The following is a 72,089-nucleotide window of genomic DNA, read 5'->3' as shown; positions in this document are numbered from 1 at the left end:
AGATCTCCGGAACTCTCTCTCGATTTTTCTCCACTGCCGACCATCAGCGGTGTGCCTCAACTTATCGTCTTTCATATGATCTTCCATGTGCCATCGCAACAACTTCGCATGATCTTTATTTCTGAACAGACGTTTCAACCATGGTATTATAGGAGCATAACACATCACCTTGGCAGGAACCCTCTTCCTGGGTGGCTCGCCCTCAATATCACCAGGGTCATCTTTTCTGATCTTATACCGCAATGCAGTGCATACCGGGCATTTATCCATATTCTCGTACTTCTCACCGTGGTAGAGGATGCAGTCATTAGGGCATGCATGTATCTTCTGCATGTCTAATCCTAGAGGGCAGACAAGCTTCTTTGCTTCGTACGTGCTGGCGGGCAATTCGTTCTTTCTTGGAAGCATCTTCTTAATTAGTACCAGGAACTTTTCGAATGACGAGTCAGTCACACCGGTCTCTGCCTTCCACTTCAGCAATTCCAGTGTGCTACCCAGCTTCTTCTGGCCATCTTCACAAGTTGGGTACAGCAATTTGTTGTGGTCCTGTAACATCTGCTCGAACTGCAACCTCTCCTTTTCTGTGTCGCAACCTCGCCGTGCATCAGAAATGACCCAGCCAAGATCATCAGCGGGGTCATCTGGTTCCCGTTCTTCATCCTGATCTTCTTCTTCATTGTCTTCCATTGCGATATCAGCATACTCAGGGAACATAGATCGGTAGTTGTCATCATCGTTCTCTTCTTCTTCATCGTCGTCTTCCATCATAACCCCTCTTTCTCCGTGCTTGGTCCAAACATTATAGCCCGACATAAAACCAGACCGAAGCAGGTGGCTCTGAATGACTCTTGAGGAAGTGTAATCCTTCTCATTCCGACATTCAACACATGGACAAAACATATAGCCACCGCCATGCTTGTTCGCATCGGCTGCATCTCGAAAAGAATGCACGCCTTCTCTGTAAGCGGATGTGCGTCGATCACCGTACATCCATGGATGGCTCATCTGTGTTATACGACAATATATCAAATACAATCACGATCCTAAAAATTAGTACCGCACGGTCTAAACGAGGAAATATAGTTGCTAACCTTTTAGAATAAGTAGAAATAAAGAGGAAGAGGTTTAAGCGTGGCTCGGGCATCTCGTATCGTAGTTGTGTTCGGTGAACTGAAGCGGCATCGCTCTAACACACATTTCAACAAACACCTCTAGTGCATAAAAAAAATGAAGAGCTAGCACACACCCACACTCTTCCATCCAAGAAAAATGCAAGGAAGAGGGGAGAGGGGGGTTGTGCTATATATAGGCAGAGGACTTTAGTCCCGGTTTGAGACACAAACCGGGACTAAAGATGGCGCACATGCGGGCTGCCCACCGCGTAGCCCTTTAGTCCCGGTTTGGGACACGAACCGGGACTAAAGGCTCCTTACGGGCCGGGACCAAAGCCTCGAGGGAGCCATTGAGAATTGGGGCGACGTGGCCGGGCCTTTAGTCCCGGCCGAGAGGCAGGCCGGGACTAAAGGGTCCCGGCCAAAGGCCAGTTTTCCACTAGTGTTTCCGACGTTCAATGAACTTGAGCTAGAAGTTATTTCTTCATCCCATTGAGGAGATGTTGATTTTCCTTTTTGAAAACCTTAGGGCAAGGGCAATCGCCGACCTACACATTTTCATCCAATCGTGGTTGACACACGACAAGGATTAGTGTGCCTACAGGGCATTCACCGTTAGCGGCTGCCAACGGGTGCAATTACAAGCCTACGCTAGGGTAGGAGGAAACTGTTTCCTGGTATTGCTTTTTGAAATACAGAATAAAGGCATTTCCCACCAAAAGCGTGACGTTTTGTTTTCTTTTTCAATATTCTTCAGCGTAGATATTTCCCTTCGGCTGCTCGAACCGGGAAACATTTTCTCATTGCACGGTGTGATGCAATCGTACTACCGAAACCCGCATCACCTGGGCTTCACCTAGTCTTGACATATATGATATTGTTGATACGGCTGACATTGGGCAGCACAAGCAAAACATACTGGATAATTTGGCTCTCAAAAACATACTGGATACTAGTGTGACCAAAAAGTATCTGAAAACATTTTATCGCCCTTTTTAGCATGACAGGCAAAATAATGTATACAAATGGTGAATCTCTAGTCTCACAGGGCACAAATGGATTGAGGACTGATCAGACTAGTTTCTTCTTTCTCCTTTTTCGAAAGAAAAAGGAAAAAAATAGAGAAAAGGAAAAAGAAAAAAATAGAGAAAAGGAAAAAAAGAAAAAAAATAGAGAAAAGAAAAAAATAGAGAACAGGAAAAAGAAAAAAAATAGAGAAAAGGAAAAATTAAAAAAATAGAGAAAAGAAAAAAAAGAAAAATTAGATTGAGGACTGATCAGACTAGTTTCTTCTCCTTTTTCGAAAGAAAAAGGAAAAAAATAGAGAAAAGGAAAAAGAAAAAAAATAGAGAAAAGGAAAAAAAGAAAAAAATAGAGAAAAGGAAAAAAATAGAGAAGAGGAAAAATAAAAAAAAATAGAGAAAAGGAAAAATTAAAAAAATAGAGAAAAGAAAAAAGAAAAATTAATCTGTCAGAAGTGGGGACTAAAGAAAAAGAAATAGAGAAAAGGAGAAAGAAAAAAATAGAGAAAAGGAAAAGGAAAAATTAATCTGTCAGAAGTGGGGTTTGAACCCACGCCCTCGTTAGAGGACCAGAACTTGAGTCTGGCGCCTTAGACCACTCGGCCATCCTGACTTATTTGTCCACTTTAAAGTATTTACTTATAATTTCACGTCAGTTTTCGTTTGGAAGCTTTCCATGGATTGTCCCTAACTAGAGCATGTTCTGTCACTAGATGGACATCATCACTTGAATTTGAATATGCTATTGTTTTTCTCATGTTAACAGATAAGATATTTGTAAAGTTAACATAAGCATTTGGCCGAGGTGTTGAAAGCCTTCACTGAGACCTTACATCATACAAGGGACAATCGGTTTTTGCAGTACAAATTGGTTGGAAGAGCATGCTCAACTGGTGCCATGGAATGGTTAGAAATCATATTTATATTTTATACCGACACATTGTTCTGTTTTTTGAATTAATTGTTCTCACCCTGGTTCTTGTCGTTAATGAGCAAATGGATGGTGGATAACCTGCCGTCAGTGCCAAATCTCCTAGTAGCACTAGGGTTAATGGATAAAAGCCGCCGCCATCGGTTTTCCAACACATTTTTTTTATAAAGGATGATTTTTTATAAATTCTATCAGTTCGGCCAACATTTTCGCTCAACATAGCCTTAGTTCTATCTTTTATGGTGAACCATGTAGCTTTGAAGGTGAACTGGTTGGTGCGTACCGTTGGTCACCTTCAAAGCTACGTAGTTCGCCCTTATATATACCGCTCTGACTTCACGAGAGTAGACATTATCTTACATTTGCTTTAATTTGTCTGTCGGGTAGCGCCTTCACCTAAAACAAAAGTTGGTTGGGTAGCACCTAGGTTAGTATATCATTGCAAAGGAAGAGCGGAACAAATCTGGTGCATAGAAGCTCCCACATGAGGTGGGTTCTGGGGAAAGATTATAATGCAATGCAGAGAGGTTGATTCGAACCCAGAGCCTTTTGACACAAGTGGGGAGGACTTCACCATTGCGCTAGTGCAAAGGGGGAGCAGGAGAGTTGGAAAAACATGTGGGAACAGGAGGCTTCAGGAACATGGGTAGAGCAATTGGTCTCTGCACTGCTGAATGATGTTAAGTTAGAAGTTGAGCTACTATCTCAGATGGACGGGTCTAGAAGTGATCGATGGGCTTAGTATTTCTAAAGGAATGCCAGTAGGCTCACTCTTGTTTTACAGGTCGATCCTCAAGGTCGAGGCAAAAAGCAACAAATCTGAAATTCCTGAACTTTGCGACACTATAATATAACAAAAGAAAAAGGATTAGTTATTTGTGTGCTTCAGTTGACAATACTATTGTATATCTTATCTCTTTTTAAATAGTTTGCACTTGTATCCAAAATCCCCAATACCGAGAAGATCCTAATAACATAGCTGTTTGTGATATCACTCCTGAGGGTGATAAATAAGCATATATATATATATATATATGTGTGTGTGTGTGTGTGTGTGTGTGTGTGTCCGTGTGTCTATTCTTCGGCATGTAGATTTTCAAGGACGACATGCTGAACCGGGTAGCTGATAGAAATGCAGATATTTCAATTTTGTATTCTTCGGCATGTAGATTTTCAAGGACGACATGCTGAACCGGGTAGCTGATAGAAATGCAGATATTTCAATTTTGTAAGGTTGTTGGTAGAAGGTAGTCTCATTTCAAATAGGTTTTCTACTCCCTTGACCCGAGATAGAAGGTAGTCTTGTGAGCCTACCCAATAGTGTTAGGTTAGTTTTTTTGTTTTATTTACTTTTGTTTGCATTTTGAATATTCTAAAACTATTATATATTTTGACAAACAATTTACTTAAACATTCTTTAAGAATTGAAAAAATAACACTATTTAAAAATGTGATCATGATTTCGGAAAAGATGTTTGTACTATTCAAAAAATAAATGTCCGTACTAAAAACGTTCACATATTTTTTTTAAAGTGAAGACAATGTAAAAGAATGTTCTTGTAGTCTTAGAAACATAATTGCACCATTCAAAAAGCAATTGTGATATTTAAAATATGATCACGCGTTTCAAGAACGTTTAGACAATGTAAAAAAAATGTTTGCTTTGTTTTATAAAAATCTTCCATATCATTTAAAAAAAATGTGTATTCAATTTTTTTTAACATGTACTAAAAAAAAGTCTAAAAAAAGATGCATTTTAAAAAATGTACATCATGTTTAAAAAATATTAAACCTGTATGAGAAAACTGTTCCATGCGTATAAAAAATGAACAACGTGTATGGAAAGAAGTAGACATGGGTTAGAAAAAAACAAATAAAAAATCCCAAAGGAAACCGACAAAGAAAAGCAGAAGGTAAACGTTTATACACGGCGCGCACCGGCCGAACCATTTCGGCCGGACGCACCGCGTTCGTCTGATCTGGGCGGATCGCGCGCGCCCCCTCCCCCGCGCAGGCGCCGCCGTCATGTGCTTCCCCCCGCGCAGGTCGCCGTCGTCCCCTCCCCCCGCACAGGCGCCGTCGTCGTGTGCTTCCCCTCTGCGCAAGTCGCCGTCGCCCCCTCCCGCGCGCGGGTGCCGCCGCCGCAAGCTTCTCCTCTGTGCATGCCGCCGTCGCCCCCTCCCCCGCAGGCACCGCCGCACGCCCTCGCACCCTTCGCTGGCGCTGCTGCAAAACCACCATCGCCGGTGCTCAGGTCGAACCACAGGGGAGATGACATGGCTGCCTCCTGCCATGGATTGATCTGTGTGTGCATGTATTAAAAAAAGCTACAAGCGATGTGCAAAAAGCTTCAAACGGCATAAAAAAAGCTTCAACCGTTGATAAAAGAAGTTACAACCACGTCCATGAGAGTTGCAACCAAACTTCGTCGGAGTTTTGTAGGCGGAGTTGCAACCATGATGAAAAAATGCTGCAACCATTATACAAATTTGATACATCAGTCATTCTTTTTTGTTGCTATCGTATTGTTTTTTTGCTACAACTGTTGACATTGACGAGTTGCAACCATGATGAAAAAATGCCGCAACCATTATACAAATTTGATACATCAGTCATTTTTTGTTGCTGCAACCGTATTGTATTTTGCTACAACCGTTGACATGGGCGAGTTGCAACCATGATGGAAAATGCTGCAACCATTATACAATTTTGCTACATGTGTCGTTTTTTTTTGTTGCAACCGTATTGTTTTTTACAAGGAGTTGCAACCATGAGCGCACGCTGCTACATCCATGGAGGTTAGAAACGCACAAGAAAGCGACATAGGCGAAGGCGGCGACCGGCGGCGAGGGCGGCGACCGACGGTGAAGGACGGCCAGCGGTGAGGAGGTGAGGCGAGGCGGGCGGAGCGTGCTGGGGCATCGGCGCGGGCTAGACGCGTGCGGGGGACGGCGGCGCGTGCGAGGATGACGGGCGGGTGGGGGCTGACGCGACCAGATCTAACGGTCAGAGGGCCCTGATCTGACGGAGGCTGCGCGACCGGCGCGAGCCCTCGGGCCGTAGCACTGCCCAAAGCAGAAAACCCAAAAAAGCGAAGAAAGAAGAGGAAACGAATAGAAAAAACAGATGATTAGCGTCTGTCACTAGGCCGACGCATTCAGATTGTTCACTGAGCGGATGGATATTGTTGATTGATCAGTCTGACCATGGCCGTACTCTTCTCTACACGTGAGATGAGATTCCGTGCTAATTAATTAACCAGGAGCGTTCGTCTTTTGGCCGCGTAATTATTTTTTGTGTTTTATACACTGGCACGCCTGCAATGCATATCCCACGTGCATGAGAGATGCATATATACTTATTATGTACTTGATGATATATATATATATGCCCCTCTTTGTTTTGATCAGTATAAGTATTTTCTCGTGTCAAACAACTTTGTTGCTATTCCATGTTGTTTGTATTTTTTTGAAGCAAAGGAAATACAGTGTAGCTGATCAAGTATCGTTGGCAATAATGGCCACCTCTTTGATTTGCAGAGGAGGAAGAGGAGGGAGGAGTGGGAGGAATCCAGTGGCGGAGCTAGACAAAAATGCGTAAAATACAAGGATTTGGGGGTTCAAAAGCTAAAAAAATCTCATCTAAGCCCTTCCATATTTTTTTCTTCATAAATTGGTTCAATGTTGGGGGGGGGGGGGAGGGCACAGCCCCTCCAGGACACTACATAGCTCCGCCGTTGGACGAAACAGAGAGGATAGTCAAGCTTTATGCCTGCGTCAGTATCTACTTTGAAGGTGGACCAGTAAAAGACGATGGCGGCGGCTTCTCAGAGGGCGCATGAATCGGTGTGTGATACAGTCCCAGTATATGGTTAGGCTGGGGCACCCGACTTTAGATGTTAGTCGTTGGTGTGATGTTTATTTGATATTCGGTTCGGATATTCAGCACCCTTTCATCAAGGACATAGGAGTAGCGACATGTATTATCAAGATGATGGCTTCAGGCTTACTGATATATTATTTTGTAAGGATTTAAAAGTTATTAATAAAATGGCTGCATGTGTTATCATGATGCAAGGCCGGGATACCTTTTCCAAAAAAAAAAAAAAAGCTTTACGGGATTGCAGCTACGGAGCTGCAGAGCAACATGGAGCCTTTATTTGTAGAGCACAGCTGGTTTTCTTTACTGTTACTTTGGTTTTTCTTACAAGATGCAGATCCTCGTTGTTGCGCACATGCCATCATTATGTGTTCCTACTTTGACAGAGAGAGATTGAGCTTAGCACAGGCAATCAGAGTACAAAATCGTCTCTCGTCATCATGCATGTTGTTTTTCTTTTTAATCATCTTTCCCAAGCTTATAAGTAACACAGTCGATTTGTCCACTGAAGGAATGCTGCGGATGTTGTTTCAGTGATTCTACTTCCTATCCTACTTGAGTACGGAGGCATGCCATGTAATTGTCCAAAGGCCTGGATTTTTTTGGTTTTGTTTGGGTGATATAAAATTTGTTGGCTTAATTGCTGACAAGTGTTAACATGGTTAGAGACTTAGAATCAATGTTTGCCGTCAGCTTAATTTTTGGTGACTTAGATTAAGATTTGTCATGTACTTCAGCGTATGATATTTTTAGTTTTGGCTTTGCGGACATTGTTATCAGCTTATAAGCATTTTCCAACATGTATTTGTTTTAAAATAAATTGGATTTTTTTTTGGAAAAAGGAGGTTTAAATAATTGGATTTTTTTTGGAAAAAGAGGTTTAAACCCCCGGCTTATGCATCAATTGATGCATACAACCATATTTATTAATTATTCAACAAAGGTCTGACAAAAACATACATCAAGCCACCCAAAACCATCACTTACACCCTCTCGAAACAGGCTTTCACCCCGCTTTATATATAAAGCAAATAGTCCAACATCCATACAGCCACAACCCAACATAGAGGAAGAAACAGAAAATGGCTGGGGCCACAACACAGTCACGACCAAGTGAAAGAAAAGGAAACAAAAAAGGCCACCATCGGGGCAAGCTAAGAGGAAGACGAACGGACCATCACTTACACCTGCAAACCTGATAATATGAAGTGCTCTCACTTGCCATATCTAAACAGGTGACGTCGTTGATCCATCCATATAACATTTCGGAACCTACAACTGGTGCAGCAAACCTAAAAGGTACATCACATGCACATGTTTTAGAAGTTGTCATCATCATCGAACCGCTGACGCATCTTAAGAAAAGAGATCTACATCATCCCTGCCATTTTCATCCATCCATCGACGCTACCACGACGCCCAACAGCACCACCTCCCTGCATGCAAACTGCTGAGCACATCGCGGTCACCGCTGGTACACTACGACACCATGCCGCCAAGTACCACCAGCCGACACAACTTGAAGTCTCTGGAAGATCTGCCTGCATAACACCTCTCAAAAACGCATGACACAGCGTAGCACCTGTCGGCCAGACATGACTTGACATCTCCATCAAAGCTCTGTGCAAGATAAAGCCGCTCGACCTTCTGCCTCTGTCTCTCAGCACTGCTCCACAAACGATGCTCCCATGAGAGAAACGACACCGTAGTGAAGCTAACGTCTGATCTGGAAGATCAGATCCTAGGGGATACACCCGGAGCAACACGAATGGGTCGACAGTAGTTACACGGTAATGCCTTCATCAAGTTAACGACGCAAAAAGTCGCCATCGTCCGCCGTTGGCTTGGTTTTCACCGACAACTATGTCTCACCACTCGCAGCCGAAACTAGATGACGGATCTCGAGATCCGACCATCCAGCCTCAGGACGATCAGCTCTAACATCGAGAGCAAGATTGGTAAGTCTCCCCATCCTTTTTCTACGGAGCTAGTTACGTACCTTTTCAGTTTTCCTTTTTGCTGTTTCAGAATGCTTGCCAGGAAAGAGTTGTCTAAGAGAAGCTGAGGTTAATAGCCAAAACAAAGAGAGGGAAGAAATGATCAATCAGTTGACTTCAAAGACTGTGCTGAAATTGATATATTATCTGATTCCGGAGGAAGAGCACATCCAAATGTTCCACGCGGACACGCGCTGGAGGCTAGAAAACGTGAAGGTAAGTGGATTATCGTACTTTCTCGCAAAAAAAAGGTGGATGCTCATACTAGCTTTAGGCCCCATTTGAATTGTCGGTTTGCTCTCAATACCACCGTAATAACAATACAGACCTACAGACATCGTTTCTAATCCAGGCGAAAATAACACAGCGACCGGTAATATACACCTCTAGAATAAATCCGTGTTTATAAATTTACACTGAATCCGAGCGGGGCCTTACTCTTTGTTCTCGCTGATCGAGCACAGTACTACAGCTTTATTGTTATTGTTGGTAATTTCGGAAAGTTAGGTTAACAACTTAACTGTTGTTCCCACAATCTTATATTATGTCAGACCAAATCTACAACATACAGGCTGCTTACTTTTAGTCTATTCCGACTCTACTCGACTGTTGAATTTCTCCCTTACTTGGCCAGTGGATTGCTGAAATTAAATCCTACTAGCTCTGGCTTTGTGCCATTTGGAGGCAAGGAAAACACTTTCTTGCTGATCAAGAAGTATTGTTGGCAATAGCATGTCACCTCTTTGATTTGCAGGGGAAGAAATGCGGAAAAGGGAAGAAGCGGAGATGAGACTAAAGCTCGACACACTAAAAGCTAAGCAGCTGCGGAAGATAATGAAGATTGAAAAGAAGAGGGAGAGACTTGCTCTCCTAAATATTTGAAGCATGTATTTCTTCTAGACACCCCCCCCCCCCCCCCCCCCCCCAAAGCTTTGCGCCATTTCAAAGTCATGTTTGATCTATGAGCCACAGTACTCCCATACATACACAACATGATGCTACTTGGTATTTTGCAGTATGCTAGCTGTTAGTATTTCTTGAGTATAACAAATATTTGGTTTTGTTTTATGTACTCCCTCCATATCTAAATATAACGCACCTCTATGATCTACTTCTACATCATTTACTGAACTACAGGACATAATGCAGTTAATTTGTAGTTTTATTCTTGAAACAACCACCAAAATTAGACCTCTCTGATCTACTTCTACATCATTTATCTGGTTGCATTATTGCAAGCTTGCTTCTCTGATAACAAGACAAAGCATAATGCAATCACTTAAACGTATTATTCACATCACCAAACAAGGAGCAAAATTGAAAATCTAGATTTGCTTCTCTGGTAATTACATCAGAGATGGAGGATCTGGGTCCGATAAATAAACAGATGTGAAGTCACACTAATAATGTACTCCCTCCGTAAACTAATATAAGAACATTTAGAACACTATTTTAGTAATCTAAACACTACTTATATTAGTTTACATAGGGAGTACAAAAAATAAATTGTGTGTGTTCATCAGCTGCTTCTTTTTGTTGAATCAGGGGTTTGCATTCACTGAAGTATTATTGCAGGATTACAATCATGCTCTTGTGAAAACGGTAGGACACAACTCCAACGCCTATTATAACAAGAAATGCCCATGCCCATTACAATTACGTGGAAGCAGAACTCTTTCATCTCGAAAAAAAAAATGCTGAGCTTCTGACTGAAGCTCCTCTCTATTTTGTACTCTGTTGCTTTCAATATATAACAGAGCCTTACAGAAGGCCGTTTTCTCTAAAAGACAATCTGCAAATCTCTCATGGTGTAGCAATCCATTCATAAGAGTAATATAATCAGAGATAAATCCTAACAGGTAGTGAGGGGTGATAAATCAGAGGTAATTCCTACAGTAAGCTAGTACAAAACTGAAGTGTCATGCAATTCATAATTGGTAAATCGATGAGAAGCTGGTTTCTTTTTTCTGAATCGACAAATTGGATTCATTGGATGAGTGATGCTGTGACAAGGCACAAACAAGCACAATCACAGAGTTACAGACTGCCAACAGCATCGGACAGATGAGTTTGGTTTTCAGCCAGCCAGAGTTCAGAAACCGTCCATCATTTTCCTCCTGAGCTGCCGGAACGTGGCGCCGTCGACGACGACCTCTGAAGAAAGATGGGCAACGATGGCCCTGAAAGCCTCGCCCCGCGCTTGGTTGACCCGCCTCTGCGCCTGGGCCTCTAAGCCGACGCAGTCGTAGTCGACCTCGACGAACCCTTTGGAGGCGTACTCGCGGCGGACCCGGGCCTGGAACCCGGCGAACTTCTCCGCGTGCTCGTAGTACTCGCGGGCGCGCCGGTAGAGGGCCACCGTCTGCTCGTCCTCCTCCTCCTCCGGCGACGGCACCAGCGACGGGTTGTCGCGCTTCAGGTCTCGGTACGCGACGGGAGGCCCGTATGGCGACCGGTCGACGATCCGGACGGCTTGCTCCGGCGGCAGCCGCCACATCTTCTTAGGCGCCGGAGTCTCCTCCTCTCCTCGGGGATGGGGCTTCTTGTCTCCCACGGAACAGCCGGCCGTCCTCCTGGCCTTCGGGGGAGGCTCCTCGCCGGAGAAAGACGCCGCCTTTCGCTTGCTAGGGCGGACACAATCGACGCCGGCCATCGGCTGATCTGGTTTCTGCTGACCTCGCCGGGAGATCTGGATTTGGTTGCTGCCCGCGTTGGATTTTTGGATTCTGGGGAGGGGGTCGCTGCTCCTTATATAGGTTTGAGCACCCCACCCAGTCCACGCGTCGGGCTATCTGAATATGACTCACGCTTGGAGCCAAACTAAAATGGCGATCTCAGCAAAGTTGTGATTTATATTAGTTGTCTTATCAATAGGGCTCGTATGATACACACCTCAGCTATATGTCTTAACGGTAGCGCGTTTTACACACGCTGCTGGTAAGTAATAGTTGTAGCGTCTTAGAGCAAATATAATAAAGTACAGTCAGCAGGCTGTAAGGATTAAAATAATATATTTTTGCTGAGTTGGATGAGAGAGAAGAGGAGAGAGAAGGGAAGCGGACTCTTCGTCAAGAGCCAGCACGTGCTCCTAGGTGCTTTGTGAGAATGAAATGTGGGCCATATATGACAAAAGTAGTACTCTTTTATAGCTAACTATGGTACAAGCTAGCTATAAGATGGGCTATAAGACTGCTTATATCCAGCAGTTGGCTATACTATTAACCATGCTCTTACTAGTAGCATGGTAACCCGCGCTATTGGTAGACACTGAATCCGGGCTACTAATAGGCTTTTCCCTTGTAGTGGACACTTCTCTTTATTAGGTAGCTAACATAATATAAAACCACCAAATTAAATCTTTAAAAAACCCCAACCCCTCATTCAAAAAAAAAAAACTCAGCTCCGGCCAGCTGCTGACGCATGGATGCCATTTGGTCCCGGTTGATGTGACCAACCGAGACTAAAGGCCCTCCTCCCTGGGTTCCCCGCAGCGGCCACGTGGAGACCCTTTGTGTCTGGTTCGTAAGCCAATGGACATAAATAAAAAATACGCGTCCAAACAGTAGATAATACTAGCTAACAGAGATAGAAGTGTTCGCCGATGCGAACACCACTCATCCAAATCAGAATATCCCCAAATTGATGGTGGTGGTAGTTGTGCTTGATGTACGAGGTGACGCTGACCATAGTTCATGATTCAAATCCTGCCGTAAAACTCGTATGCATCTTTTGTTGCATACTCAATGTTGATACCGTCAAGTGGGGTCGTCTCCCACTCTTTGTGGATATACGAGGGGAATTAGGTCTTCATATCAGAGTTCTCCTCGTCGATCAGGACGACTGCCATATGAGCCATCGAAGTCCTCGACTCCTCGTATGTTCAAGCCTGAATATGTCTTGAATATTAATGTGGCAGTGAGCTGGTATCTCAATACCGAAGTTGTGCCTCATCTTGAGCTTGTCGTTCCTTATATCAACGCTAGCAAAACGTATGGCGCTGCGAAGGGAGTCCATGAGTACTGGACAACGGTTGTCACTACTGCAACAACAACAAATTAAAATGGAAGAAATGTTATATACTGTTGCAACAAGGAAAATTGTTTGACTACAACTAAAGAGAAATTGATCTTTAGGATTCAAATGGAACATATTGCTATCCGATGTAATTTTCATATCCTATGAATTGATCAAGAAATCCTAAATTGACTATGACATATATATATATATATATATGTTCTCCCACGGTTTTGCCAATATTCAACAAGGAAAATTGTTTCACTACAAGTAAAGAGAAATTGATCTTTAGGGTTCAATTCAAACATATTGCTATCCTATGCAATTTTCATATCCTATGAATTGATCAAGAAACCCTAAATTAACTATGACATATATATATATATATATATGTTCTCCCACGGTTTTGCCAACATGCAACAAGGAATATTGTTTCATTACAACTTAAGAGAAATTGATCTTTACGATTCAAATGGAACATATTGCTATCCTATGTAATTTTCATATCCTATGTGATGGGGTCATAGTCCTAGGGTAGGGTCATAGGCCTGTCCTACAGGTCCTACCCAAGGACTACCCCACGCAAGGGACAGGACCTTAAGTATGCCCGACTATATTAAGGTGTCCCCATCATCCAGTCGGTAACGGGCCCAGAATCTTCCAGTCGGAGACTAAGACTCGGAGGACACCGGACCTACCGACTGGATACACTCGGTGCGTCGTAACCTCCCTGGAGGGAGACTGCCGTACGTTTCCGGGTGCATTAACTAGCATTTATAGCATACGTTACCTGTAACGCATGCATTCAATCGCCACTACTCCACCCTTGAATCAGAACCGTTGTGGAGGGTAGCGCACTCTATATAAGCCGCCCTCCCCCACTGGTAAAAGGGTTAGAAAAACATTGTACTCCATATTACACTCGGTAACCAGCTCCAAGAGCACTGAGACGTAGGGCTATTACCTCCACCGTAGAGGGGCCTGAACTCATACAACCTCGCCGTAGCTAGGACTCTGCCCATCTCATTCGTACCCCACATATCTACTGTCAGGCTTATACCCACGAAAGTTGGCGTCCACCGTGGGGCAGGCGTCTAAGCGACTTCCGGCGAGTTTGCTACTACTTCCTTTCGTCATGTCGTTCGGTGGAGGTTCGAGCATGGGTCACCAGATCCTCTTCGGCGCTCTCTCCTTCGTCGTCGACAATTCGGCGTGGCTTTGGGAGGCACCCCTTGACGTCAAGGCGCTTCCACGTCGCGGAGCCACGCACTTTCGTGCCGGCGCTCGCGGCGTTTTTCTTCTCCAACAATCGGCTCCGTTGCTGGCTTGCACCTTCGTCACGCGCTGCAGCAGGCGATCTCGCAGTCCGCGTCTACAACGTTGGGTGCAGCATGCCCGAGCACGCCAGTTCGCGTCCTCTCAGGTGGCGGTTCTGGAGTCTGTTGTAATCGCCCCACGCTCCCAGTGCTCGGACTCGGTTCCGACTGAGCTTCCTACCGAGTACGTGGGTCGTGGGCCTGCAGCAGAAGTACACATGGCCAACTCCCATGAAGATCCTCGTCAAGCCGACCGAGGTGAAGTTGGCGAAGCATCCGGTGCGCGTCGTCCGCCTCATCGTTCTGCCAGCCGACACACTCGGCGGAGCAACGTGGAGGTGTTCCGCACGCCTCTCCTCAACCTGGCCGCGGCTGCCCAGATTGACGATTCCCTCCAGCCGACTGATTCAGAGGCAGGAAGGGGAATCGAACAAATCCGGGCCCTGTTGCGCACGGCGCAGCAGCAGAATTCGGCAGTCTCCCAGTCACACAATCGGATCCACAATAGTTCCGTCCATGCAAACACGCATAGATCGGTTCACAGCCCTGGATCTCATCAGTATCGCCGTCGCTCACGCACCCCTCCGCAGGGTGGGCCCTACGGGTCCCGGCATGTTGGGGAACGTCGCATGGGAAACAAAAAATTTCCTACGCGCTCGAAGACCTATCATGGTGATGTCCATCTACGAGAGGGGATGAGTGATCTACGTACCCTTGTAGATCGTACAGCAGAAGCATTAGTGAACGCGGTTGATGTAGTGGAACGTCCTCACGTCCCTCGATCCGCCCCGCGAACAATCCCGCGATCAGTCCCACGATCTAGTACCGAACGGACGGCACCTCCGCGTTCAGCACACGTACAGCTCGACGATGATCTCGGCCTTCTTGATCCAGCAAGAGAGACGGAGAGGTAGAAGAGTTCTCCGGCAGCGTGACGGCGCTCCGGAGGTTGGTGATGACCTTGTCTCAGCAGGGCTCCGCCCGAGCTCCGCCCGAGCTCCGCAGAAACGCGATCTAGAGGAAAAACCGTGGAGGTGTGTGGTCGGGTTGCCGTGGAAAAGTCGTCTCAAATCAGCCCTAAAACCTCCGTATATATAGGTGGGAGGGAGGGGAGGAGGCAGCCTCAAAACCTAAAGGTTTGGCCGAAATTGGAGGTGGAGGAGTCCTACTCCAATCCTACTTGGAGTAGGATTCCACCTTCCCACTTGGAAACTCTTTCCACCTTGTGTTTTTTCCTTCTCAAACCTTATGGGCCTTAGTGGGAACTTATTCCAGCCCACTAGGGGCTGGTTTATCTCTTCCCATAGCCCATGAGACCCCTTGGGGCGTGACACCCCTCCCGATGGTCCCCGGCACCCCTCCCGGCACTCCCGGTACACTACCGATGAGCCCGAAACTTTTCCGGTAATGCACGAAAACCTTCCGGTAACCAAATGAGGTCATCCTATATATCAATCTTCGTTTCCGGACCATTCCGGAAACCCTCGTGACGTCCGTGATCTCATCCGGGACTCCGAACAACATTCGGTAGCCAACCATATAACTCAAATACGCATAAAACAACGTCGAACCTTAAGTGTGCAGACCCTGCGGGTTCGAGAACTATGTAGACATGACCCGAGAGACTCCTCGGTCAATATCCAATAGCGGGACCTGGATGCCCATATTGGATCCTACCTATTCTACGAAGATCTTATCGTTTGAACCTCAGTGCCAAGGATTCATATAATCCCGTATGTCATTCCCTTTGTCCTTCGGTATGTTACTTGCCCGAGATTCGATCGTTAGTATCCGCATACCTATTTCAATCTCGTTTATCGGCAAGTCTCTTTACTCGTTCCATAATACAAGATCCCGCAACTTACATTAAGTTACATTGCTTGCAAGGCTTGTGTGTGATGTTGTATTACCGAGTGGGCCCCGAGATACCTCTCCGTCACACGGAGTGACAAATCCCAGTCTCGATCTATACTAACTCAACGAACACCTTCGGAGATACCTGTAGAGCATCTTTATAGTCACCCAGTTACGTTGCGACGTTTGATACACACAAAGCATTCCTCCGGTGTCCGTGAGTTATATGATCTCATGGTCATAGGAACAAATACTTGACACGCAGAAAACAGTAGCAACAAAATGACACGATCAACATGCTACGTCTATTAGTTTGGGTCTAGTCCATCACATGATTCTCCTAATGATGTGATCCCGTTTATCAAGTGACAACACTTGCCTATGGCCAGGAAACCTTGACCATCTTTGATCAACGAGCTAGTCAACTAGAGGCTTACTAGGGACAGTGTTTTGTCTATGTATCCACACAAGTATTGTGTTTCCAATCAATACAATTATAGCATGGATAATAAACGATTATCATGAACTAAGAAATATAATAATAACTAATTTATTATTGCCTCTAGGGCATATTTCCAACACGGCATCATGATGATCGGCATTCAGTCGGCGACACCTACGACCCAAGACCCGACGCAAGGGGCCGAATCGCCCAGCGAAGAGTTGACAGGGGTCGAGCCCACCGCGATGGCCGCGATATGGACCGTCCGAGTGGAAGCAGGGCCATCGTATCTGGCCCCGAGTGTTTTAGTCGAGCCATCCGCTCGGCTGATATCCCGCCTAACTTCCGATTGGCTGCGGGAATCGGTAAATTCTCAGGAGAGTCCAAGCCCGAAACATGGCTAGACGACTACCGAGTGGCGGTCCAGATTGGAGGAGGAGACGACCATGTCGCTATGAAGCACCTCCCTCTGATGCTGGACGGCTCGGCCCGAGCTTGGCTGAACCAGTTAGCCCCCTCAAGCATTTACAGTTGGGCAGATCTAGCCCGAGTGTTCATCAGAACCTTCGAAGGAACGTGCAAGCGCCCTGCAGGTCTTGTGGAGCTTCAGCACTGTGTCCAGAAGCCGAATGAACCCTTGCGCGAATTCATCCAGCGATGGACGACTCTTTACCACACGGTGGAGAACGTCACCGAGCATCAAGCAGTCTGCGCTTTCAAGGCAGGCGTGCGGTACAGGGAGCTGTACTTGAAGTTTGGTCGAACCGGCGACATCTCCATGAGCAAGATGATGGAGATAGCAACTCGCTATGCAAATGGCGAAGAAGAGGACCGCATCCGGAGCGGTAAACACAAGACAGTCGGCGACGCCGACGGGGGTAACACTCGGAAGCAGAAACCGAAGGTTCCGCCCACACCGCAAGCAGAAGCTGCAGCTGTAACCAGCGCCAAATTCAAGGGCAAAGGGAAAGCGCAGTTCACCCCCAAGAAAAAGCCTTTCAACAATCCCATCCTGGACCAGCCTTGTCCAATCCATACGAAGATGGATGAGGAAGGTAACCCCATATACGCAAAGCACACCACTCGGCAGTGCCGTCTCCTGATCCAGGGTTTCAGCGAAGGGCAGCCGAGTGAGAAGAATCCTGAACAGGATGAGGAGGACAAGCAGGATCCGTTCCCCCAAGTCCATGCAACCCTCATGATCTTCGCTGACGTCGAAAGCAAAAGTCGACTGAAGTTAGTAAACAGAGAAGTCAACATGGCTGTTCCGACTGCCCCCAAATTTCTCAAATGGTCTCAGACTGCGATTACCTTCGATCAGTCGGATCATCCAACACATGTCCCCTCCCCAGGAAGGCAGGCTCTGGTCGTCGACCCGGTGGTAGAAGGAGTCCGACTGCGCAAAGTCCTAATGGACGGCGGCAGCGGATTGAATATTATGTACGCCGACACTCTCAAGGGGATGGGCATTCCGATGTCCAAACTCAGCGAGAGCAATATGCAGTTCCACGGAGTCGTCCCAGGGCGGAAGGCCAAGTCACTCGGCCAGATCGCGTTGAAGGTCATCTTCGGCTCCGACAAGAATTTTCTCAAGGAGAAGCTCACATTCGAGGTGGTGGATTTCCAGAGTGCTTACCATGCAATTCTGGGCCGCCCGGCGTACGTGAGTTTCATGGCACGCCCGTGCTATGTGTACTTGAAGCTGAAGATGCCGGGCCCAAAAGGCGTTATCACCATCACCGGCAACCGCCAGCGAGCCGAGGAGTGTCTGCAAGAGGGGTCGAGGATCGCCGACCAGCAGATGGCTGTACTCGAGCTCGAAGAGTACAAGAAGACATTCAACCCCGCTGACTTAATGCACTCAAAGGAGCCAGCTTCTGAGTCCGCGTTCCAGTCGGCAGGAGAGACTAAGAAGGTCAGCATCCACCCGACGGACGAGTCTGCCGCCCCGACGAACATCTCCACCACCCTGGATCCCAAATAGGAGACGAGCTCACCCAATTCCTCCGTGAGAACTGGGACATCTTCGCATGAAAGCCATCTGACATGCCGGGTGTACCTAGGGAGTTGGCTGAGCACCGACTGCATGTGGATCCCGCTGCTCGGCCCGTTCGAGAGCGCCTGCGCCGGTCCGCCGCGCACAAAAGGAAGGCAATCGGAGAGGAGGTGGCTAAGCTGCTAGCTGCCAGATTCATTCGCGAGGTTCACCACTCCGAGTGGCTCGCCAATGTAGTCATGGTGCCCAAGAAGGACAAGTCACTCCGAATGTGCATTGACTTCAAGCACCTCAATAAGGTCTGCCCGAAAGACCATTTTCCGCTCCCCCGCATAGATCAAATTGTCGATTCGACTGCGGGGTGCGAGCGTTTATCATTTCTTGATGCCTACTCGGGTTATCATCAGATCCGTCTGTATGGTCCCGATGAGTTGAAAACAACTTTCATCACCCCGTTTGGGTGCTTCTGCTACATCACCATGCCTTTCGGTCTGAAGAATGCAGGAGCCACCTTTATGCGCATGATCCAAAAATGTCTCCTCGACCATATCGGTCGCAATGTGGAGGCATACATGGATGATATCGTAGTCAAGTCTCGCAAAGGTTCCGACCTGCTGACTGACTTGGCAGAAACATTCGCCAACCTTCGTAGGTACGATATCAAGCTAAATCCTGCCAAGTGTTCATTCGGTGTTCCCAGCGGAAAGTTACTCGGTTTCTTCGTTTCCGAACGAGGGATCGATGTTAACCCCGAAAAGATCGGGACCATCGTCCGAATGGAGAGGCCGGTCAGAATACACGATGTTCAACGACTCACAGGTTGCTTAGCAGCTTTGAGCAGGTTCATCAATCGACTCGGCGAAAAAGCACTTCCTCTGTACCAACTCATGAAGAAATCAGATACCTTCGAGTGGACAGACGAAGCCCAAGTCGCGTTCGACGACCTCAAAGTCCCACTCTCCACCCAGCCGGTTCTTACTGCTCCGCTCAGTAAAGAGCCCCTTCTTCTGTATATCGCGGCTACAAATCAAGTCGTCAGTACTGTTCTTACAGTCGAGCGAGAAGAAGAAGGAAAAGCATACAAAGTTCAGCGGCCAGTGTACTACGTCTCCGAAGTCCTGACACCTTCCAAGCAGAGGTATCCCCATTATCAGAAGCTTATCTATGGGATCTATTTGACTGCAAAGAAGGTTGCCCATTATTTCCAAGACCACTCGGTATCTGTCGTTTCTGATTCTCCTTTGTTGGAAATTCTCCACAATCGAGACGCGTCAGGCCGAGTGGCGAAGTGGGCGATGGAGATGTTGTACTGTGACATCAAGTTCGAGGCCAAGAAAGCTATTAAGTCTCAAGCCCTGGCTGACTTTGTAGCAGAATGGGTAGAACAACAGCAACCGACTCACATCTACTCGGCTCATTGGACAATGTTCTTCGATGGGTCTAAGATGTTGAATGGATCCGGCGCTGGGGTTGTGATCGTATCACCAAGGGGTGACAAGCTCAAGTATGTGCTTCAGATACACTTTGATTCCTCTAACAATGAGGCAGAGTATGAAGCTCTTCTCTACGGATTGCGCATGGCCATCTCACTCGGCGTCCGTCGCCTGATGGTCTACGGCGATTCAGACTTGGTGGTCAACCAAGTGATGAAAGAGTGGGACGTAAGGAACCCCACTATGACAACCTACTGCAATGCAGTCAGGAAGCTGGAGAAGAAGTTTGAAGGTCTAGAACTTCATCATGTTCCAAGACTGAAGAACCAAGCGGCGGACGAGTTGGCGAAGCTCGGATCCACTCGGAGACCCGTCCCGAGTGATGTCTACCTCGAGCACCTCCATCTTCCTTCAGTCAAAGAAGATCCCTTCACGGAAGAGCCAGTACAACCCAAGAGTGCAACAGACCCGACTGAAGTCGATGTGCCTGCTATGGTTGATCTGGTCACAGAGATTCTGATAATCATTCCCGATTGGACTGCGCCGATTATGGCATATATCCTAAGGCACGAACTTCCAGAAGATGAAGTCCAAGCTCGACAGATAGTTCGCAGGTCGAAGGGATTCACTGTCATTGACGGTCAACTGTATAAGGAGAGTGTTTCAGGCGTCCTCCAACGTTGCATTTCCCCAGAGGAAGGACAGTTGATCCTAGAGGATATCCACTCGGGTACCTGCGGCCATCACGCTTCTTCAAGAGCAATCGTCGCCAAGGCGTTCAGGGCTGGATTCTTCTGGCTGCAGGCTAACGAGATGGCCAAAGCTATGGTCGACCGATGTGAAGGCTGTCAGTTCTACTCCAACAAGTCCCACAAGCCAACATCTGCGCTAAAGACAATCCCACTTGTGTGGCCGTTTGCAGTTTGGGGGTTAGACACAGTCGGACCATTCAAGACAGGCCAAGGAGGCTACACACATCTGTTGGTGGCAGTCGACAAGTTTACAAAGTGGATAGAAGCCAAGCCCATCAAGAAACTCGACGCCTCCACAGCCGTGAAGTTTGTCAGAGACATCATCTCCAGATTCGGAGTGCCTCACAGCATAATCACGGACAATGGGACAAACTTCGACTCAGACAGATTCAAAGGTTTCTGCGCGAGTCAAGGTATCCGAGTGGATTTTGCTTCCGTAGCACATCCGCAATCCAATGGACAAGCTGAGCGTGCAAATGGACTTATCCTTCAAGGTTTGAAGCCTCGGCTCTTGCGAGAGATAGGACATGCTGCTGGTGCATGGGTAATCGAGTTACCTTCAGTACTTTGGGGCCTCCGCACACTCCGAACAGATCAACAGGGCGATCACCGTTCTTCCTCGTCTATGGAGCAGAAGCGGTCCTTCCAAGTGACCTGCTTCACAATGCCCCGCGAGTCGAACTCTTCTCCGAAGCCGAAGCAGAACAAGCAAGGCAAGATGGGGTCGATCTTCTAGAGGAGGAGCGCGAGATGGCACTTACTCGCTCAACAATTTATCAGCAAGATCTGCGACGTTTTCATGCACAACATGTCAGAAGCCGCACGTTCCAGGCTGGCGATTTGGTGCTCCGAGTGGATCAACAAAGACCACACAAGTTGGCTCCGGCCTGGGAAGGTCCTTTCATCATTTCAAAGGTGCTGAACAACGGGGCATACAGACTCTACAACATTCAGAAGGAGACCGACGAACCCCGCGCGTGGAACGGAGACCTCCTCAAACGTTTCTATACGTGATCGCCGACTGAAGCAGTGTAACGAACAAGTTTTGGAGAAATAATATACATCAATTTCAATTCCTTTTGCAGATTCAGAGTTCTTCCGTGGTTGCAGACTACGGTCACACAAAAAAAAAACTTAGCTGCGATCCCGAATCGCCTAAGTAACACCTACCTTCGAGTGTGCACTTTACGTCACACTCGGGGACTTAGCTGCGATCCTGCATCGCCTAAGTATTATCTTCTCCGAGTGTGCACTTTACGTCGCACTTGAGGACTTAGCTGCGATCCTGCATCGCCTAAGTATTAACTTCTCCGAGTGTGCACTTTATGTTGCACTCGGGGACTTAGCTGCGATCCTGCATCGCCTAAGTATTAACTTCCTCCGAGTGTGCACTTTACGTCGTACTCGGGGACTTAGCTGCGATCATGCATCGCCTAAGTATTAATTCCTTTGAGTGTGCACTTTACGTCACACTCGGGGACTTAGCTGCGATCCTGCATCGCCTAAGTATTAACTTCTCCGAGTGTGCACTTTACGTCACACTCGGGGACTTAGCTGCGATCCTGCATCGCCTAAGTATTAACTTCTCCGAGTGTGCACTTTACGTTGCACTCGGGGACTTAGCTGCGATCCTGCATCGCCTAAGTATTAACTTCTCCGAGTGTGCACTTTACGTTGCACTCCGGGACTTAGCTGCGATCCTGCATCGCCGAAGTATTAACTTCCTCCGAGTGTGCACTTTACGTCGCACTCGGGGACTTAGCTGCGATCATGCATCGCCTAAGTATTAATTCCTCTAAGTGTGCACTTTACGTCACACTCAGGGACTTAGCTGCGATCCTGCATCGCCTAAGTATTAACTTCTCCGAGTGTGCACTTTACGTCACACTCCAGGACTTAGCTGCGATCCTGCATCGCCTAAGTATTAACTTCTCCGAGTGTGCACTTTATGTTGCACTCGGGGACTTAGCTGCGATCCTGCATCGCCTAAGTATTAACTTCTCCGAGTGTGCACTTTACGTCGCACTTGGGGACTTAGCTGCGATCCTGCATCGCCTAAGTATTAACTTCCTCCGAGTGTGCATTTTACGTCGCACTCGGGGACTTCGCTGCGATCATGCATTGCCTAAGTATTAATTCCTCCGAGTATGCACTTTACGTCACACTCGGGGACTTAGCTGCGATACTGCATCGCCTAAGTATTAACTTCTCCGAGTGTGCACTTTACGTTGTACTCGGGGACTTAGCTGCGATCCTGCATCGCCTAAGTATTAACTTCCTTCGAGTGTGCACTTTACGACACACTCGGGGACTTAGCTGCGATCCTGCATCGCCTAAGTATTAACTTCTCCAAAGTGTGCACTTTACGTTGCACTCGGGGACTTCGCTGCGATCCTGCATCGCCTAAGTACTAATCGCTCCTCCGAATGTGCACTATACGTCGCACTCGGAGACTTAGCTGCGATCCCGATTCGCCTAAGTAATACCTTCCTCGGAGTGTACCCTATATGTTCCACTCAGAGTCTGCGTTCTGATCAAGAATCACCTAAGTCCTAATATTCTACGAGTACACATTAAGTGTTCAACTCCAAACAGCATTCAAGCAAAAGAATAATTGTTTTCGTTGTGACATCAGCAGTCTAGAAACGATAACAGACTCGGTGCGGATCAAGCTTACCCACACCGATTTAAAAGTATGACAGCCAACAGAAGTGGCCAGAATATCTTACAGGCAAACACTCGGCATACCGAGGATAAAGTTCGATCATGACTCAGCTGGGCCCGCGTCAGGACTGGAGGGTTCCACAAAGGTATCCAGGTCGATTCCATCAGCAATGCGGGTCGCAGTCTCCATGAAGTCTTCGAATTGAAGCTTCTTCGTGTTGGCAACTTTCAAGGCTTTCAGCTTCTCTTCCCGCACTTCTTTGCAATGGACTCGGACCAAGGACAGCGCCACATCAGCACCGCAACGCGCTGCCGATTTCTTCCAAGATTGCACTCGGGCCGGAATCTCCCCCAGTCGCCCCAACAGAGTCTCCATCTTCTCCCGCGACTCCTCTTCCGGCCAAAGCTCCTTCTCAATGCGGCTGAAGATTTCTCTCAGTCGGTTGATGAACGGACCCACTTTGCCTACGCGGATATAAGCACGGAGTAGATTCCGGTTGGCGTCCTCGCTGAGTGGTACATTGTCCTTCATGGATCGTTCCACGGCCGCCGCTTCAGCTTCGGCGTCACCACAAAAATCTGCAACAAACGAGCAAATAGAAATTACAAACCGAGTGTTCGTCACAAGATACAACCACTCGACAAATCATCAGACTTACCAGCCAGACGACTCATCATCTGGACAGCCCAGTCGTTCACATACTTCTCCTGAGCTGTCCATCGTTTGTTCCAAGCAGTCATTTGATCGTACACTTCGGTCCTCTGTTTCTTCAGCCTCTCCACCTCCGCCACCAACGCCCTGTTTGCCTCCAGCGCCTCCTCCAACGATTTCTCTCGAACTTCGAGCGCGTTCTTCATGCCAGTCATGGCGAGCGTTGCGGCTTCTAGTTCACCAGCATAGTGGTTCTTCTCAGCCCTCAAGGCTTCATAAGCGCTCCCCATCTCACACGTTTTCTACAAAACGAAACAAAGGGTTATCAGCAACTTTCTCAATACACACTACGTTCTTCAGACCCCTGCCGACGCAAGCAGTCGACAGCGGTCTCGGGGACTACACCCAGTGGGTTCACTAAGAGTGACCCCACTGGCATGCACCTCAAGCAGGTCTGCCCTATTGAGGTGCACGTTTTCACCTACGCCTCCGAGGCTAAAGCTACTCCACCTGTGTGCAGTTTACTCTAGGGGACTCTTACCGCAAGAGTGCTCCGACTGCAGTAAGTACTTGCACTCAGAAATCTTGTCTACGGACACGACAAAAATAAAGAACAAATGTATAAAGACAACTGTCGGTGCAAGCACTCGACAGAAGTCTCGGGGACTACACCCACTGGGTTCACTCGGAGTGAATCCATTGCAAACAACAGATTACGACAACACCCAGTGGGTTACAAAAGAAAAGTAAGTACTTACTAGACTACTTACTCGGATGTCGTCGCGCAGCTCCAAGCTTTGCTAGTACAAAGCCGCAACGGAGTCATAAGCCTTCTTGGCCTCCCCGGTCATCAGCTCCGCTTGGATCATGGCTCCCTTGGCCGCTCCCACCTGCTCCTCTGGGACACACCGACTGCTGAATTCAACATTCGACGAACCGGGAACCATGGGAAGATCCTGGGGCATCCCAAGGTTCGCCCCAGTCAGTTCGTCACCCACCGGCACTGGTTCGGTCGGTGGAGGCATTTCAGTCGGCGGAGCGTCGGCAGCAGGGGCAGCAGCAGGAGGAGTAGCCTCAAGGATAGGCTCCACGACAGGCTCCGCGGACGGGTCGGCTCTCCCCTGTCCGTCTTTGTCCGCGTGAATCGCCCCTGACAAGCCGAATAGCATGATGATTCGGAAAAAGAAATGGATAGTACAGTCTACAGGAATAAAACACCTGACTCTCCTACAACATACCCGGCTGGGACGAGACGACGTTGTCTCTGTCCATGGGGTCATCCCCTTGGCGGACCGGAGAGGTTGTAGAAGTGGCGACCCTGTCAAGTGAAGCCCATTCGACTTGTAAAGCGAGAGTTCACTCGGATAACATAAAAAGCCGAGAGTTGGATTCGCTTACGTGGATGTGACGGGGATGGCAACCCTCATGCGCGGCAGAGCCCTCAGAGGTTTAGGCCCACTCGGTTTGGGTGCCCTGGGAGATTGGCCTGCAGGCTCAGCGGGGGCGTCCCTGGACCTCTTCGTGCCTCGAGCACTCGGGGCCGCCGGAGCGGTAGGTAGAGCACTCGACAACGCGGGGGGAGCCGAAGGGATGACAGGCTCGTGTCGACGCTTACTCCGCTGTTCTGGCGGTGGAGGCGGAGAGTCGCGCTCTTCGTCTTCTTCCTCCTCCTCGCTGTCCTCCTCCTCTGACTCCCTGCTGTCGGAGACATATTCAGCGCTATCCACGCTCCCCTCCTGGCTACCTTCTTCCTCCTCCTCCTTCGGATCCCCGTTCGAGACAGGGGAGGACCAGTTGGTCCATTCCTACATGAGATTCAGTCGGAAACATTAAACATCACACGAGGATATAAATGAACGACTGAAATCAAAACAGTTCGATATATTCGGTTAATGCTACTCACCTGATTCGGTGGCGGGTTGTCCGCGCTGTAAGGCACCACTCGGCGAGCTCCTTTAGGGTTCTCGCAAGGTCCCGTGATTTGGAGCACTATCGAGGTCACCTTCTCCTCGAGTATGCCCACCGCAACGGTCCGAGTGGAGTCCTCGGGCCCCGTGTAGAGCCACATAGCATGGTGGCGAGCTTGTAGAGGCTGGATCCGTCGACCGATGAAGACTTCCAACAGGTCAATACCGGTGACCCCCCTCCTGACAACATCCGCGAGTGCCTCGACCAAAGGCTGGATGTCATTCCTCTCGGCTTTCGAGAGGGCGAGTTGCTTGGGTGGAGCAGGGTGATCCAGACTAAATGGAGGCAGCCCAGTCGACGCGTTCGGACAGGCTATGTCCTGGCAGTAGAACCACGTCGACTGCCAGTTCCTAACCGACTCATTCAGCTGGAGAGCAGGGTAGCTACTCCGACTCTTTTTCTGAAACCCTAAACCCCCACAGAGCTGGAGGAGGTGCGTCTTGTCATCCGACTGACTGAGACGTTTGATGGTTTGAGAGCGGGCGGAGAAGATATGTTTGAACAAACCCCAATGAGGGGGGAAACCGATAAAGCATTCACACAGAACAATGAAGGCAAAAAGGTGGGCGATGGCATTCGGAGGGAAGTGATGGAGTTGAGCACCAAAATGATTCATGATGCCCTTGAAGAAAGGGTGGGGGGCAGAGAGAAACCTCGGTGAACGTGGCTGAGGAGCAAGACACGCTCCCCCTCCCGCGGCGCCGGCTCAATCTCGTCGTCCGCCGGCAACCTCCAAGATTTATGCACGAGCTGGCCGTGCTCAACCAGCTCCAACAGGTCCCCCTCCGTCACTGTGGAGGGGAGAAAGTCTCCCTGGATCCATCCCGCTGGCAATGGCCGCTGCCGCCGCTGAGCAGCCGCCGCCTTGCCCTTCTTCTTCCTTGCCTCCATCTTGCTGGTCTGGCCCTTGGTCATGGCGGCGATGGCGAGCTTCCGAGAAGGATGGGAAGAGAAAGGCGTATGAGCGCAAGAGGTGGCGAGGAAGACGGAGCAAGCGAGAGCAGAGGATTCGGCGAGCGTAACCGAAGGGTCTCATCGGCCGGAGTTAAATAGAACACCGACTGGGTCGTTGGCGAGCGGGCCTGAAATCTTATCCGCCCAACCAGCCGCGGCGATATCGGCGGAAGAGTTGAAGGCGCGAGGATCGAGGAGTCAGGCGCTACTCGAGCGCGCTGACGTCGCCCCCTCTAAGCGCGCGGAACCCAAAATTTGAGATCCCGGAAAATCCGCCGTTGTCAGTTGACCGGTCGTGTCAAAAGATGTCGCGAAGGCACTCGGTTCCCGACAGTCCGCTCTGCAAAACACATTCACTCGGATCATCGGCCAAGAGAGATAGAATGGATAGAGGCAAGCAACGCCCAAGCCGAACCTAGTCCAGTCGGATCTGAGCATCGAGCACTGCTTTGACGTTTCAACCCCAATCCATTCGGGGACTAATGATGGGGTCATAGTCCTAGGGTAGGGTCATAGGCCTGTCCTACAGGTCCTACCCAAGGACTACCCCACGCAAGGGACAGGACCTTAAGTATGCCCGACTGTATTAAGGTGTCCCCATCATCCAGTCGGTAACGGGCCCAGAATCATCCAATCGGAGACTAAGACTCGGAGGACACCGGACCTACCGACTGGATACACTCGGTGCGTCGTAACCTCCCTGGAGGGAGACTGCCGTACGTTTCTGGGTGCATTAACTAGCATTTATAGCATACGTTACCTGTAACGCATGCATTCAATCGCCACTACTCCACCCTTGAATCAGAACCGTTGTGGAGGGCAGCGCACTCTATATAAGCCGCCCTCCCCCACTGGTAAAAGGGTTAGAAAAACATTGTACTCCATATTACACTCGGTAACCAGCTCCAAGAGCACTGAGACGTAGAGCTATTACCTCCACCGTAGAGGGGCCTGAACTCATACAACCTCGCCGTAGCTAGGACTCTGCCCATCTCATTCGTACCCCACATATCTACTGTCACGCTTATACCCACGACACTATGAATTGATCAAAAAACCCTAAATTAACTATGACATATATACATATATATATATATATATATATATATATATATATATATTCTCCCACAGTTTTGCCAATATGCAACAAGGAAAATTGTTTCACTACAACTAAAGAGAAATTGATCTTTAGGATTACAATAGAACATATTGCTATCCTATATGCAATTTTCATAACCTTGGATCAAAGAAAAGCCTCAAAACTTACCTCGCCCATTGGAACACCGTGACATTTCTCTTAAAACAAAGTTGGATGACGGCAACAGCTTCTTGATTGGCCGTGTACTCGAGATCAAGCCCCATGAACTTGTCTTTCTCCTCCGCCACTTCAAGTCGTTCCTCGAAATAGGAAAGAAAATGCAGCACCATGGCGCTATCGTTCGTGTAGACGACCTTGAGTTCTGTCATGCCATTTGCGAGCACCTTTCCGTAGCGAGTGATTGGATCATCATTAGTAGGAAAAAACCTTATAGGTAGGATCCTAGTAGTAGCGCTGGAATATAGCACGCGCCGCTCCTACTTAGCAGTAGCGCTGGAAACATAAAGCGCTACTACTAGGGTCCATAGCAGTAGCGCTGGATATATTTCCAGTGCTACTACTAAAGTAGGCCCAACGACGACAGCGACGGTAGCATTAGTAGCAGCGCGCGCTACTGTTAAGTTTAATAGCAGTAGCGCTTGCCTGAAACCAGCGTTACTGCTAAGTCTATCTTCTTCAACTTATCCAACTGGACGCCCCTCCTAATCCCCTCTTCACTCCACTCTTACTCTCCCCCGCACCCCCCGTCATCCACCGCCGCCGCCGTTCCTGTCGCCCGCCGCCCGCCGCTGTCGCCGCTCCTGGTCCTCCTCCTTCCTCCTCCTCCTCTCTCCTCTCTCCTTCCACCGCTCTCCTCCCCCTCCGTGCCCCTCCCTCCTCCTTCGTCCTCCCCCTCCTCCCTCCTCCTCCGGCCAAGCCCTCCGTCGGCAGCCCTCCTCCCCCTCCTCCTCTCTCCACCCTTCTCCCACCCCCTCCTCATTCCTCCTCCTCCATCCTCCCACCGCCCTCCTCCCCCTCCTCCTCTCTCCTCCCTCCTCCCACCCCCTCCTCATTCCTCATCTTCCCTCCTCCCACCGTCCTATCTCTCCTCCCTCCTCCCACCCCCTCCTTCCTCCATCTCTCCTAAACTGTTTTTTACCGTTATTGTATACTTCAGTTTTTTACTGTTTTTTAGTAAGTGTTTAATAGAAATAGTTTATTTAGTAAGTGTTTAATAGAAATAGTTTAATCGATGAGGGAGTGTTCACCATATATGAGAGAAGAAGAATGATGACTGTTGTCGTGGGGGTCGCTTCTCCTTCTTCTCTTTGTGCTAGATATTTGTTATGCACTAGGGGAAGTAGGAGTAGCGACCATCATCGATGATCGAAAAATCGTTGAGGGACTGTCCACCATGTTGCGGTTGCATATTGAGTAATAGTGATTTGTCATGTAAGTTTGCTGGTGGTTGCCTTCGAGCATGCATGTCCCACTCGAGGAGAAATCAATCAGGAACACTAAATTGGTTTTCTTTTTGTCCTTTCTGAAGGAACTAATCATCTATTGACTGATCGAATCAAACGCGCAATGGCACGGTTGCGCAGGACATCCAGCAGCAGCGAGGCGGAGCATGCATGCATCCGTACAGGAGAATTGCTTCATCGAAACAATCACGAAGAAGCCGGCGTCGGAGATATAGAAACACCCAGCGCCACAACCTGGACGCGGCTCCGCACATCACATCGCAGAGGCTTTGGCTGTTTAATAAAAAGAACGAGAATTCATGAGTTTGCATGCATCCGTGCAAGAATTTGGTTTGGATGAATCAACTTGTTTGTCCTTTGTGATTATCATAAAAGATCTAATCATGTATCTTTGTATTCGTCTTATGCATGTACTGCTCGTCCGTATTGAGTACATGAATACGGAGACACCGATTACTACTCCAGACAAGAATTGGGTTGATTTTTTTCAACAACGATGACGTTGATTCTAGTGCTGGCCATGGAAGCCATCAACGCTATCGCTACGGCCTTTGACTGGTGGTGGATTACGGCGTGATTGATGGCGGCTGCGCGTCCGTGGCTTCCGGCCAGGAACGCTGCAGTGCACACGACCGTTCCTGCTTCCGTGCGATATGCAGCCGGCCTCGTCGTTTCTCGGCCTCACAGGGACCGAGACAACCGCCCTTCGTATACTGGTGGCGTTCGCTACGGCCGGTAAGGATCCACATACCCGACAACTTCCTCCGGCATGGATTCGTACGTCAGCTGGTAGCAGTTACAAAATCCTTTCTGGAATGGAACCGACGGGAAAGGAAAGAAAAATCTTATTTCTTTCATGATCTTTAAAATCAACCCTGGAGTTCTATGGTAACTCGTCATAAGTTTTTGGAATTTCTGAATCAGGCTCACGTCTTTCAGATCTTACAGTTTAGTCTTTGGACTTATGCAAAATTTATGATAAAGTCATCAGGCTTATTGGACTTTACAGTTGCCACCAGACTTGTTGTTCTCAGCAATTTCACCATAAGGTTATTGTTATTTGCGTTTTATGCCTAAGGCTTCAGAGCAAATACATATTATAGATCCTTGGGTCTTGCTTAACTGCATAATAATTGATTATGCATCATTTTACATCATGTAAAATGAACGTTTGAGGCCACAAGTCCTCATATATGTTGCACAAGTATGTTCATATTTCTGCATTTAATTATTACATGAGTAATACTATTGCAAAGAAATATGTTGATTCCATTATTCACAAAGAATATGGAATTTACTTGCAAATTTGGAAACATGAGGTAGTGAAGTGTGTGACACTGCCTGACTGTCAAATTTACATTTGTCACAAGGGATTGACAAACGAGACATGCTGCATAAATGCAGATTACTTAATGTCATTGTGAGGTCTATATTATGTCGTTTCAACATAATGACTACCTTCAATTGTGCACACAACTTATGGATTGCGTTTGTGGCAACAAATTATATTTCGTTCACAACTATGAGGTCTACACCACCATGTGGTGATTACCTTCAATGTGTTTTAAAACATAAGGTTGTGAGAAGCTCCATAAGAATGAAGTCTACACTACCCAGTGGTGATTATCTTCATGTGTTGAAAGCAAAGTGAAAGCACAAAACATATGACATAATCATTATGAGGCCTACACCGTTGGTGCATACCTTCATGATGTTTTTCTAAATACTTGTAAATTTCATAGCATTTGTCATTGGTTGTGACTACAGTGTCACATGCTCCATCAAGAGAGGAATCCAAGGCATTAGTGGCGACTATGCTAAATATTATCTATGAAGATAATTATGCAAAATACCACGAGTACACAACTTATGAGATGTAATCGTGGCATCGAATTAAATTTCATGCACAACTGAGAGGTTTATGCCACTTCGTGGTAATTACCTTCATGTGTTTTAAATAACATAAGGTTGTGAAGAGGCTATGATTGATTGAAATGTCCATAAGAGTGAGGCACCACCAAGTGGTTGATTACCTCTGTGTGTTTTATATCAATTAAAGGTTTATGATTTATGAGGTGAGTACCTTTAATTTGAAGAACTACAACATATTGTGATGATTATATTCTTGTGAAGGCTTACTCTATGAGTTAGTAAGAATCACCATGATCATGATTATGCTTAGGCATAGCATTTTCACTGTACTTAATTTACCGAAGGTAAATTAATGCATGAGCATTTCATGCAATATGTGGCTGACCTTTTTAAAAAGGAAATGCGATGTGATGACATATGGTGGACATCATGATTGAACATGGGTCATGGACATTAATATTTTGTCGACATGTGGCCTTGTCGCCACTAAAACTCCACCTACAAAGAAAGTCATGGCTAATTATAAATAGCTGAAATGCCCAAATTTGCATTGATGTGACATCGAAATATCTCGGTTATTAAACTGAGTATTTAAATGGATGATGAATATCCATATGCCCTTCAGGACTACCTTAGGGAGAGATATATTCTCATAAGCATTACATGAATGACTATTCATTTGTGTTCAAGACTTGAAGTCCGCTGATGCTTATAATTCTGTCGTCTATAAATCAACACTAAGTTGAGGTTATGTGAGAAGGAAGTCTCAGATCTTGATCTGATTGTATATCCTTACTACACTTTACATTCTCCTATGATGGTAAAAGAAATATCATCTTCATTTCAGGGTAAAAATATGATGAACTTCTTGTGAAGATTCATCTGGTACACCCGAACGGGTGTTATACCATTACCTGAAATTCGTGCTGGTGGTTATAGTACTAAGCAATTTTGTGTTAGAGAACCACGAGGAGTTGAAAGTAAAGTGGAAAAAAGAGACAAGCAGAAATGGTGTGTATATCTCACAAAGGAATGTGTCATTTAAATAAATGATCACAACGAAAACTCCCAATTTTGTCAAAGGGGTGATTGTATGAAATATCATATTAATGATTACCAAACTTTTAAGTTTTCGGTTGAATCATGTGACCAACTCATTGGAGAAGGCTAATGAGTTTAATGGGGTAAGTTTGAGGTTCTACATCAAATGGACAACCAGAAAATATTCTAGTGCGGTAGAAGGAGAATGCACTCCTCTACATTGATGATATGCTTGTGGAATGACATTCTCAAGATATTTTGGAGATCTTATGTTGTCTCCTAGTTATCCCAAGATATCATTAGCTTGTAATTGTACTACTATAGGTGGTATAATTTGCAACATCTTGTCCACGGAACATGATATTGTTGCGTACACAATAATTTTTCCTCCTTTACCTGTCTTGTATGAGGACGATTAGAAAAATTATTGATAATTCTGTTGGCCGCAACAAAGTTGCAATATTCCTGACAATCGAAAGATTTATGTGCACTACATGTGCCAGAGAGGAATTAATTTTAAGGCACTCTCACCTTAAAATTTGATTGAGCCACTCATTATTCTTGAACGGGTTCAAGAATGATGCAAAATATAAAACCATTGGCTGGGTTAGTTTGGTACATCATGGTATTCATAGACACATCTAGAAGATGGTATTAGGTGTGTATAATCTACACAAAACCATGTGTTTACTAAATTAAGTGCTCAAATTGACGAATTTGGAGCAAATGATTATATGCATGGGATAATTCCATCGAAATGGAAATGTTTTTGAATTTGATTCATGAGAAATCCATGATCATATTCAGTACGCCATGTATCTACCCAGAATGGTGTGGCCAGGTCTCTTTCAAAGAGAGTCAAATTGCATGGTCATTGCTACAGAATTGTGATGATTTAACATTTTGTTGGTGGTAACATGCGGTCTCACATGCCGCATATTTAGTCTAAATGAGATCAAATGCATTTAATACCATATCCCCTTACGGTCTGTACATGAAAATCAGTGAAGTATTTCCCATCTGCAATAATTCGGTTGCATACCGATATCACCACCCGATGAACATCAATGGCCTTCACATATATTTGGGATCTATGTGAAGAATAACTGTGGTATGCCTATTAATCCATCAAATACCTTAACCCTGGAGAGGGAGTTATTTGCAACCGATGCACTAATTGCTTTTGCAACAATGATATTTTCTAGCATTAGGGGGAGAAATGTACCATATAGAATGCCAGGAAATATATAAGAAATGTCATAGACATTTTGTCCACGTACTTCAGAATCTAAACTAGAGATTCAGATTATAAGAATTTGCAACATATTGAAAATAATCTGCCATATACATTTACTGAAGACAAAGGTGTCACTGAATTTTCATACCAGAACGAGTGGGGTACCTAATAACCACTCGTATCCCCAGATGAGAGCAAGAGGGGGAGAATTCTGGTAACATGGGATTAAATTCTCATATGTTTCCGCGGAAACAGAGGAAATGATCTCCTCAATCAGTAAATGTGATTCAACCTCGCGTTGAATGACACCTGATGGATGCGCGTCATCCATAGTCCAACACCGATGTGCACACATTTTTTATGGTGCTGGGACATCGAAACATCTTGACTCTGTTGTTGTGGGAAATCATAAGGAGTTAAGAGGCATAATGAAAATTCCACTCGTGATACTGATTCATGAGAATCGTATATTGAAGTCTACGTATGTCGACATAAATTTCTTCTTGAGAATTGTTGAAATCCTTTTGGGCCCTGAACCAAAATCCATGGAAAGTGTTGATGACACTTATATTGGTTCAAATGAAAGGAAGCAATTAAGAAGAGTAGCACTCTCTCATCAAAAGAGAGGTGTTTACCATAGTAAAACCTGCTCATCATAAGTATCTTCCGTAGTGAAGAGAAGTGTTTTTTCGTTCAGAAACGAAATAGATGAGGTGGTGAGAAAGCAAGGCTTGTAGCACACGGGTTTCCGCACAGACCCGACATCAATTATGATGTAGCATACCTTCTCGGTATGAGTGGAATTATGTTTCGATACTGAATTGGCAGTACAAATCCATACCGTTGATGTATGTAATGGCTACATACTCACATGGATCATTCAGTTTGGATATATATATTGAAGTCATGAAATGGCTTAATATTCTGAATCCAATGATAAGTCGCAACATGTTGAAGCTTTAGAAGTCATCCTATGACTCTGAAGATGTCGGAGAGTTGTGTGGTACAACCGACTAAGTGAGTTACTCCTTGATAAGGATTACTCTACCACTAATGATTGTTGATGTGTATTCATGAAGATATACTTAATTGGATCTACATCATGTTATTTATGTGGATGATCTTATTATCAATGTCTATACATGACATGTTAGATACACACAATCATTTTGAGACGGATATTTGGGTCAAACCAAATGGTGCTAAGTTTATAGCTTGAGCACATTTCCTCGGGAATAAATGTATGTCAGTCTTCATATATCTAGAAATATTGAAAAAGTTCAATATGGATATATCTTATCAAAGACACTTATGGTCATATTATACCTGGCATTGGACACAAGCCCATTCAAACCTAGGGGAGATGGTAAAGTGATAATGGACATGAAGTTCCGTATCTGAATACCATTGGAGCACTCTTATAAATTGCAAAGTAAGTCAGGCCTGACACTATATTTTTTTGGCAATCTATTGAGAGTGCATCCCCAATAAAAGGTATAATGATTGGTGTAAGGAATATGTTGAGATATGTCCAAGACACAAAAGTTCTTGATTAATTCCATTGAGAAAATCAAGATGAGACCATGATATGATATCCTGATAGTGGCCGATAATCTGATCCCAACAATGTCATATCAAAGACTGGATTTACTGGAAGAGTATTCTATGAGAATCCTTTAGAATAGACTCTAAATGGGTCCTTCCTAAGATCATTCTGCCATAACTACATTGAAGCATGACAAGATATACATGTGTTTGCAGAATGACCGGTCACATGTGAGATCATGTGAAGATTCATTGGAATCAATTATCATTATCTACCAAGATATGTCACTTGTATTTCTTATGGGTTATATTTATCCTCGCAAATTACAAAAATGTAAGAGGATAATATGCAAACAAACTATTGTGAGATTCACAATGTCTCTACCAATGTTTATATTCCAGAATCATATTCGTGGAATTGGTATTAGACAACATTGATGTTTGCGAAATTCAGGGGGAGTAAAATCCCAAGTTATAAACCGTTGGTGATCTTCAAATCATTCATATTGTACTCTTTTTCCCTTTATGAGTTTTCCAAGATGGTTTCTCATATAAGGTTTTTAAAGAGACAATATAAATACAAGTGCGGATGTATGCCATATTGGTTTCTCCTTATATTTTTCCCACTAGGTTTTAAAGGAGTTTTCGATGGCATATTATTATAAGGTTTCTCCTCAATTTTTCCCATAGGGCTTTTGGAGGAGTTTTCAGTTTGCAATATGCAGATGACGAATTGATCAAGGGGGGGTGTTGAGAAATAAAACATGTGATCAATTGTATGGGAGGGATGCCTCCCAGGAGGTGTCTGTTGGGGAAAAGGTGTCTCCCCAACACACCCCTTCATCTTGTATATAAGTGGGTCTCCCACATTGCAATGAAAATAGTGGATCATTTGGACTCTTCATTTGTCCCTTTCACTTTCACGTGACAACAGAGTTGTGTCACATGTACTTGCGTACGGTCAACATGCGTGCGAGAAGCCTAACTTTTTTCGAAAAAAAGGAAAGAAAAAAACACGGCGTGCATCAGTTGAACATGTATAGTAGTGCTTGCAATTGTTCGTGGAATGTGTCGCGTGTAGTTGCCACCACTTTTAAAAATTTATAATTGTGAGCCAACTTGAAAATTTGCAGTTGTGACCCCATTATAAAAACTTGCAATTGCGGTTGCTTCAAAAAACAAACAGTTGCAAACCTCACTAAAAAATTGCAGGTGTAAAAAATTATAGTTACGACCCCATTGATAACAGGCAGTTGCAACCCCCTTAAAATATGCAGTTGTGACACCCCCAAATCCCTAAAAAATTGTAGTTGTGACCCCATTTGAAACTTGTAGTTGCAGTTCCTTTTCAAAAACTTGCAGTTGCGACCCCGACTTAAAAACTTGCAGTAGCGACCTTATTATAAAATCTTGCAATTGCGATCCCTTGGAAAACAAGCAGTTGCGATCCCATTTTAAAAGCTTGCAATTGCGACCCTCACTAAAAGCTTCAAGGTGCGGGCACAATTTGAAAATGTGCAGTTGCAACTCTCACTACAAACTTGGAGTTGCATTACCATTTAAAAAACTTGCAATTGCAACCCTTACTAAAAACATGCAGTTCCCATCACATTTTGATAACTTGCAGTTGTGATTCTATTTGTAAACTTGCAATTTTGACCCATTTAAAAAGTTATAGTTAGGACACCAACTTGAAAACTGATAATAGACAAGAGCAAGAGCAATATGGAAAAAACAAATAAATATAATAAGCGCATGTGAAAAAATAATGGAAGAAAAAATAAGCAAAAAAATATAAACAAATACAGGGGGCAGCCATAAACGGCTAGGAGAAACGGCAGAGAGTAGGAAAAAAGCCCCAAATAACAGACAACCACCCGATATGAAAAATATTCCATTGGACCACGTCCACAATAGAGAGAACCTGCCCACCTAGCAAACGCGCGACCCGATGTCTCTCCCTAATAATAAAGCAAATAGTGTTTCTGTCGTCCGTCATAAAAATTACCCTCGAAGTTGACCTAAATTACCCACTATGCCACCGGTAAGTGAGAAAAACGATTCGATTTTATTTCCTGTCAAAGTCGCTGTTCTGGATGGTTCTTAAAGCATGAAACTCTCATCTAGCACTTTTTTTTAAGAACGCAAGGATGCTGTGGGACAGGGACGGTGGAGGCTACGGTGTGTTTCTCTCCATATACTTATCCAAACGCAACAACGTACGTGCTCTGGATTCGATCCACCCCACAGAAGCGGCAAACAAATTGATCGCGGATTCCCTCATTGATGGCATCAACCTGCTTGTGATGTAAATCATATTGCTTGCACTATTTATATGCTTGATCTTAAGTGTGTCAGACTGTCAGCTATGCAGCCTTTCAGCCAAAATGAAAGAAAAAAATTGCAAAAACCTGGCCGCCTGGGTCCAACTTGCTGATTCCAAAAAAGTGCGACACCAACCCTTGTTGCGTTGCTGACCGCAGAACACAGGCGTCACCACGTACAGGGACGGAGCTGCATGGCTGCTCCCTGATGCAGAGGCATCAGGGTCAAAAAAATTGTCCAGTAGTGATTAGCTTCAGTAATACGTATGTGCATCAGGTTACACTTATTATTGTGCATCGGGAAACAGAATTTTTTTGCCAGCGACATCTTTCATTCATATGGCTTTTTAGCAGGAGCCTGTAGTCAATTTGGGCATGGAAGTCGTGAGCCTTTTGACAGTAGGCCCTAGAAGGCAGAAGTTAATTGATGTAGGAAGGCGACAACCAGCCATGCGAGCGAGAACTCAATTTATCGCTGAAACACACAGCCGTACACACATAAACATTCGAAAAGAAAAAACGATAGATAGGTGCAAAACAATGACTCTTTTTTTTTCATTTTCTGATGTGTAATTTTATCCAGGCATGTCTGTATTTATCAAATGTACGTAGATTGTGGACGCATTGTTAGAAGAAAAAAAATACCATCATAAGTTATGAAAAACTTGAATTATGGCTACTTTTATTTAGCCGTTCTATGTTTTGTTGAAAATTTGAAGTAAACTTTTGGCCATGTAGATTGTTGAACCTTTATGTTTGATAGTGTATTCTGAGATCCGAAATGAAAAACATTTTTTCCAAGTGATTTTGTCGTTTGTTTTCATCATTCTAGTAAAAAAAATTGGTGTTACTTTTTTATTTGTTTTTGCATTAATTTGCATTACGTTCGTTAGTCTATGCTAGATGTACAGTACATGTTTTTTATTTGGTACACTCTTGCTAAGAAATTTACGCCACATTGAAATGGTGCATCAGGGTGACTTTAGGTCCACCTCCGCCCCTGACCACGTACATATTGTTCGGAGTGTTTACTGGTGCGAAGAACCAGGCAGGATAACCTATTCCCGAAACTGCTCTTTTATACAGATTTCGACCGGTTTATATAGAATCAGATGTTTCCTGAAATATCAACAAGAGGCCTAAATAACTACAACGGGAAGGTGCATTTAAAGGATAAATAGGAAATTATGCCCTGTCTCTAGGGTATGAAAAAAATGTGGGGCTGGATTTCAAATGCATGTGATGTCTCGATGGGATGGAAGGAAAATGAATTGTAAAGCAAGTAGTAGCGGCCAACGGCTGGCGGACTCTACTCTTCCATAAGCTTCTTGGGATTATACTAATATATTAGTTGATAGAGGGAGTATAAGTAGTATTCTAATATCAGGAAAGGTTATATTTAAATCGCTAAAATATTGTTGTGTCTAAAATAAAAATTCGAAACAAAACACAGTCACGGTTTGTATTTATGATGAATAACTATTGTCCGTTTCTAAATATAAGGTCTTGGGCCTGGGCTTGGGGCACGTATTGTCGCCGAACTCCTTCTTGCGCCAGCTCAACGTCATGTCCTCGTCCCTGATGCCCCGCTTCGGGTGGGAAGTGAGCTTGGCCGCGATGCCGGTGCTTCCGCCGAGGCGGCGAAAGCAGTCATGGCACTTATCCTTGACGAGGCCCCTGATGGAGGAGGAGACTGCAGCAGCATCAGCATCAGCTTCAGCGTGAGAGTGACCTTCGTCCTCGTGGGGCATGTACATGTCCTCGTGAGATGCTTACTTAGCTTGGTCATTTTCGTATAGAAAAGTCCGACGTCGGCGAAGCATCAGGGCCGGTCCTGAGAATTCGGGGGCTCGGGACGGAACTAGAATCCAGGGGCCCGGGCGTAGAGCATAAAATCATATACAAAAAATGATCTTTTATTCTTCGCTGAAGGCAATATGTTAATTTTTATTATATACAAGTCTCTTCTTTGGATTGTTTTGATGATAAAAATATCGGACCTAATAGTTTATTCACTGATAATCATGGTATTTTAGCAGATAGTCACTCACGTTTATATGATTGATGTTAATGTAAATATCATATTATGTAAAATCCTTGTTTTCCAAATTTATATTACTTTTTTTCCTCCACAACAACTTCCGGTAAGTTATCAAATACGAAAATTATAACCCCAATAACATCTATCCACAAACATTATCTAATGAATATATTATTAATCCCATCAAAAACTGAATAGATTAATAATGGCCTAGTTGCAACAATCTAGAGGAAATTTTGATGATCATATATAAATTTAAATAAAGCTTCCCAGTTAAATCTCACACGGCTTACACTAGCAGATAAATTGAGATCCGAGGCATATAACTTATCTTTTCTAATCACGCCATCACACTGTATCGCCTCTCGGCGAGTCGGCATGGTTACGTGGAAGGCATGGCTATCGCCGGCGGTTCAGTCATCCTTCGACACGGAGCTTGTGTGAGTCAAAGCGCCGCCACGCACACATAGGAGATGGATATCAAGTGCCGTGCTGCTACTGTAGGGGACGATCTATTCTCTCAACTCTCAGCTTCTGTAACCTTTGAACATTCCGGGTATGTCCCCTTTATAAAAGATCCGCTTGACCTGGCTGAAAATTAGGAGAACATCTGAAAATGAAACAATTAAGCGCACAATTTTCGGCTGGCAAATTAAGGAACAAATCACTAGCGATTTTCCCCATAACTACTCCCAATTAATCGCATGCAATAACAAATTACTCCTCAATCGTAGCTGGAAGGAAATCCTGGGAAACGGTAATACCATTTAGTTTTCGCGTAGGAGGTAGGCGATACTTTGGGATTTGATCAGGGAGCTAATCCCATACAAGACGAGAACACGTATGTGGGGCCCCTTGGCATCAGGGGGCCCGGGGCGACCGCCCCGATCGCCCCCCTCCCCCCCCCCCTCAGGGCCAGGCCTGCCAAGCATCCGTCGTCCGTCGTGAAGTCGGTAGGAATTTCGACTACGCCGGTCGACTTTCGCAGGGAAGGCGTGTGCGGCGTGCAAGTAATGTTAATACATAAGTTTACATAGGTTTACAAAGAGGTGGATTTTGATTAAAGATTATAAGGGAAATGAGGACCTCATTCCCTTAAAAATCTGGTTAGTTAGAAAGAAAGAATCCTAATCAACATGTAATAATTGGTTATATGTCTAGTAGGCCAGCAATCCACGTGCGCAGCCGATAGGAACGCCACCCGCTATGGCACACGGCGGTCTGTAGGAGGCCCAAAACCCGGCACGTGTAAAGTGCCTCAGGCGCTTTTTTGCAAAACAACAATAATAGGAAAGTCACTGAGACGCTTTTTCGAAAAAAAAAACAGAAAAGTCAGTGAGACGAAAGACAGATTGATGAGGTGTTTGCATGCCACGCTTCGCTTTATATAGTGAAGGGGCGGAGGGGGGGGGGTGTTAACGGAGATGCTTACTTAGCTTGGTCGTTTTCGTATAGAAAAGTCCGACGTCGGCAAGCATCCGCCGCCCGTCGTGAAGTCGGTAGGAATTTCGCGGCGGGCCGAGCAATTCACGTGCGCAGCCGATAAGAACGCCACCCGCTATGGCACGCAGCGGTCCGTGGGAGGCCCAAAACCCGGCACGTGTAAAGTGCCTGAGGCGCTTTTTCGTAAAAACAAAAAAACAGAAAAGTCCCTGAGGCGCTTTTTCGCAAAAAAGAACATAAAAGTCCCTGCGGCGATGGTGGGGAACTTTCTTGCGGGCGCGTGATACTTTTGTCCGCTCCGTACTTTGTGGGGGCCGTCTGTCATCCTCGTGCTGACGCAACCCGCGTGCGCGTAGCTTTTCTAACTCGCGCTGTCCGGTGGTCCGTCCCGCGCATGCTCCGAAACCTGCACGGACAGATGCGTTTGGATCGAGCGTTCGCCCTGCCCTAATTATTTTATAACAAGAAACGGTGACGAAGGTCCTAGACACTGCATTACACCACATAAGACAGGATTACAAAGCGGTTTACATCAAGACATCAAAGAAACATGATATATCAAACAAGTCCCCGTCTTTCATGAAGAGGACCCCAAACGAAAAGATGAGAAAGCAGTCCGGTCCTATGTTTAAATCAGTACTTTAGTAATCTATAGACACAAATTCATAGCCTCGGAGGATGAATATTATTATGTGTTAAAAAATCCTAGATTTTTCTTTTTTGCACAACCCTCATTTCAATGTATTTCGTCCTGAAAATTTACGCACTTGTGCATTATGCCTCCTTGTATATCTATTGTTTTTTTCCGAATTTTTTAAAATGTAAATATACTAATTTGTATGAATTTTGAATTTTTCAGAAACCAACTTCATTGGACTTCTTCCCCCAAAAGGAATTTTCGATTGCAGCATTGATATGTACTCCGTTCATATTAAAATAGTTGTCAAATGCTTGTCGTGATTTTAGTTCGACCTAAAACCACCACAAATATTTTGAAACAGAGGGAGTATTTATTATTTAGCAGTCGCACCTAGGTCATCTCCGGAAAACAACACAAACCGACTAGATATAGAAAAATAATTGTTACCAAATCCCCTTCTTAACTAATGGTCTTTGGTAAGAATGCTTTTTTTGACCATGAAAAAAATTAAAAACATAAAATTATGAAGGAATCTTAGTTTCCACAAGAGTTTCTCGGTAAAACCACAAGCACAATTAACCAATATTTGCACAGGGATCTCATTGTAAAATTGCTATCAGCAGTTAGCATCCATTCGATCTTATCATTACCATACCATCATTATCTCCTCACATCGTAGTTTGAGACTATTTCAAATCTTAAGCGATTCTCAAAAAAGGATTTATTCTTAAGATAGAACCATTTCGTCCTTTAACAATGGCTTAATCAACTAAGATATTATGATAAAAAATTGCTATAAATCCTATGGTAGAAAAAAATTGAGTGGCTTATCACCAACCCAACAATATTTCCAAGACATAGTGTTGTTTCCATTACCTAACACCCTGTTGTAATGTTTAGAAAAAATGTATAAGCTTTTAACAAGCTAGCTAGTCCAAAAATAGTAATATCACACCTTAGATTTAATCAAATAAATACACTTGTTATTTAAATATTCATTCAACAACACATCTTGTCACAATCGAAATTCATTTCTAATTTCCAGAAATAATTGGCCTGTAGTGCTTTATTCATATGTTTCAAATTGAATATATCTAGGCCATCCTGGTCTTTGGTTTTGTAGCAAGTTTTCTAGTTTACTGTCCGTAACCGTGCTAGGCCAAATGAAAGCATCTTCAAGGGCCACGAAATAGAGGAGGGCATTGAGTTTTGTATTGACTTTATTCCTGACATTAAGCCGATTGGTGTTCCTCAATCGCGGCATGAGGGAAAACTGAGTGGAAAAGGCATGCTAGGACCAAACTCAATAATATGTAGGAACGGACATTCTTGGGCGCAAGCACACTACACAGTTATACAAAAATACCTTGGTGGCCCCGTACATCAATGAACATGAGAATATTCTATGCTCCAAACACATGGAGTAGTCTGACGACTCGATTACACGTGAACACATGGGGACTTTTTGTGGTTGGTTGCAAACACATCTCATGAGTAACAACACTGTTGGAGATGACGTGTACTTGTTGGCCAGGACACCATCTTTGAGTGTATTGACTTTCCAAGGGCATTGATATAAATGGGAATACATTTTACATGACCGCCCAAGATAAAAAAAGCATCAACCAAAATAATGGTGTCTGCTCGGAGTTTTTGGGTACCCCGATCAGTTTGGGTAGCAAGGATGTTACGATGAAAGAGACGCTCAACATGTTGTTGAAAGATGTGAAACTTTTCAGAAACGTCAGATTTTTTTGAGTAAGTAGATCCAGTTGAACTTGCTACCAACAGAAACGGGTCCAGGACCCCACACATCGCCTTTGATTCGCTACTAGGCTAGGCTTGTCAACTGCTACGAACCGGCACTGGGATGAACTTGACGGCCCAACCAACGGGCCGCGACACGGTGGCGATGGCGAGGCAGACGCCCCATTGCCCCAAGCCGAGCTTCGTGGTACCAACGAACTTCGTGAGCACCTCCACCGTCACCACCTGCAGCACGAGCGCCAGGGCGACGATGAGGAGGAACATCCTATTCTTGAGCACCCCGGCAAGGACGTTGTCCCTCATGTTGAACTCGTTGAACACCTGGAAGAGCATGAAGACATTGAAGATCATGGTGGCACTGGCTTGGTCATCGTTGCCAAGGAATTGGAGCCCCAGCAGCACGGCGATCTGAAACATTGCCTGCGCGGCCATGATGTAACACATGGCATTGTTGATGAGCCGTGTCGTGCGGGAAATGGGTGGGGATTCCATGAGCGCGTCGGTGGGCTTGTCAGTGGATAGCGCCAGCGTGCTCATGACGCCCATCACCAGGTTCACCCACATGATTTGCACGGTGGTCAGTGGAACGTTACCCATGGTGACCGCCGACATGAAGTTGACGATGATTGCGACGGCGTTGACGATGATGTGGAACTGGATGAACTTCTGGAAGTTGTGATAGGCACAGCGTCCCCACCGGGTAGCCTTCACCACTACGTCGAACTTGCCGTTGAGGAAGATGGTGTCCGTGGAGACATCGGTGCCATGGACGTCCATGCACAGCACCACGTCGGCCTCCTTGAGAGCCGCCGCATCATTGATGCCCTCGCCGGCGGTCACGGCCACCACGTGGCCCTTGTGCTTCAGCCGCTTCACCAGCAACAGCTTGTCTTGGGGCCGGGAACTCGCCATGACACGGATCTTGTCCACCATCTGGAGTTGTCGTGTCACTGACATGGCCCGGAACTGGTGTCCCTCGATGACGACTCCGTCGGGGTCATTGCTCGAAATGATGCCGCACTCCTTGGCGATAGTAAGGGCCATGAGGATGTTATCGCCGGTGAGCATCTTCACGGCCATGCTTGCCTTTGTGCAATCTTCAATGGTGGCATTGACCTCTGGTCGGCAAGTGTCTTTCAAGCCGACTATACCTAACAATGTCAGTTCCTCCAGGTGATGAACCTTTGATTGCTCAGTGTCGTCAACCTTTTTATAAGCAAAGCCGAGGCACCGGAGGCCGCTTGCCACCATATCGCGGATCACCTTCTCAAGCTTGTTCCGCTGCTCCACACCGAGTTCACGCACCGTTGCATCCGTGTCCATGTACATGGAGCACATGGCAAGGAGCACCTCCGCGCCGCCTTTCCAGTGCGCGACCAACAAACGTGTGGCCTTGTCCCTGATTATTGCACGGCTGGGGCTGGGCTTCTCGTCGGAGTTGAAAGCCTCCACATGTACTACCTTGCAGCTCCTCTTCAAGGCGGCAGCATCCATGGAGAGGTCCGCCGTGGCCCATGACAGAAGTGCCTTCTCCACCGGGCTGCCCGATATCTCCGGTTGGGATACATTGTCCGGCTTGTACACGCTTCCGGTGGTGTTGAGCCCGACGCCCTGGCACAGCAGGCCAACGACGCTGCTAGATATCGCCGTGGGGGTTCTAGGTCGGGCAGTGCCGACCCAGAACTCGGTCACCTCCATCCTGTTGAGGGTGAGCATTCCGGTCATGTCGGTGCAGATGACCGTGACCGACGCCGACAAACTGTGCACCAGCGCCTTATCCTTCACCATCATCTTCATGGCAAAGGTGGCCATGAGAGACACCGCAATCGGCACGCCCTTTTCAATCAACAGCGGCTTTCCCGTGCTACTGTTGGTGAAATGGCGAACGAGGAGCACGGTGAAGGCGACAAGCGCGACGGCGACGGTAGCCTTGCCGATGGTTGAAATGAGACTCTCGAGGCGCTCCTCTAGCGGCGCCGGGCGAGTGTTCAATTTCAACGTTGAGAGGATGCTCCAAGCCGTGGTGTTGGTGCCGACGGCGGTGACGAGCATGGAGCCGTGGCCGTTGACGACCTTCACGCCGGAGGCGAGGAAGGGGTTCGTCCCGGCGTCGATGTCGATAGGGCCGGGATGTCCCGTCAAACTCGACTCGTCCACCTGGAAGCCGTGGCCGTCTAGGAACACCCCGTCCGCTGGAACGACGTCGCCGGTCTTGAGTATGAGCACGTCGCCGACGACGACGTCAAATACGGAGATCTCCTGTCTCCTGGCGGCGCGGACGACGGTGACGACAAGGTTGGCGGACTCGGTGGCGAGCTTGTGGTCCCTCTTGGCCTGGGCGTGGCTGATGACCGCGGTGACGCCGAAGACGACGAATGCGGCGAGGAAGATGGTGGCACCGTCGTACCACCCGTCCTTGACGCCATGCTCCATGATGCCTAAGCCGAGGGAGACGGCGGCACTGGCGAGTAGCGCGACGACGGAGACGTGGCCGAGCGCGTCCAAGACGTGGCGGAAGAAGGTCCTGGGCCTGGGCTTGGGGCACGTATTGTCGCCGAACTCCTTCTTGCGCCAGCTCAACGTCATGTCCTCGTCCCTGATGCCCCGCTTCGGGTGGGAAGTGAGCTTGGCCGCGATGCCGGTGCTTCCGCCGAGGCGGCGAAAGCAGTCATGGCACTTATCCTTGACGAGGCCCCTGATGGAGGAGGAGACTGCAGTAGCATCAGCATCAGCTTCAGCGTGAGAGTGACCTTCGTCCTCGTGGGGCATGTACATGTCCTGGTGAGATGCTTACTTAGCTTGGTCATTTTCGTATAGAAAAGTCCGACGTCGGCGAAGCATCAGGGCCGGTCCTGAGAATTCGGGGGCTCGGGACGGAACTAGAATCCAGGGGCCCGGGCGTAGAGCATAAAATCATATACAAAAAATGATCTTTTATTCTTCGCTGAAGGCAATATGTTAATTTTTATTATATACAAGTCTCTTCTTTGGATTGTTTTGATGATAAAAATATCGGACCTAATAGTTTATTCACTGATAATCATGGTATTTTAGCAGATAGTCACTCACGTTTATATGATTGATGTTAATGTAAATATCATATTATGTAAAATCCTTGTTTTCCAAATTTATATTACTTTTTTTCCTCCACAACAACTTCCGGTAAGTTATCAAATACGAAAATTATAACCCCAATAACATCTATCCACAAACATTATCTAATGAATATATTATTAATCCCATCAAAAACTGAATAGATTAATAATGGCCTAGTTGCAACAATCTAGAGGAAATTTTGATGATCATATATAAATTTAAATAAAGCTTCCCAGTTAAATCTCACACGGCTTACACTAGCAGATAAATTGAGATCCGAGGCATATAACTTATCTTTTCTAATCACGCCATCACACTGTATCGCCTCTCGGCGAGTCGGCATGGTTACGTGGAAGGCATGGCTATCGCCGGCGGTTCAGTCATCCTTCGACACGGAGCTTGTGTGAGTCAAAGCGCCGCCACGCACACATAGGAGATGGATATCAAGTGCCGTGCTGCTACTGTAGGGGACGATCTATTCTCTCAACTCTCAGCTTCTGTAACCTTTGAACATTCCGGGTATGTCCCCTTTATAAAAGATCCGCTTGACCTGGCTGAAAATTAGGAGAACATCTGAAAATGAAACAATTAAGCGCACAATTTTCGGCTGGCAAATTAAGGAACAAATCACTAGCGATTTTCCCCATAACTACTCCCAATTAATCGCATGCAATAACAAATTACTCCTCAATCGTAGCTGGAAGGAAATCCTGGGAAACGGTAATACCATTTAGTTTTCGCGTAGGAGGTAGGCGATACTTTGGGATTTGATCAGGGAGCTAATCCCATACAAGACGAGAACACGTATGTGGGGCCCCTTGGCATCAGGGGGCCCGGGGCGACCGCCCCGATCGCCCCCCTCCCCCCCCCTCAGGGCCAGGCCTGCCAAGCATCCGTCGTCCGTCGTGAAGTCGGTAGGAATTTCGACTACGCCGGTCGACTTTCGCAGGGAAGGCGTGTGCGGCGTGCAAGTAATGTTAATACATAAGTTTACATAGGTTTACAAAGAGGTGGATTTTGATTAAAGGTTATAAGGGAAATGAGGACCTCATTCCCTTAAAAATCTGGTTAGTTAGAAAGAAAGAATCCTAATCAACATGTAATAATTGGTTATATGTCTAACAGGCCAGCAATCCACGTGCGCAGCCGATAGGAACGCCACCCGCTATGGCACACGGCGGTCTGTAGGAGGCCCAAAACCCGGCACGTGTAAAGTGCCTCAGGCGCTTTTTTGCAAAACAACAATAATAGGAAAGTCACTGAGAAGCTTTTTCAAAAAAAAAAACAGAAAAGTCAGTGAGACGAAAGACAGATTGATGAGGTGTTTGCATGCCACGCTTCGCTTTATATAGTGAAGGGGCGGAGGGGGGGGGGTGTTAACGGAGATGCTTACTTAGCTTGGTCGTTTTCGTATAGAAAAGTCCGACGTCGGCAAGCATCCGCCGCCCGTCGTGAAGTCCGTAGGAATTTCGCGGCGGGCCGAGCAATTCACGTGCGCAGCCGATAAGAACGCCACCCGCTATGGCACGCAGCGGTCCGTGGGAGGCCCAAAACCCGGCACGTGTAAAGTGCCTGAGGCGCTTTTTCGTAAAAACAAAAAAACAGAAAAGTCCCTGAGGCGCTTTTTCGCAAAAAAGAACATAAAAGTCCCTGCGGCGATGGTGGGGAACTTTCTTGCGGGCGCGTGATACTTTTGTCCGCTCCGTACTTTGTGGGGGCCGTCTGTCATCCTCGTGCTGACGCAACCCGCGTGCGCGTAGCTTTTCTAACTCGCGCTGTCCGGTGGTCCGTCCCGCGCATGCTCCGAAACCTGCACGGACAGATGCGTTTGGATCGAGCGTTCGCCCTGCCCTAATTATTTTATAACAAGAAACGGTCACGAAGGTCCTAGACACTGCATTACACCACATAAGACAGGATTACAAAGCGGTTTACATCAAGACATCAAAGAAACATGATATATCAAACAAGTCCCCGTCTTTCATAAAGAGGACCCCAAACGAAAAGATGAGAAAGCAGTCCGGTCCTATGTTTAAATCAGTACTTTAGTAATCTATAGACACAAATTCATAGCATCGGAGGATGAATATTATTATGTGTTAAAAAATCCTAGATTTTTCTTTTTTGCACAACCCTCATTTCAATGTATTTCGTCCTGAAAATTTACGCACTTGTGCATTATGCCTCCTTGTATATCTATTGTTTTTTTCCGAATTTTTTAAAATGTAAATATACTAATTTGTATGAATTTTGAATTTTTCAGAAACCAACTTCATTGGACTTCTTCCCCCAAAAGGAATTTTCGATTGCAGCATTGATATGTACTCCGTTCATATTAAAATAGTTGTCAAATGCTTGTCGTGATTTTAGTTCGACCTAAAACCACCACAAATATTTTGAAACAGAGGGAGTATTTATTATTTAGCAGTCGCACCTAGGTCATCTCCGGAAAACAACACAAACCGACTAGATATAGAAAAATAATTGTTACCAAATCCCCTTCTTAACTAATGGTCTTTGGTAAGAATGCTTTTTTTGACCATGAAAAAAATTAAAAACATAAAATTATGAAGGAATCTTAGTTTCCACAAGAGTTTCTCGGTAAAACCACAAGCACAATTAACCAATATTTGCACAGGGATCTCATTGTAAAATTGCTATCAGCAGTTAGCATCCATTCGATCTTATCATTACCATACCATCATTATCTCCTCACATCGTAGTTTGAGACTATTTCAAATCTTAAGCGATTCTCAAAAAAGGATTTATTCTTAAGATAGAACCATTTCGTCCTTTAACAATGGCTTAATCAACTAAGATATTATGATAAAAAATTGCTATAAATCCTATGGTAGAAAAAAATTGAGTGGCTTATCACCAACCCAACAATATTTCCAAGACATAGTGTTGTTTCCATTACCTAACACCCTGTTGTAATGTTTAGAAAAAATGTATAAGCTTTTAACAAGCTAGCTAGTCCAAAAATAGTAATATCACACCTTAGATTTAATCAAATAAATACACTTGTTATTTAAATATTCATTCAACAACACATCTTGTCACAATCGAAATTCATTTCTAATTTCCAGAAATAATTGGCCTGTAGTGCTTTATTCATATGTTTCAAATTGAATATATCTAGGCCATCCTGGTCTTTGGTTTTGTAGCAAGTTTTCTAGTTTACTGTCCGTAACCGTGCTAGGCCAAATGAAAGCATCTTCAAGGGCCACGAAATAGAGGAGGGCATTGAGTTTTGTATTGACTTTATTCCTGACATTAAGCCGATTGGTGTTCCTCAATCGCGGCATGAGGGAAAACTGAGTGGAAAAGGCATGCTAGGACCAAACTCAATAATATGTAGGAACGGACATTCTTGGGCGCAAGCACACTACACAGTTATACAAAAATACCTTGGTGGCCCCGTACATCAATGAACATGAGAATATTCTATGCTCCAAACACATGGAGTAGTCTGACGACTCGATTACACGTGAACACATGGGGACTTTTTGTGGTTGGTTGCAAACACATCTCATGAGTAACAACACTGTTGGAGATGACGTGTACTTGTTGGCCAGGACACCATCTTTGAGTGTATTGACTTTCCAAGGGCATTGATATAAATGGGAATACATTTTACATGACCGCCCAAGATAAAAAAAGCATCAACCAAAATAATGGTGTCTGCTCGGAGTTTTTGGGTACCCCGATCAGTTTGGGTAGCAAGGATGTTACGATGAAAGAGACGCTCAACATGTTGTTGAAAGATGTGAAACTTTTCAGAAACGTCAGATTTTTTTGAGTAAGTAGATCCAGTTGAACTTGCTACCAACAGAAACGGGTCCAGGACCCCACACATCGCCTTTGATTCGCTACTAGGCTAGGCTTGTCAACTGCTACGAACCGGCACTGGGATGAACTTGACGGCCCAACCAACGGGCCACGACACGGTGGCGATGGCGAGGCAGACGCCCCATTGCCCCAAGCCGAGCTTCGTGGTACCAACGAACTTCGTGAGCACCTCCACCGTCACCACCTGCAGCACGAGCGCCAGGGCGACGATGAGGAGGAACATCCTATTCTTGAGCACCCCGGCAAGGACGTTGTCCCTCATGTTGAACTCGTTGAACACCTGGAAGAGCATGAAGACATTGAAGATCATGGTGGCACTGGCTTGGTCATCGTTGCCAAGGAATTGGAGCCCCAGCAGCACGGCGATCTGAAACATTGCCTGCGCGGCCATGATGTAACACATGGCATTGTTGATGAGCCGTGTCGTGCGGGAAATGGGTGGGGATTCCATGAGCGCGTCGGTGGGCTTGTCAGTGGATAGCGCCAGCGTGCTCATGACGCCCATCACCAGGTTCACCCACATGATTTGCACGGTGGTCAGTGGAACGTTACCCATGGTGACCGCCGACATGAAGTTGACGATGATTGCGACGGCGTTGACGATGATGTGGAACTGGATGAACTTCTGGAAGTTGTGATAGGCACAGCGTCCCCACCGGGTAGCCTTCACCACTACGTCGAACTTGCCGTTGAGGAAGATGGTGTCCGTGGAGACATCGGTGCCATGGACGTCCATGCACAGCACCACGTCGGCCTCCTTGAGAGCCGCCGCATCATTGATGCCCTCGCCGGCGGTCACGGCCACCACGTGGCCCTTGTGCTTCAGCCGCTTCACCAGCAACAGCTTGTCTTGGGGCCGGGAACTCGCCATGACACGGATCTTGTCCACCATCTGGAGTTGTCGTGTCACTGACATGGCCCGGAACTGGTGTCCCTCGATGACGACTCCGTCGGGGTCATTGCTCGAAATGATGCCGCACTCCTTGGCGATAGTAAGGGCCATGAGGATGTTATCGCCGGTGAGCATCTTCACGGCCATGCTTGCCTTTGTGCAATCTTCAATGGTGGCATTGACCTCTGGTCGGCAAGTGTCTTTCAAGCCGACTATACCTAACAATGTCAGTTCCTCCAGGTGATGAACCTTTGATTGCTCAGTGTCGTCAACCTTTTTATAAGCAAAGCCGAGGCACCGGAGGCCGCTTGCCACCATATCGCGGATCACCTTCTCAAGCTTGTTCCGCTGCTCCACACCGAGTTCACGCACCGTTGCATCCGTGTCCATGTACATGGAGCACATGGCAAGGAGCACCTCCGCGCCGCCTTTCCAGTGCGCGACCAACAAACGTGTGGCCTTGTCCCTGATTATTGCACGGCTGGGGCTGGGCTTCTCGTCGGAGTTGAAAGCCTCCACATGTACTACCTTGCAGCTCCTCTTCAAGGCGGCAGCATCCATGGAGAGGTCCGCCGTGGCCCATGACAGAAGTGCCTTCTCCACCGGGCTGCCCGATATCTCCGGTTGGGATACATTGTCCGGCTTGTACACGCTTCCGGTGGTGTTGAGCCCGACGCCCTGGCACAGCAGGCCAACGACGCTGCTAGATATCGCCGTGGGGGTTCTAGGTCGGGCAGTGCCGACCCAGAACTCGGTCACCTCCATCCTGTTGAGGGTGAGCATTCCGGTCATGTCGGTGCAGATGACCGTGACCGACGCCGACAAACTGTGCACCAGCGCCTTATCCTTCACCATCATCTTCATGGCAAAGGTGGCCATGAGAGACACCGCAATCGGCACGCCCTTTTCAATCAACAGCGGCTTTCCCGTGCTACTGTTGGTGAAATGGCGAACGAGGAGCACGGTGAAGGCGACAAGCGCGACGGCGACGGTAGCCTTGCCGATGGTTGAAATGAGACTCTCGAGGCGCTCCTCTAGCGGCGCCGGGCGAGTGTTCAATTTCAACGTTGAGAGGATGCTCCAAGCCGTGGTGTTGGTGCCGACGGCGGTGACGAGCATGGAGCCGTGGCCGTTGACGACCTTCACGCCGGAGGCGAGGAAGGGGTTCGTCCCGGCGTCGATGTCGATAGGGCCGGGATGTCCCGTCAAACTCGACTCGTCCACCTGGAAGCCGTGGCCGTCTAGGAACACCCCGTCCGCTGGAACGACGTCGCCGGTCTTGAGTATGAGCACGTCGCCGACGACGACGTCAAATACGGAGATCTCCTGTCTCCTGGCGGCGCGGACGACGGTGACGACAAGGTTGGCGGACTCGGTGGCGAGCTTGTGGTCCCTCTTGGCCTGGGCGTGGCTGATGACCGCGGTGACGCCGAAGACGACGAATGCGGCGAGGAAGATGGTGGCACCGTCGTACCACCCGTCCTTGACGCCATGCTCCATGATGCCTAAGCCGAGGGAGACGGCGGCACTGGCGAGTAGCGCGACGACGGAGACGTGGCCGAGCGCGTCCAAGACGTGGCGGAAGAAGGTCCTGGGCCTGGGCTTGGGGCACGTATTGTCGCCGAACTCCTTCTTGCGCCAGCTCAACGTCATGTCCTCGTCCCTGATGCCCCGCTTCGGGTGGGAAGTGAGCTTGGCCGCGATGCCGGTGCTTCCGCCGAGGCGGCGAAAGCAGTCATGGCACTTATCCTTGACGAGGCCCCTGATGGAGGAGGAGACTGCAGCAGCATCAGCATCAGCTTCAGCGTGAGAGTGACCTTCGTCCTCGTGGGGCATGTACATGTCCTGGTGAGATGCTTACTTAGCTTGGTCATTTTCGTATAGAAAAGTCCGACGTCGGCGAAGCATCAGGGCCGGTCCTGAGAATTCGGGGGCTCGGGACGGAACTAGAATCCAGGGGCCCTAGAGCATAAAATCATATACAAAAAATGATCTTTTATTCTTCGCTGAAGGCAATATGTTAATTTTTATTATATACAAGTCTCTTCTTTGGATTGTTTTGATGATAAAAATATCGGACCTAATAGTTTATTCACTGATAATCATGGTATTTTAGCAGATAGTCACTCACGTTTATATGATTGATGTTAATGTAAATATCATATTATGTAAAATCCTTGTTTTCCAAATTTATATTACTTTTTTTCCTCCACAACAACTTCCGGTAAGTTATCAAATACGAAAATTATAACCCCAATAACATCTATCCACAAACATTATCTAATGAATATATTATTAATCCCATCAAAAACTGAATAGATTAATAATGGCCTAGTTGCAACAATCTAGAGGAAATTTTGATGATCATATATAAATTTAAATAAAGCTTCCCAGTTAAATCTCACACGGCTTACACTAGCAGATAAATTGAGATCCGAGGCATATAACTTATCTTTTCTAATCACGCCATCACACTGTATCGCCTCTCGGCGAGTCGGCATGGTTACGTGGAAGGCATGGCTACCGCCGGCGGTTCAGTCATCCTTCGACACGGAGCTTGTGTGAGTCAAAGCGCCGCCACGCACACATAGGAGATGGATATCAAGTGCCGTGCTGCTACTGTAGGGGACGATCTATTCTCTCAACTCTCAGCTTCTGTAACCTTTGAACATTCCGGGTATGTCCCCTTTATAAAAGATCCGCTTGACCTGGCTGAAAATTAGGAGAACATCTGAAAATGAAACAATTAAGCGCACAATTTTCGGCTGGCAAATTAAGGAACAAATCACTAGCGATTTTCCCCATAACTACTCCCAATTAATCGCATGCAATAACAAATTACTCCTCAATCGTAGCTGGAAGGAAATCCTGGGAAACGGTAATACCATTTAGTTTTCGCGTAGGAGGTAGGCGATACTTTGGGATTTGATCAGGGAGCTAATCCCATACAAGACGAGAACACGTATGTGGGGCCCCTTGGCATCAGGGGGCCCGGGGCGACCGCCCCGATCGCCCCCCTCCCCCCCCCCCTCAGGGCCAGGCCTGCCAAGCATCCGTCGTCCGTCGTGAAGTCGGTAGGAATTTCGACTACGCCGGTCGACTTTCGCAGGGAAGGCGTGTGCGGCGTGCAAGTAATGTTAATACATAAGTTTACATAGGTTTACAAAGAGGTGGATTTTGATTAAAGGTTATAAGGGAAATGAGGACCTCATTCCCTTAAAAATCTGGTTAGTTAGAAAGAAAGAATCCTAATCAACATGTAATAATTGGTTATATGTCTAGCAGGCCAGCAATCCACGTGCGCAGCCGATAGGAACGCCACCCGCTATGGCACACGGCGGTCTGTAGGAGGCCCAAAACCCGGCACGTGTAAAGTGCCTCAGGCGCTTTTTTGCAAAACAACAATAATAGGAAAGTCACTGAGACGCTTTTTCAAAAAAAAAAACAGAAAAGTCAGTGAGACGAAAGACAGATTGATGAGGTGTTTGCATGCCACGCTTCGCTTTATATAGTGAAGGGGCGGAGGGGGGGGGGTGTTAACGGAGATGCTTACTTAGCTTGGTCGTTTTCGTATAGAAAAGTCCGACGTCGGCAAGCATCCGCCGCCCGTCGTGAAGTCGGTAGGAATTTCGCGGCGGGCCGAGCAATTCACGTGCGCAGCCGATAAGAACGCCACCCGCTATGGCACGCAGCGGTCCGTGGGAGGCCCAAAACCCGGCACGTGTAAAGTGCCTGAGGCGCTTTTTCGTAAAAACAAAAAAACAGAAAAGTCCCTGAGGCGCTTTTTCGCAAAAAAGAACATAAAAGTCCCTGCGGCGATGGTGGGGAACTTTCTTGCGGGCGCGTGATACTTTTGTCCGCTCCGTACTTTGTGGGGGCCGTCTGTCATCCTCGTGCTGACGCAACCCGCGTGCGCGTAGCTTTTCTAACTCGCGCTGTCCGGTGGTCCGTCCCGCGCATGCTCCGAAACCTGCACGGACAGATGCGTTTGGATCGAGCGTTCGCCCTGCCCTAATTATTTTATAACAAGAAACGGTGACGAAGGTCCTAGACACTGCATTACACCACATAAGACAGGATTACAAAGCGGTTTACATCAAGACATCAAAGAAACATGATATATCAAACAAGTCCCCGTCTTTCATGAAGAGGACCCCAAACGAAAAGATGAGAAAGCAGTCCGGTCCTATGTTTAAATCAGTACTTTAGTAATCTATAGACACAAATTCATAGCCTCGGAGGATGAATATTATTATGTGTTAAAAAATCCTAGATTTTTCTTTTTTGCACAACCCTCATTTCAATGTATTTCGTCCTGAAAATTTACGCACTTGTGCATTATGCCTCCTTGTATATCTATTGTTTTTTTCCGAATTTTTTAAAATGTAAATATACTAATTTGTATGAATTTTGAATTTTTCAGAAACCAACTTCATTGGACTTCTTCCCCCAAAAGGAATTTTCGATTGCAGCATTGATATGTACTCCGTTCATATTAAAATAGTTGTCAAATGCTTGTCGTGATTTTAGTTCGACCTAAAACCACCACAAATATTTTGAAACAGAGGGAGTATTTATTATTTAGCAGTCGCACCTAGGTCATCTCCGGAAAACAACACAAACCGACTAGATATAGAAAAATAATTGTTACCAAATCCCCTTCTTAACTAATGGTCTTTGGTAAGAATGCTTTTTTTGACCATGAAAAAAATTAAAAACATAAAATTATGAAGGAATCTTAGTTTCCACAAGAGTTTCTCGGTAAAACCACAAGCACAATTAACCAATATTTGCACAGGGATCTCATTGTAAAATTGCTATCAGCAGTTAGCATCCATTCGATCTTATCATTACCATACCATCATTATCTCCTCACATCGTAGTTTGAGACTATTTCAAATCTTAAGCGATTCTCAAAAAAGGATTTATTCTTAAGATAGAACCATTTCGTCCTTTAACAATGGCTTAATCAACTAAGATATTATGATAAAAAATTGCTATAAATCCTATGGTAGAAAAAAATTGAGTGGCTTATCACCAACCCAACAATATTTCCAAGACATAGTGTTGTTTCCATTACCTAACACCCTGTTGTAATGTTTAGAAAAAATGTATAAGCTTTTAACAAGCTAGCTAGTCCAAAAATAGTAATATCACACCTTAGATTTAATCAAATAAATACACTTGTTATTTAAATATTCATTCAACAACACATCTTGTCACAATCGAAATTCATTTCTAATTTCCAGAAATAATTGGCCTGTAGTGCTTTATTCATATGTTTCAAATTGAATATATCTAGGCCATCCTGGTCTTTGGTTTTGTAGCAAGTTTTCTAGTTTACTGTCCGTAACCGTGCTAGGCCAAATGAAAGCATCTTCAAGGGCCACGAAATAGAGGAGGGCATTGAGTTTTGTATTGACTTTATTCCTGACATTAAGCCGATTGGTGTTCCTCAATCGCGGCATGAGGGAAAACTGAGTGGAAAAGGCATGCTAGGACCAAACTCAATAATATGTAGGAACGGACATTCTTGGGCGCAAGCACACTACACAGTTATACAAAAATACCTTGGTGGCCCCGTACATCAATGAACATGAGAATATTCTATGCTCCAAACACATGGAGTAGTCTGACGACTCGATTACACGTGAACACATGGGGACTTTTTGTGGTTGGTTGCAAACACATCTCATGAGTAACAACACTGTTGGAGATGACGTGTACTTGTTGGCCAGGACACCATCTTTGAGTGTATTGACTTTCCAAGGGCATTGATATAAATGGGAATACATTTTACATGACCGCCCAAGATAAAAAAAGCATCAACCAAAATAATGGTGTCTGCTCGGAGTTTTTGGGTACCCCGATCAGTTTGGGTAGCAAGGATGTTACGATGAAAGAGACGCTCAACATGTTGTTGAAAGATGTGAAACTTTTCAGAAACGTCAGATTTTTTTGAGTAAGTAGATCCAGTTGAACTTGCTACCAACAGAAACGGGTCCAGGACCCCACACATCGCCTTTGATTCGCTACTAGGCTAGGCTTGTCAACTGCTACGAACCGGCACTGGGATGAACTTGACGGCCCAACCAACGGGCCACGACACGGTGGCGATGGCGAGGCAGACGCCCCATTGCCCCAAGCCGAGCTTCGTGGTACCAACGAACTTCGTGAGCACCTCCACCGTCACCACCTGCAGCACGAGCGCCAGGGCGACGATGAGGAGGAACATCCTATTCTTGAGCACCCCGGCAAGGACGTTGTCCCTCATGTTGAACTCGTTGAACACCTGGAAGAGCATGAAGACATTGAAGATCATGGTGGCACTGGCTTGGTCATCGTTGCCAAGGAATTGGAGCCCCAGCAGCACGGCGATCTGAAACATTGCCTGCGCGGCCATGATGTAACACATGGCATTGTTGATGAGCCGTGTCGTGCGGGAAATGGGTGGGGATTCCATGAGCGCGTCGGTGGGCTTGTCAGTGGATAGCGCCAGCGTGCTCATGACGCCCATCACCAGGTTCACCCACATGATTTGCACGGTGGTCAGTGGAACGTTACCCATGGTGACCGCCGACATGAAGTTGACGATGATTGCGACGGCGTTGACGATGATGTGGAACTGGATGAACTTCTGGAAGTTGTGATAGGCACAGCGTCCCCACCGGGTAGCCTTCACCACTACGTCGAACTTGCCGTTGAGGAAGATGGTGTCCGTGGAGACATCGGTGCCATGGACGTCCATGCACAGCACCACGTCGGCCTCCTTGAGAGCCGCCGCATCATTGATGCCCTCGCCGGCGGTCACGGCCACCACGTGGCCCTTGTGCTTCAGCCGCTTCACCAGCAACAGCTTGTCTTGGGGCCGGGAACTCGCCATGACACGGATCTTGTCCACCATCTGGAGTTGTCGTGTCACTGACATGGCCCGGAACTGGTGTCCCTCGATGACGACTCCGTCGGGGTCATTGCTCGAAATGATGCCGCACTCCTTGGCGATAGTAAGGGCCATGAGGATGTTATCGCCGGTGAGCATCTTCACGGCCATGCTTGCCTTTGTGCAATCTTCAATGGTGGCATTGACCTCTGGTCGGCAAGTGTCTTTCAAGCCGACTATACCTAACAATGTCAGTTCCTCCAGGTGATGAACCTTTGATTGCTCAGTGTCGTCAACCTTTTTATAAGCAAAGCCGAGGCACCGGAGGCCGCTTGCCACCATATCGCGGATCACCTTCTCAAGCTTGTTCCGCTGCTCCACACCGAGTTCACGCACCGTTGCATCCGTGTCCATGTACATGGAGCACATGGCAAGGAGCACCTCCGCGCCGCCTTTCCAGTGCGCGACCAACAAACGTGTGGCCTTGTCCCTGATTATTGCACGGCTGGGGCTGGGCTTCTCGTCGGAGTTGAAAGCCTCCACATGTACTACCTTGCAGCTCCTCTTCAAGGCGGCAGCATCCATGGAGAGGTCCGCCGTGGCCCATGACAGAAGTGCCTTCTCCACCGGGCTGCCCGATATCTCCGGTTGGGATACATTGTCCGGCTTGTACACGCTTCCGGTGGTGTTGAGCCCGACGCCCTGGCACAGCAGGCCAACGACGCTGCTAGATATCGCCGTGGGGGTTCTAGGTCGGGCAGTGCCGACCCAGAACTCGGTCACCTCCATCCTGTTGAGGGTGAGCATTCCGGTCATGTCGGTGCAGATGACCGTGACCGACGCCGACAAACTGTGCACCAGCGCCTTATCCTTCACCATCATCTTCATGGCAAAGGTGGCCATGAGAGACACCGCAATCGGCACGCCCTTTTCAATCAACAGCGGCTTTCCCGTGCTACTGTTGGTGAAATGGCGAACGAGGAGCACGGTGAAGGCGACAAGCGCGACGGCGACGGTAGCCTTGCCGATGGTTGAAATGAGACTCTCGAGGCGCTCCTCTAGCGGCGCCGGGCGAGTGTTCAATTTCAACGTTGAGAGGATGCTCCAAGCCGTGGTGTTGGTGCCGACGGCGGTGACGAGCATGGAGCCGTGGCCGTTGACGACCTTCACGCCGGAGGCGAGGAAGGGGTTCGTCCCGGCGTCGATGTCGATAGGGCCGGGATGTCCCGTCAAACTCGACTCGTCCACCTGGAAGCCGTGGCCGTCTAGGAACACCCCGTCCGCTGGAACGACGTCGCCGGTCTTGAGTATGAGCACGTCGCCGACGACGACGTCAAATACGGAGATCTCCTGTCTCCTGGCGGCGCGGACGACGGTGACGACAAGGTTGGCGGACTCGGTGGCGAGCTTGTGGTCCCTCTTGGCCTGGGCGTGGCTGATGACCGCGGTGACGCCGAAGACGACGAATGCGGCGAGGAAGATGGTGGCACCGTCGTACCACCCGTCCTTGACGCCATGCTCCATGATGCCTAAGCCGAGGGAGACGGCGGCACCGGCGAGTAGCGCGACGACGGAGACGTGGCCGAGCGCGTCCAAGACGTGGCGGAAGAAGGTCCTGGGCCTGGGCTTGGGGCACGTATTGTCGCCGAACTCCTTCTTGCGCCAGCTCAACGTCATGTCCTCGTCCCTGATGCCCCGCTTCGGGTGGGAAGTGAGCTTGGCCGCGATGCCGGTGCTTCCGCCGAGGCGGCGAAAGCAGTCATGGCACTTATCCTTGACGAGGCCCCTGATGGAGGAGGAGACTGCAGCAGCATCAGCATCAGCTTCAGCGTGAGAGTGACCTTCGTCCTCGTGGGGCATGTACATGTCCTCGTGAGATGCTTACTTAGCTTGGTCATTTTCGTATAGAAAAGTCCGACGTCGGCGAAGCATCAGGGCCGGTCCTGAGAATTCGGGGGCTCGGGACGGAACTAGAATCCAGGGGCCCGGGCGTAGAGCATAAAATCATATACAAAAAATGATCTTTTATTCTTCGCTGAAGGCAATATGTTAATTTTTATTATATACAAGTCTCTTCTTTGGATTGTTTTGATGATAAAAATATCGGACCTAATAGTTTATTCACTGATAATCATGGTATTTTAGCAGATAGTCACTCACGTTTATATGATTGATGTTAATGTAAATATCATATTATGTAAAATCCTTGTTTTCCAAATTTATATTACTTTTTTTCCTCCACAACAACTTCCGGTAAGTTATCAAATACGAAAATTATAACCCCAATAACATCTATCCACAAACATTATCTAATGAATATATTATTAATCCCATCAAAAACTGAATAGATTAATAATGGCCTAGTTGCAACAATCTAGAGGAAATTTTGATGATCATATATAAATTTAAATAAAGCTTCCCAGTTAAATCTCACACGGCTTACACTAGCAGATAAATTGAGATCCGAGGCATATAACTTATCTTTTCTAATCACGCCATCACACTGTATCGCCTCTCGGCGAGTCGGCATGGTTACGTGGAAGGCATGGCTATCGCCGGCGGTTCAGTCATCCTTCGACACGGAGCTTGTGTGAGTCAAAGCGCCGCCACGCACACATAGGAGATGGATATCAAGTGCCGTGCTGCTACTGTAGGGGACGATCTATTCTCTCAACTCTCAGCTTCTGTAACCTTTGAACATTCCGGGTATGTCCCCTTTATAAAAGATCCGCTTGACCTGGCTGAAAATTAGGAGAACATCTGAAAATGAAACAATTAAGCGCATAATTTTCGGCTGGCAAATTAAGGAACAAATCACTAGCGATTTTCCCCATAACTACTCCCAATTAATCGCATGCAATAACAAATTACTCCTCAATCGTAGCTGGAAGGAAATCCTGGGAAACGGTAATACCATTTAGTTTTCGCGTAGGAGGTAGGCGATACTTTGGGATTTGATCAGGGAGCTAATCCCATACAAGACGAGAACACGTATGTGGGGCCCCTTGGCATCAGGGGGCCCGGGGCGACCGCCCCGATCGCCCCCCTCCCCCCCCCCTCAGGGCCAGGCCTGCCAAGCATCCGTCGTCCGTCGTGAAGTCGGTAGGAATTTCGACTACGCCGGTCGACTTTCGCAGGGAAGGCGTGTGCGGCGTGCAAGTAATGTTAATACATAAGTTTACATAGGTTTACAAAGAGGTGGATTTTGATTAAAGATTATAAGGGAAATGAGGACCTCATTCCCTTAAAAATCTGGTTAGTTAGAAAGAAAGAATCCTAATCAACATGTAATAATTGGTTATATGTCTAGCAGGCCAGCAATCCACGTGCGCAGCCGATAGGAACGCCACCCGCTATGGCACACGGCGGTCTGTAGGAGGCCCAAAACCCGGCACGTGTAAAGTGCCTCAGGCGCTTTTTTGCAAAACAACAATAATAGGAAAGTCACTGAGACGCTTTTTCGAAAAAAAAAACAGAAAAGTCAGTGAGACGAAAGACAGATTGATGAGGTGTTTGCATGCCACGCTTCGCTTTATATAGTGAAGGGGCGGAGGGGGGGGGGTGTTAACGGAGATGCTTACTTAGCTTGGTCGTTTTCGTATAGAAAAGTCCGACGTCGGCAAGCATCCGCCGCCCGTCGTGAAGTCGGTAGGAATTTCGCGGCGGGCCGAGCAATTCACGTGCGCAGCCGATAAGAACGCCACCCGCTATGGCACGCAGCGGTCCGTGGGAGGCCCAAAACCCGGCACGTGTAAAGTGCCTGAGGCGCTTTTTCGTAAAAACAAAAAAACAGAAAAGTCCCTGAGGCGCTTTTTCGCAAAAAAGAACATAAAAGTCCCTGCGGCGATGGTGGGGAACTTTCTTGCGGGCGCGTGATACTTTTGTCCGCTCCGTACTTTGTGGGGGCCGTCTGTCATCCTCGTGCTGACGCAACCCGCGTGCGCGTAGCTTTTCTAACTCACGCTGTCCGGTGGTCCGTCCCGCGCATGCTCCGAAACCTGCACGGACAGATGCGTTTGGATCGAGCGTTCGCCCTGCCCTAATTATTTTATAACAAGAAACGGTCACGAAGGTCCTAGACACTGCATTACACCACATAAGACAGGATTACAAAGCGGTTTACATCAAGACATCAAAGAAACATGATATATCAAACAAGTCCCCGTCTTTCATAAAGAGGACCCCAAACGAAAAGATGAGAAAGCAGTCCGGTCCTATGTTTAAATCAGTACTTTAGTAATCTATAGACACAAATTCATAGCCTCGGAGGATGAATATTATTATGTGTTAAAAAATCCTAGATTTTTCTTTTTTGCACAACCCTCATTTCAATGTATTTCGTCCTGAAAATTTACGCACTTGTGCATTATGCCTCCTTGTATATCTATTGTTTTTTTCCGAATTTTTTAAAATGTAAATATACTAATTTGTATGAATTTTGAATTTTTCAGAAACCAACTTCATTGGACTTCTTCCCCCAAAAGGAATTTTCGATTGCAGCATTGATATGTACTCCGTTCATATTAAAATAGTTGTCAAATGCTTGTCGTGATTTTAGTTCGACCTAAAACCACCACAAATATTTTGAAACAGAGGGAGTATTTATTATTTAGCAGTCGCACCTAGGTCATCTCCGGAAAACAACACAAACCGACTAGATATAGAAAAATAATTGTTACCAAATCCCCTTCTTAACTAATGGTCTTTGGTAAGAATGCTTTTTTTGACCATGAAAAAAATTAAAAACATAAAATTATGAAGGAATCTTAGTTTCCACAAGAGTTTCTCGGTAAAACCACAAGCACAATTAACCAATATTTGCACAGGGATCTCATTGTAAAATTGCTATCAGCAGTTAGCATCCATTCGATCTTATCATTACCATACCATCATTATCTCCTCACATCGTAGTTTGAGACTATTTCAAATCTTAAGCGATTCTCAAAAAAGGATTTATTCTTAAGATAGAACCATTTCGTCCTTTAACAATGGCTTAATCAACTAAGATATTATGATAAAAAATTGCTATAAATCCTATGGTAGAAAAAAATTGAGTGGCTTATCACCAACCCAACAATATTTCCAAGACATAGTGTTGTTTCCATTACCTAACACCCTGTTGTAATGTTTAGAAAAAATGTATAAGCTTTTAACAAGCTAGCTAGTCCAAAAATAGTAATATCACACCTTAGATTTAATCAAATAAATACACTTGTTATTTAAATATTCATTCAACAACACATCTTGTCACAATCGAAATTCATTTCTAATTTCCAGAAATAATTGGCCTGTAGTGCTTTATTCATATGTTTCAAATTGAATATATCTAGGCCATCCTGGTCTTTGGTTTTGTAGCAAGTTTTCTAGTTTACTGTCCGTAACCGTGCTAGGCCAAATGAAAGCATCTTCAAGGGCCACGAAATAGAGGAGGGCATTGAGTTTTGTATTGACTTTATTCCTGACATTAAGCCGATTGGTGTTCCTCAATCGCGGCATGAGGGAAAACTGAGTGGAAAAGGCATGCTAGGACCAAACTCAATAATATGTAGGAACGGACATTCTTGGGCGCAAGCACACTACACAGTTATACAAAAATACCTTGGTGGCCCCGTACATCAATGAACATGAGAATATTCTATGCTCCAAACACATGGAGTAGTCTGACGACTCGATTACACGTGAACACATGGGGACTTTTTGTGGTTGGTTGCAAACACATCTCATGAGTAACAACACTGTTGGAGATGACGTGTACTTGTTGGCCAGGACACCATCTTTGAGTGTATTGACTTTCCAAGGGCATTGATATAAATGGGAATACATTTTACATGACCGCCCAAGATAAAAAAAGCATCAACCAAAATAATGGTGTCTGCTCGGAGTTTTTGGGTACCCCGATCAGTTTGGGTAGCAAGGATGTTACGATGAAAGAGACGCTCAACATGTTGTTGAAAGATGTGAAACTTTTCAGAAACGTCAGATTTTTTTGAGTAAGTAGATCCAGTTGAACTTGCTACCAACAGAAACGGGTCCAGGACCCCACACATCGCCTTTGATTCGCTACTAGGCTAGGCTTGTCAACTGCTACGAACCGGCACTGGGATGAACTTGACGGCCCAACCAACGGGCCACGACACGGTGGCGATGGCGAGGCAGACGCCCCATTGCCCCAAGCCGAGCTTCGTGGTACCAACGAACTTCGTGAGCACCTCCACCGTCACCACCTGCAGCACGAGCGCCAGGGCGACGATGAGGAGGAACATCCTATTCTTGAGCACCCCGGCAAGGACGTTGTCCCTCATGTTGAACTCGTTGAACACCTGGAAGAGCATGAAGACATTGAAGATCATGGTGGCACTGGCTTGGTCATCGTTGCCAAGGAATTGGAGCCCCAGCAGCACGGCGATCTGAAACATTGCCTGCGCGGCCATGATGTAACACATGGCATTGTTGATGAGCCGTGTCGTGCGGGAAATGGGTGGGGATTCCATGAGCGCGTCGGTGGGCTTGTCAGTGGATAGCGCCAGCGTGCTCATGACGCCCATCACCAGGTTCACCCACATGATTTGCACGGTGGTCAGTGGAACGTTACCCATGGTGACCGCCGACATGAAGTTGACGATGATTGCGACGGCGTTGACGATGATGTGGAACTGGATGAACTTCTGGAAGTTGTGATAGGCACAGCGTCCCCACCGGGTAGCCTTCACCACTACGTCGAACTTGCCGTTGAGGAAGATGGTGTCCGTGGAGACATCGGTGCCATGGACGTCCATGCACAGCACCACGTCGGCCTCCTTGAGAGCCGCCGCATCATTGATGCCCTCGCCGGCGGTCACGGCCACCACGTGGCCCTTGTGCTTCAGCCGCTTCACCAGCAACAGCTTGTCTTGGGGCCGGGAACTCGCCATGACACGGATCTTGTCCACCATCTGGAGTTGTCGTGTCACTGACATGGCCCGGAACTGGTGTCCCTCGATGACGACTCCGTCGGGGTCATTGCTCGAAATGATGCCGCACTCCTTGGCGATAGTAAGGGCCATGAGGATGTTATCGCCGGTGAGCATCTTCACGGCCATGCTTGCCTTTGTGCAATCTTCAATGGTGGCATTGACCTCTGGTCGGCAAGTGTCTTTCAAGCCGACTATACCTAACAATGTCAGTTCCTCCAGGTGATGAACCTTTGATTGCTCAGTGTCGTCAACCTTTTTATAAGCAAAGCCGAGGCACCGGAGGCCGCTTGCCACCATATCGCGGATCACCTTCTCAAGCTTGTTCCGCTGCTCCACACCGAGTTCACGCACCGTTGCATCCGTGTCCATGTACATGGAGCACATGGCAAGGAGCACCTCCGCGCCGCCTTTCCAGTGCGCGACCAACAAACGTGTGGCCTTGTCCCTGATTATTGCACGGCTGGGGCTGGGCTTCTCGTCGGAGTTGAAAGCCTCCACATGTACTACCTTGCAGCTCCTCTTCAAGGCGGCAGCATCCATGGAGAGGTCCGCCGTGGCCCATGACAGAAGTGCCTTCTCCACCGGGCTGCCCGATATCTCCGGTTGGGATACATTGTCCGGCTTGTACACGCTTCCGGTGGTGTTGAGCCCGACGCCCTGGCACAGCAGGCCAACGACGCTGCTAGATATCGCCGTGGGGGTTCTAGGTCGGGCAGTGCCGACCCAGAACTCGGTCACCTCCATCCTGTTGAGGGTGAGCATTCCGGTCATGTCGGTGCAGATGACCGTGACCGACGCCGACAAACTGTGCACCAGCGCCTTATCCTTCACCATCATCTTCATGGCAAAGGTGGCCATGAGAGACACCGCAATCGGCACGCCCTTTTCAATCAACAGCGGCTTTCCCGTGCTACTGTTGGTGAAATGGCGAACGAGGAGCACGGTGAAGGCGACAAGCGCGACGGCGACGGTAGCCTTGCCGATGGTTGAAATGAGACTCTCGAGGCGCTCCTCTAGCGGCGCCGGGCGAGTGTTCAATTTCAACGTTGAGAGGATGCTCCAAGCCGTGGTGTTGGTGCCGACGGCGGTGACGAGCATGGAGCCGTGGCCGTTGACGACCTTCACGCCGGAGGCGAGGAAGGGGTTCGTCCCGGCGTCGATGTCGATAGGGCCGGGATGTCCCGTCAAACTCGACTCGTCCACCTGGAAGCCGTGGCCGTCTAGGAACACCCCGTCCGCTGGAACGACGTCGCCGGTCTTGAGTATGAGCACGTCGCCGACGACGACGTCAAATACGGAGATCTCCTGTCTCCTGGCGGCGCGGACGACGGTGACGACAAGGTTGGCGGACTCGGTGGCGAGCTTGTGGTCCCTCTTGGCCTATACGTCGCACTCGGAGACTTAGCTGCGATCCCGATTCGCCTAAGTAATACCTTCCTCGGAGTGTACCCTATATGTTCCACTCAGAGTCTGCGTTCTGATCAAGAATCACCTAAGTCCTAATATTCTACGAGTACACATTAAGTGTTCAACTCCAAACAGCATTCAAGCAAAAGAATAATTGTTTTCGTTGTGACATCAGCAGTCTAGAAACGATAACAGACTCGGTGCGGATCAAGCTTACCCACACCGATTTAAAAGTATGACAGCCAACAGAAGTGGCCAGAATATCTTACAGGCAAACACTCGGCATACCGAGGATAAAGTTCGATCATGACTCAGCTGGGCCCGCGTCAGGACTGGAGGGTTCCACAAAGGTATCCAGGTCGATTCCATCAGCAATGCGGGTCGCAGTCTCCAAGAATGTCTCCATGAAGTCTTCGAATTGAAGCTTCTTCGTGTTGGCAACTTTCAAGGCTTTCAGCTTCTCTTCCCGCACTTCTTTGCAATGGACTCGGACCAAGGACAGCGCCACATCAGCACCGCAACGCGCTGCCGATTTCTTCCAAGATTGCACTCGGGCCGGAATCTCCCCCAGTCGCCCCAACAGAGTCTCCATCTTCTCCCGCGACTCCTCTTCCGGCCAAAGCTCCTTCTCAATGCGGCTGAAGATTTCTCTCAGTCGGTTGATGAACGGACCCACTTTGCCTACGCGGATATAAGCACGGAGTAGATTCCGGTTGGCGTCCTCGCTGAGTGGTACATTGTCCTTCATGGATCGTTCCACGGCCGCCGCTTCAGCTTCGGCGTCACCACAAAAATCTGCAACAAACGAGCAAATAGAAATTACAAACCGAGTGTTCGTCACAAGATACAACCACTCGACAAATCATCAGACTTACCAGCCAGACGACTCATCATCTGGACAGCCCAGTCGTTCACATACTTCTCCTGAGCTGTCCATCGTTTGTTCCAAGCAGTCATTTGATCGTACACTTCGGTCCTCTGTTTCTTCAGCCTCTCCACCTCCGCCACCAACGCCCTGTTTGCCTCCAGCGCCTCCTCCAACGATTTCTCTCGAACTTCGAGCGCGTTCTTCATGCCAGTCATGGCGAGCGTTGCGGCTTCTAGTTCACCAGCATAGTGGTTCTTCTCAGCCCTCAAGGCTTCATAAGCGCTCCCCATCTCACACGTTTTCTACAAAACGAAACAAAGGGTTATCAGCAACTTTCTCAATACACACTACGTTCTTCAGACCCCTGCCGACGCAAGCAGTCGACAGCGGTCTCGGGGACTACACCCAGTGGGTTCACTAAGAGTGACCCCACTGGCATGCACCTCAAGCAGGTCTGCCCTATTGAGGTGCACGTTTTCACCTACGCCTCCGAGGCTAAAGCTACTCCACCTGTGTGCAGTTTACTCTAGGGGACTCTTACCGCAAGAGTGCTCCGACTGCAGTAAGTACTTGCACTCAGAAATCTTGTCTACGGACACGACAAAAATAAAGAACAAATGTATAAAGACAACTGTCGGTGCAAGCACTCGACAGAAGTCTCGGGGACTACACCCACTGGGTTCACTCGGAGTGAATCCATTGCAAACAACAGATTACGACAACACCCAGTGGGTTACAAAAGAAAAGTAAGTACTTACTAGACTACTTACTCGGATGTCGTCGCGCAGCTCCAAGCTTTGCTAGTACAAAGCCGCAACGGAGTCATAAGCCTTCTTGGCCTCCCCGGTCATCAGCTCCGCTTGGATCATGGCTCCCTTGGCCGCTCCCACCTGCTCCTCTGGGACACACCGACTGCTGAATTCAACATTCGACGAACCGGGAACCATGGGAAGATCCTGGGGCATCCCAAGGTTCGCCCCAGTCAGTTCGTCACCCACCGGCACTGGTTCGGTCGGTGGAGGCATTTCAGTCGGCGGAGCGTCGGCAGCAGGGGCAGCAGCAGGAGGAGTAGCCTCAAGGATAGGCTCCACGACAGGCTCCGCGGACGGGTCGGCTCTCCCCTGTCCGTCTTTGTCCGCGTGAATCGCCCCTGACAAGCCGAATAGCATGATGATTCGGAAAAAGAAATGGATAGTACAGTCTACAGGAATAAAACACCTGACTCTCCTACAACATACCCGGCTGGGACGAGACGACGTTGTCTCTGTCCATGGGGTCATCCCCTTGGCGGACCGGAGAGGTTGTAGAAGTGGCGACCCTGTCAAGTGAAGCCCATTCGACTTGTAAAGCGAGAGTTCACTCGGATAACATAAAAAGCCGAGAGTTGGATTCGCTTACGTGGATGTGACGGGGATGGCAACCCTCATGCGCGGCAGAGCCCTCAGAGGTTTAGGCCCACTCGGTTTGGGTGCCCTGGGAGATTGGCCTGCAGGCTCAGCGGGGGCGTCCCTGGACCTCTTCGTGCCTCGAGCACTCGGGGCCGCCGGAGCGGTAGGTAGAGCACTCGACAACGCGGGGGGAGCCGAAGGGATGACAGGCTCGTGTCGACGCTTACTCCGCTGTTCTGGCGGTGGAGGCGGAGAGTCGCGCTCTTCGTCTTCTTCCTCCTCCTCGCTGTCCTCCTCCTCTGACTCCCTGCTGTCGGAGACATATTCAGCGCTATCCACGCTCCCCTCCTGGCTACCTTCTTCCTCCTCCTCCTTCGGATCCCCGTTCGAGACAGGGGAGGACCAGTTGGTCCATTCCTACATGAGATTCAGTCGGAAACATTAAACATCACACGAGGATATAAATGAACGACTGAAATCAAAACAGTTCGATATATTCGGTTAATGCTACTCACCTGATTCGGTGGCGGGTTGTCCGCGCTGTAAGGCACCACTCGGCGAGCTCCTTTAGGGTTCTCGCAAGGTCCCGTGATTTGGAGCACTATCGAGGTCACCTTCTCCTCGAGTATGCCCACCGCAACGGTCCGAGTGGAGTCCTCGGGCCCCGTGTAGAGCCACATAGCATGGTGGCGAGCTTGTAGAGGCTGGATCCGTCGACCGATGAAGACTTCCAACAGGTCAATACCGGTGACCCCCCTCCTGACAACATCCGCGAGTGCCTCGACCAAAGGCTGGATGTCATTCCTCTCGGCTTTCGAGAGGGCGAGTTGCTTGGGTGGAGCAGGGTGATCCAGACTAAATGGAGGCAGCCCAGTCGACGCGTTCGGACAGGCTATGTCCTGGCAGTAGAACCACGTCGACTGCCAGTTCCTAACCGACTCGTTCAGCTGGAGAGCAGGGTAGCTACTCCGACTCTTTTTCTGAAACCCTAAACCCCCACAGAGCTGGAGGAGGTGCGTCTTGTCATCCGACTGATTGAGACGTTTGATGGTTTGAGAGCGGGCGGAGAAGATATGTTTGAACAAACCCCAATGAGGGGGGAAACCGATAAAGCATTCACACAGAACAATGAAGGCAAAAAGGTGGGCGATGGCATTCGGAGGGAAGTGATGGAGTTGAGCACCAAAATGATTCATGATGCCCTTGAAGAAAGGGTGGGGGGCAGAGAGAAACCTCGGTGAACGTGGCTGAGGAGCAAGACACGCTCCCCCTCCCGCGGCGCCGGCTCAATCTCGTCGTCCGCCGGCAACCTCCAAGATTTATGCACGAGCTGGCCGTGCTCAACCAGCTCCAACAGGTCCCCCTCCGTCACTGTGGAGGGGAGAAAGTCTCCCTGGATCCATCCCGCTGGCAATGGCCGCTGCCGCCGCTGAGCAGCCGCCGCCTTGCCCTTCTTCTTCCTTGCCTCCATCTTGCTGGTCTGGCCCTTGGTCATGGCGGCGATGGCGAGCTTCCGAGAAGGATGGGAAGAGAAAGGCGTATGAGCGCAAGAGGTGGCGAGGAAGACGGAGCAAGCGAGAGCAGAGGATTCGGCGAGCGTAACCGAAGGGTCTCATCGGCCGGAGTTAAATAGAACACCGACTGGGTCGTTGGCGAGCGGGCCTGAAATCTTATCCGCCCAACCAGCCGCGGCGATATCGGCGGAAGAGTTGAAGGCGCGAGGATCGAGGAGTCAGGCGCTACTCGAGCGCGCTGACGTCGCCCCCTCTAAGCGCGCGGAACCCAAAATTTGAGATCCCGGAAAATCCGCCGTTGTCAGTTGACCGGTCGTGTCAAAAGATGTCGCGAAGGCACTCGGTTCCCGACAGTCCGCTCTGCAAAACACATTCACTCGGATCATCGGCCAAGAGAGATAGAATGGATAGAGGCAAGCAACGCCCAAGCCGAACCTAGTCCAGTCGGATCTGAGCATCGAGCACTGCTTTGACGTTTCAACCCCAATCCATTCGGGGACTAATGATGGGGTCATAGTCCTAGGGTAGGGTCATAGGCCTGTCCTACAGGTCCTACCCAAGGACTACCCCACGCAAGGGACAGGACCTTAAGTATGCCCGACTGTATTAAGGTGTCCCCATCATCCAGTCGGTAACGGGCCCAGAATCATCCAATCGGAGACTAAGACTCGGAGGACACCGGACCTACCGACTGGATACACTCGGTGCGTCGTAACCTCCCTGGAGGGAGACTGCCGTACGTTTCTGGGTGCATTAACTAGCATTTATAGCATACGTTACCTGTAACGCATGCATTCAATCGCCACTACTCCACCCTTGAATCAGAACCGTTGTGGAGGGCAGCGCACTCTATATAAGCCGCCCTCCCCCACTGGTAAAAGGGTTAGAAAAACATTGTACTCCATATTACACTCGGTAACCAGCTCCAAGAGCACTGAGACGTAGAGCTATTACCTCCACCGTAGAGGGGCCTGAACTCATACAACCTCGCCGTAGCTAGGACTCTGCCCATCTCATTCGTACCCCACATATCTACTGTCACGCTTATACCCACGACACTATGAATTGATCAAAAAACCCTAAATTAACTATGACATATATATATATATATATATATATATATATATATATATTCTCCCACAGTTTTGCCAATATGCAACAAGGAAAATTGTTTCACTACAACTAAAGAGAAATTGATCTTTAGGATTACAATAGAACATATTGCTATCCTATATGCAATTTTCATAACCTTGGATCAAAGAAAAGCCTCAAAACTTACCTCGCCCATTGGAACACCGTGACATTTCTCTTAAAACAAAGTTGGATGACGGCAACAGCTTCTTGATTGGCCGTGTACTCGAGATCAAGCCCCATGAACTTGTCTTTCTCCTCCGCCACTTCAAGTCGTTCCTCGAAATAGGAAAGAAAATGCAGCACCATGGCGCTATCGTTCGTGTAGACGACCTTGAGTTCTGTCATGCCATTTGCGAGCACCTTTCCGTAGCGAGTGATTGGATCATCATTAGTAGGAAAAAACCTTATAGGTAGGATCCTAGTAGTAGCGCTGGAATATAGCACGCGCCGCTCCTACTTAGCAGTAGCGCTGGAAACATAAAGCGCTACTACTAGGGTCCATAGCAGTAGCGCTGGATATATTTCCAGTGCTACTACTAAAGTAGGCCCAACGACGACAGCGACGGTAGCATTAGTAGCAGCGCGCGCTACTGTTAAGTTTAATAGCAGTAGCGCTTGCCTGAAACCAGCGTTACTGCTAAGTCTAT

General features: G+C 47.3%; 3 protein-coding genes and 1 non-coding gene across 4 annotated transcripts; all 4 read right to left on the bottom strand.

The window, feature by feature from the left end:
* Positions 1–2,663: 2,663 nt before the first annotated feature.
* On the bottom strand, positions 2,664–2,747 carry TRNAL-CAA. Its single transcript has one exon. It is a non-coding gene; the product is annotated as a tRNA-Leu (tRNA).
* A 47,696-nt stretch (positions 2,748–50,443) lies between these two features.
* Positions 50,444–53,140, bottom strand: LOC123441333 (calcium-transporting ATPase 7, plasma membrane-type-like). The gene has a single exon (XM_045117814.1). It carries the CDS (start codon positions 53,138–53,140, stop codon positions 50,444–50,446), a length of 2,697 nt encoding a protein of 898 aa, XP_044973749.1.
* A 4,207-nt stretch (positions 53,141–57,347) lies between these two features.
* LOC123441332 (calcium-transporting ATPase 7, plasma membrane-type-like) lies at positions 57,348–60,044 on the bottom strand. The gene has a single exon (XM_045117813.1). It carries the CDS (start codon positions 60,042–60,044, stop codon positions 57,348–57,350), a length of 2,697 nt encoding a protein of 898 aa, XP_044973748.1.
* A 4,211-nt stretch (positions 60,045–64,255) lies between these two features.
* LOC123441331 (calcium-transporting ATPase 7, plasma membrane-type-like) lies at positions 64,256–71,748 on the bottom strand. Its single transcript, XM_045117812.1, has 3 exons — positions 71,605–71,748; positions 67,562–67,708; positions 64,256–66,511 (listed from the first exon to the last, which is right to left on the bottom strand). Exons 1-3 carry the CDS (start codon positions 71,746–71,748, stop codon positions 64,256–64,258), a joined length of 2,547 nt encoding a protein of 848 aa, XP_044973747.1.
* Between the last annotated feature and the right edge of the window lie 341 nt (positions 71,749–72,089).

Source organism: Hordeum vulgare, chromosome 3H, assembly GCF_904849725.1.
Source record: "Hordeum vulgare subsp. vulgare chromosome 3H, MorexV3_pseudomolecules_assembly, whole genome shotgun sequence".
Classification (NCBI taxonomy): domain Eukaryota; kingdom Viridiplantae; phylum Streptophyta; class Magnoliopsida; order Poales; family Poaceae; genus Hordeum; species Hordeum vulgare.
Note: the sequence above shows the minus strand (reverse complement) of the source record. Positions and strands in the feature narration are given on the sequence as shown.

What these genes read in the sequence shown, in the direction of transcription:
- LOC123441333 (XM_045117814.1), bottom strand. Translation starts at nt 53,140, where the DNA reads ATGTACATGCCCCACGAGGACGAAGGTCACTCTCACGCTGAAGCTGAT.
- LOC123441332 (XM_045117813.1), bottom strand. Translation starts at nt 60,044, where the DNA reads ATGTACATGCCCCACGAGGACGAAGGTCACTCTCACGCTGAAGCTGAT.
- LOC123441331 (XM_045117812.1), bottom strand. Translation starts at nt 71,748, where the DNA reads ATGGTGCTGCATTTTCTTTCCTATTTCGAGGAACGACTTGAAGTGGCG. An exon ending in GTTTTAAGAGAAATGTCACG is followed by an intron (nt 67,709 to 71,604) that starts GTGTTCCAATGG and finishes TTCGTTTTGTAG; the next exon opens with AAAACGTGTGAGATGGGGAG. An exon ending in CGTTGGAGGAGGCGCTGGAG is followed by an intron (nt 66,512 to 67,561) that starts GCAAACAGGGCG and finishes TGCGACGTATAG; the next exon opens with GCCAAGAGGGACCACAAGCT.